Genomic DNA, 72,089 nt, shown 5'->3' on the forward strand with positions numbered 1-72,089 from the left:
GATCGACCCGTGGCGTTCAGTAGGCTTTTACTTGCATTTCTCCACCGGAAGCGATGGCACCGGCCCACCGCGGTTCCAAATACGGCCATAACGATATCATCGTATTCGTATTCAAAAAATAATTTCAAATGATTATAGTTTTGTATTATACAAATAAAAAATAATAAACTAATAGTTTGTCAGAGTCTTGTGTAACGAGATGAAAATCGAAATACGTCTCGAAAATAACCGAGGAAGTATGAAAACGCATAACTGTCAAAGCGAGTAAGGATCGGCTGAGTGTGGAAAACGTCATCTCGAGTATTTTGCGGGGGGGGAAAAAAAATGGGGCATAAAGTTGGGAGAGTTGTCTTGGGAAGGGAATTCTGTTCCGCAGAATCCGAGTCCACTCGCCGTCCTCTCCTCCCCTCGCAGTCGCAGGGGGCTTTCAACTCGGCTCCCCAAACCCCATCGCCTCGCCGCCGACCAGAGCACCACGTCGGCGGCCTCTCCCTCTCTCTCCGCCGGATCCTCCGCTCGCGGCTCCTCGGTCCACTTCCGCCGCCGCAGCGCCGATCCTCTCCCTCGGCCGAACGGAGCGGGGGGGATCGGATTGGCTTGCTGCCTTCTCATGTTGGTGGTAAGCTGCCCCAGCTCGCTTGGATGGATTCCTTTTTTCCATTTCTAAGCGGTCGTCTTGTTCCCCTGTCAAATCCAAGCTCCTCTTCGTCTCCGTCCGTCCAGATAATCGGTTGTGTGCTTGTGCTGCGCCGGTAATCGTATCCAATCCATGGTTCGATGGTTCTCGCTGTTCTTGTTGCTGCTGATGCTGCTGTTGAGTGTGCAAGATCGACTAGTTGCGACCCAGGGCTTCTTGCTACCTAATTGAGGTGTTGGTGGAGCTAAGTTGCAGAGATTTTTGTGTGTGTGTGTGTGTGGGGGGGGGGGGGGGGGGGGGGGGGGTCAGCTGAAAACCCCCCATGCTCCCATGTCAATTTCGCCCGTGCTTGTTGCTTCCAGCGCTGTTAGTCGCTCCGTTTCAGCCCCTTCCTGTTATTGTGTTCGTTTCTTGTACCTTCTGATTTGCTTGGGGTACCTGTGTTTCCGGATTCCGATTTGAGCAATTCTATGTTACATGTTCGGTTATAGTTGATTTCCCTGCGGACAACCTGATATTTTTTCCTTGTCCCTGGCATCCTAGCGTGCTGATGATAAATGAAAGGGACTTTATCTTCCGTCACATTTTTGTTGTCTTGTACTAGCATAGGAAGACCAGTCAAGCTGATTGATCCTAGTTTCGAATTGTACTGGCTGCTTGTGCCATTCTGTATTCTATCTGTATATCCCTGCGTAACCTTTGCTGACAGTTTGGTGTAAATATAAGAATTAATCCTAAAGTTGGAGCGGTCCTCCTGAAATACGAATCTGTATATCTGTACCGGGTAAAGCTTGAGCGTATACTAATCATGCCAAACTATCAAGTGCTGCAGCACTAATTTTTCTTTTTTTATTATCTTACTGTGTAAAATAAGAATGTATTTTGTTTGCCCCAGTCATTGGTTGAGAAATGAAAACTGAAACGGCATATTTACCTCACCACATTTTTTTGGTGAGATGATTATAGTTATTCATGCTTAGGTTTGGTTAAGGGCCTCTCTTCATTTAATGTGAAACCTTGATGTGATCATGCTTCATTAATAGATACTATCTTCTGTTGTGTCCAGCAGGGGCGGATCTAATCCCATGACATCAGTGTTTTTTCTGCTAATCTGAGTGATGTCAATAGCGAACAACGCTTATACATAGACGTGCTGTGCTAGGTAACAGTAGGAGTGACGCCAATGAGAAATGTTTTTGGAACCACCCCTGGTGTCCAGGAGCAAGAGGTGAAACTCTGATGCTCTATACTATTGTGAACTCCTTGATGGATTTTGAGGGCCCATGTCTTTAAAATTCCATCCAAATCTTAGCAAATCCAAGGTGGCATCCATACCTGCTGGCTTGCTGAATTAAATCTTGCTTGAGTATTGTAAAAGTTCAATTGATCACTTCTTAATATGAGACTGTAGATGAGTGTGGCCAGGCTGAAGTTTGAGGGAGAAAAAGTAAAACAATCCAAAATGTGATGGTCTCTGTAGACTATGATTTTGCTCACCTATGTGCTGGCTTGTTGGGAGAGCTCAGCACATTATGTTGTGGTTCCTGCTGGTGCTGGGCAATGGTTTTGTTATCTGTGAAGGTACTCTAATAATTGTATATGTATGCAACCCCATGTAAGGTGGACTTTCTGTTTCCCAGTCTAGTTGCTGCTTCTTGATGTTACAGGAAAAAATGTCTAGGTTACTGATGGAAACAGTTTATTTTGACTGACAAATTGATTTATTTTGAACAATAGAAATTGAATGCCATTGGAATGAATTATCAAGAATAGTCTGACAGCATTAAGTGCCCTTAGTTGCAGTTTTCTAAGCTACTTGCTCAATCTTATGCTGGTGTAATGCTTCCTTTTTTTACCCCATACTGTATTATATGTTCTATTTGCTATTTTCTCACATGATTTCCCTCCTTCTGTCAATATTGTTTCTTTCTTTATAGGGCTATGAGACATGGACTTTTCATTTTAAACAACATCTAGAGGACCACCTGGACTAAGCTTTTAAGTCAGTATAGAATGGGTGGCTGCTGTTGCTGTTCGTCGAGAAGATCTGAAGTAGTTAGAGCACCAGTTGTCTATGTATGTAAACTTTTCCTTGTTTTCTACATTAAATGCTACTATCTTCCTCTTGTGACATAATGCACACATAGCCTAAAGATGATGCCAGTGGATTTGTTTAGAACTGTCATACTACACTGTCAAAAAGTTTGGTTGAAATAGACAATTTGTTATTCTCTTCTTCATAACTGAAGTCAGCAAGATGTTTTTCGTATGTTCTATTCAGGACCGGCCAATTATTTTTATGTGACCATGAACTTGTTTTAATCTTACACAGGCCCGTGCTTGTAATTTTCTGCCATGTGAAAAATGTCTGTATTTCCCGGAGTGTTATTTGCACATAATGAAAATAGCTGAATTCTGTGTTCTGTATTCTCTTCTCCTTGAAATTTCAATGCAACAGGATATATAATTTCAAATCGTACTGTGCATTTTTCATTCTTAACAATCCTTCATGATTTACCATTGCAAGTAATCTTTGTGCATTTGTGCTGTTTACTTTAATATATATAATTATATATTTGATAATCGCAAACTAAACTTTTCCAGTGAGTCATAATTGATACTTAAGTTGACCTGACTGTAGTTTATGTAGTTGATAGCCTTCCACACTTTTAATTACTTTGCTTGTTATTTAAGTTTTGTCATTGATCTTCTTGTTCTGTCATTCAGCGTCAACACAATCTTGAGGAGCATGAGCCATTGTCCTCAGCTTTTGATGGATCATCGCCGGCCTCTGCAATTGTTGCAGTAGACACAAATCTGGATACATCCACACCTGACACTTATCGAGCACCACCTGCACCTTTGCCTTATGATGTCGTGTTGGCAGTTCCGGATAACCCTGGTAAATGATCGACCGGCAGTTATACAAATGACTGTGAACTGTCACCATCTCAACAGTTGAGCTTAGATATTGGCAATTATGTGCAGGTTTGGAGAAGTCAGACATTAAGAGCAAAACTGATGACCAACAGGAGTCCATGAATAACCAGGAGTCCTTAAAGGTGGATGAGTCATGTAAGAAGGGTGTCCTTGAAGATAAGCCTGACGAAGAGGATGTTTGTCCTATCTGCCTTGAAGGTTGTGTGTCTCTTGATCATTGACAAACTTATTGTTTAGGCTGATAGGATATTAATAACTGGATATTTGTTGAATCATCTTTATTTGATTATGCGTGAAACTGAATATGCATGCTTTCGCTACTCTATCTTCAGATCTGACATTTTCTTGTTATCAGATCATGTTAGATTTCTTGTTATCAGACATTTTATTGGCAATGTAGCTAGCTATTTGCAAATTTCATGTCACATCTGTGTAGATGCATGCAGCTTCATATGATGGAAAACATTGCTACACTTAAATAATAATTTTTAAGGAAGACTTGAGAGTCTGCAAATCATGTAATGCTAGTGGTGCGCTTAGTCTTTTTTGAACTAGATGCAATATACATGTGGTATTCGTGTTATGGCTTATTCTGCACCCAGATGGCCTTAAGCAGTTCACTAGTCTGCAGACACACTGTTCCAACCAATCTGAAATAGTGTACTTTTCAAGGGATATAGAAATTTATAGAAACCTCCCATCATGTAAATGACTTGTTGCTATTTTATTTGTTTTAACATTATCATGCTTTTTTGTATCTTGCTGACTTTAGTTGCTGATGTACATTTGGTCTGATATCCTCAACTGCTGCACTGAACGATACTCGAAATCTAATTTATATGTTGTGTTGGACCGGAACACTCATGTAGTATTTTCTTTATTCTTCACCAGAATATGATGAAGAAAATCCCCGTTCCGTAACTAAATGTGACCACCATTTCCATCTTTGCTGCATCCTTGAATGGATGGAACGAAGTGATACTTGCCCAGTTTGTGATCAGGTTAGTACTGAAACCAGTATCAGCTCTAGTATTCTTTTTAATTTAGAGTTTAGACACATGGAGTTTTATGTTGTCATTTACTGTATATACTATGGAGTTTCATTCTTTCTTTCTGTATGGTAATCCATTCTTAAAGCTTAGTAACAAACTTAGTAAAGTTGACATAAAATGAGAACACACGGACCTCAGCACTCTGCTCTGGAAGGTGTTTAATTACATATATCGTTTTCTTCAGATTAAACCTCTAGGTTAGACACATCTGCTTTTGCACCTATTATTGTTGGCAGATATTGTTTCCCTTTTTTATGTAAGCTGCCTGTATTATTGCAGATAACCTTGGTGGATGAGATGTTCGAATAAGCCTGGTAACCCTGGTGGATCATCTCTTGAAGCTCTTGGTTACTGAGGAAGGTGTTGTCAGCAAATACTCTGCTCTTGGTATTGATCCGTTCCGCGTTGCTCTACTGGTAATGAATTGAGGAAAACGAAATTGAAAGGTTGAATGGCATGAAATGTATTTGCGCCACCATGGTTCTATTGCCTTCTTTGCCATGCTTTCACTGTTCATAACAGCAGGTGGATTAGGGAACTGCTTGGTTGAAATATATATATGTCGGTTAGCAGGTTGATTCAGTTCAAAGTATAAAACCCTTCCCTTTTCTTTTTTCTGAATTCAGACGTCTGTCGGTTCATCCATGATTCGGTCAGCTGTGTATATCATACATTAGGTAGGTGACAGGTAAAAATGGTCTAGATGGGGTTTTCTTTGTACAATCCAGCTATTCAGGCTTCCTGTATATAGTCCTTCCTATTTTATTCCTTTTGTCTTGTCAGAAAAGTCGTAGGGAAATTTTTTCTGTTCTGGCCAAATTTTCGCAGCTCGTTTTCTGCTACGATAGAACTTACTGATCACTCCAAATTTGTGCCAGATATATATACATTTATTTGCCATCTCAAAAGTATCTTCTAGGTTGAATCAGCTTTGGGGTTTACTCAAAATGCTCACATTAGGTTCCTTGTTGAGTTTGGCCTTGCTCTAGTGGGGCAGAGTTACAAATAATTTCCTTTTTCTGGAAGTATGTTGGTGACGAACGTACCAATTGAGCTCTGATCTGAAATGTGCTGATAGCCATTCCTCTGTTCTTCATTGCTGTGAGGATGCTGCCTTTCTAGATTTGCCACCGTTTTTAAAGTACCAACTAGGAGATAGCGCTGAATTCTATTTGCCAGTCAAACTTGTGCTAAGGTCCCGTTTGGATCCAGAATCAGATTCTCAAAATCTGGATTCTGATGGATTTCCAAAATCTGAATTCTGGATAAAATCTGAATGAACCTGTTTGGATTCTAGATTCCAAAATCTAACTTTTTTTGTTGTTTGTTGCATACATGTCTTTTTTTCCCTTCTATTTCATGCCTCATCAGTCAAGACAGAAAAAATTCCAGAGTGCAAGAATGCAACGGCATACAGGTTCTACATAATATTTGTCAATACAAACACCCTCTCACATAGCTTTACTCTTCATTATGAAACAAAGCATTTGCTATAGCATCTCGAAACGCATTCATGTTGATATCCTCGTCACCTAAAAGGTTCGTAGCACCACTTGCTTGAGAAGCAGATGTCGCCGGCATTGGCATATACTCCTCATCTTGATCACACATATCAAAGTCTTGATCCCTCATATTACTTTCTCGAATGAAATTATGTAGAGCCATCGAAGCAAGGATTATTTTGCTTTGCTTATTCAATGGATAACTCGGCAAGTCTAACCACATCCGCCATTTCATCTTCAATACTCCAAATGACTGCTCAATGACATTGCGTAGGGATGAGTGCAAATAATTGAATACCTCTTTTTTACCTCTTGGTCTTGGACCTTGTTGAAATTCCGGCAAATGATACTTCGTTCCCTTATAAGGTGCAAGATAACCCGGTCGATTAGGGTACCCCGAATCCACAAGATAAAATTTCCCTAATACATAAAATTGCATAATTGTAACATAGAGCCAATAATTTTTGCCACATTTAAATAACATGCTTATTTACCTTGTGGCGGATGAGGGAACTTATCACCATATTTGTTTATTGCGTCGTTGAAAACCCTCATGTCATGTACAGACCCCGGCCATCCCGCAACCGTAAACGTGAATCTCATGTTGAAGTCACAAATAGCCAATACGTTTTGACTCGAGTAACCATGGCCAATACGTTTTGACTCGAGTAACCATGTCGACCAACATGTTGAAGCACTTTTGACGATGGAACAACAACCGGGATGTGCGTTCCGTCTATTGCCCCAATGCAATTGTCAAAGTGAGGTGAGAACCAAGGATTCCGCAATCTAGGATGGACTGTTCTAAAATGAGGATCTCTAGGTTTTATAACATCAGCTGAGAGTCTAAATACACTATCCAAGACTTGTTCAAATTTCCTACTAACCGTCTCAATCGACCTCTCAAAACGATTTTCAGCTTGTCTCAATGATTGTGGTGCTCCAATGATCCACAGGAACATAGCCAATGACTCAATGGAGCTCATCCTTTTTGATGAGTTCAGTCCATATGATGACACCAACACATCATGCAGCCGCCAAAAAAGTTCCCTACTCAATCTAAACATGTCGTAGCAAGCTGTTGGATTGCTAAGTGTTGTCATGACCCACTCATATCCAGAAAGACCAGTTTTCACCTTCTTAGTTTTGTTCATGAAAGCAGATTCGTAGTACATACCGAAAATGCAGGCCACAGCTCCAAATTGATGCACAAGCTCCAATTGTCCCAGTGCATTCCTGTTTACTTCATCTTCATCAGTTGAAGAAGATTTACCCGCTGACTCATCATCATCATCACTTGAGGAATAGGTCATCTACATAACACAAATATACGTCAAACAAAAATCCCAAATAAAAGGTGATGACTAATATATAACCATAACACAGACTTTAACAAAATAGACATCCCACATAACAAAAGAGTTCGTCATATATGCATGCCATAAGTCACAAGCTACTTGCTGTTCTTCTTCTGGACAGCACATCACAAAAGAGATCATATATACATGCCATAAGTTAACTGTGTACTTCTTTCCTTCTCATGCCCATCACACATCACAAAAGAGACCTTCAAGTTCATTGTCTACTTGCTTTTCTTCTCCTGGCACCACCTCTTCAACCAGGCTAGCCTTGCTTCTTTGGTGGTCAAACTGAGAAACACGGCACGATGCTCTGTTTTGACAAATAATTTGCTAGCTATAAAATGCTCATCAGTACAGATTCGAAAATGTAGTCCCCCTGCAATGCCTTCTGAGCAACAGCACAATTTTCTTGCATAGTCTCCCATATCCCCTTCATTACCTTCACCATAGGACTCTTTGTTCTCTTCCTCGGGCTAGTTGCAGTAGTGCTAGTACTCCTGCACCGCTTTCTAGGAAGGGTACGTTTAGGACTCCTATCACCAACATCACCTTCATCACTTTCAATTACCTGTTCGCCAGGTATGCAAGAAGATGACCCATCCACCGCAATATTCTGAAACATCACTTGAAGCTCATCTAGATTATCTGGAGGCCCATATCGCAGCTTCCTCCATTCGCCATGATTCTGAAATGAATATAGAAAAGATATTAATGCACAAAGCTCATGTCTCACAAGTATGTTCAATATGGAAGTAGCAGGGGATAGGCGTCAAATACCTTTGTGTGCTTTTTCCACCAAGCATCATCTGCCACGACCGTGCCCCTACCCCATCCAAGTCCACTCGGTTTGTTTGCATACAACCAGAAGGCATACATGCGTCGAAGGGCGTCCCATCGGTTCTTGAACTGCTGCTTGGAGTGACGCAGTCCTGTCCTCTCTTCAAATTTCGCAGCTATGTTGTTGTAGGCCCTATTAGTTAAGTGTCCTTTATTGCTGTTACCGGCTGTAATTTCCTCAACACAAAGCTCACAGAATGCAGCATTATTGGCGCTATTGGCCCAGTCAGCCTTGTCAAATAGGTCGTCGGTCTATTATACAAATAGAATTATAATGACATAGGTGAAAAAATAGAACTGAGTCAAGTGGATAAAAAATACAGTATATCAACTAGCATTCATCCCACAATTTCCACTGTCATATGCTTTGAGTGAAGCACGTCAAAGACTGTCAGCTGACTTAAAGTATAACAGTTGCAACTTGAATAAACTTATGTTAGTTCAACAATGTTGCACGAAGTTGCAGACAATTTGTAAATAATGTCATAAGGTCTTTCCTTGGTGCCCAGACTAACTACACAAATATACAACTCCCCTCTAGTTACAAGAGAGCTATTTTGGGAACACTTAGGGTAGGCACATGAAAATGATAACAGAAATATCTAGAAAGGTGCTACCATAATATTGTAGATTCCTTGGGTCATACAAATATATAATACAGAAACTTGATAGATGGTAAGGATCATAGTATATCATCAATTAGGGAACTTGGTTTGATATCATAATAATCCGATTATTACAACACAGTTTCATAATATTCTTCGTATATTCAGGAGAAAAGGAATGTAATCGATATGCTTTTGCTTCTTATATTTTCGCAACTGTAAATCGTACGGTCCATAGTATCATAAATTGCAGAACTTGATTTGATATCACAGTAATCAGATTGTTGCAACACAGTTTCCTACATTGCTCCGTATATTCAATTCGAAAGGGATGCGAATCAATATACTGACATGCTCAATAGCTTGCCACCAATAGATCTGGTTCCAATGCTACATCACTATGCTCTACCCTGAAATCTACAGTTTATATTCCTAACATAGTATGTGGTCCAGCTTGTCCATATAGAAGTGCCTGATCCCAGGTGATTCCTATCAATCAATTTATGTATTGCCTAATCCTGTTTCCTTCCATACTGATGGCTACACTTCAATATGTGAAATCCCTGTGTAAAAACTCAATGGTTGCACTTTTTCTGTTCACTAGTGAAATTACTGAAATTTGTGAGTTCTAGGAAATAGTTATACCGATGCATCAATCTCCTGAAGATCGTCGGCCTCTTCGTTGGAGGGGTTCAGGCTCCATGTAGATGTGCTAGGCTTCTGGAGACCACCATCGAATGCATCATCAGCAACACTAGGAGTTGCGCCACTGCTTTGTCCTCCAGCAGGACGTGGTGGAAGGAATTGACGTGATGTAGTGGTGGTAGGACGACGATTCGGTGTGGCATGAGCATGTCCTCGTGCACCTCTGGCTGGCCGAGAAGGGATGCCGACATCCTGGTCACCTGCACGACATCCACAGCTGCCGCTACGCCCAGTGGCACGGCTAGAAGCACGTCCACGGCCGGGGGCACGGCCAGCGCCACCAAGGAGGTCGCCATCCCCAACCAATCTGGCAGGCGATGAGCGTAGAAGGTCCAAGTACGACATGTTGTCAGCGAAGTCCATGGCCTCCGAGTTGAGGTCCAGACCCTCCAATCCGCCAGGTACATGACGACGTCCTGTGCCACGACCGCCAGAGGGGAAAGCCGCAAGGGGAAAGCTTGGGGGCTGGCTGAAGAACTCGTCGTCATCGAGGTCCCCTTGCGACTTCATCTGCGGACGGGTTCAGACAACCAACCCAACTTGCGGTGCTTGTCGGATGGGGAATCGTTGGAGGGGATGGAGAAGGGGGCGGCGACCTGGAGCGTCGGCAACCAGGAGGCGAGCGCGGCCCGACACTTGGGTGGGGAGGAGGCACGGTGGGGGTGGGGGGGGGGTGGGGGGGGGGGGGGCCTGGCGGCGCGTGGAACTTGGGAGGGGAGGAGGCGCGGTGGGGGCGGAGGTCCGGGCGGGGCGCGGCCCGTCGGAACTTGGGCGGGGAGGAGGCGCGGTGGGGGCGGAGGTCCCGGCGGCGCGCGGCCCGCCGGAACTTGGACGGGGAGGAGGCGCGGTGGGGGCGGAGCTCCTGTCGGCGCGCGGCCCGCCGCACGCTGGGCGGGGAGGAGGCGGCGGGGCTGCGGGAGATGGAGATCCGGTGGGCTGCGGGAGATGGAGATGGAGAGATCTAGAGGAGGAGGCGGTAGAGAAGAATGGCAGATTGGGTGAAATTTTACCGGATGAACAAGGGCAAAATGGTAATTGCTCCATCTAGAAGCTGCTAAAAGCTATCCCGCTTCAGCTTCCGGGATTTTGAGAATCCAAAAATCCAGATTGTGGAATATGCAGCAGAATTCAAGCTGATTGGAAGCCGTATAGCTTCTGGATTCCGGATTCTCAAAATCTTTCTGGATTCAAACGGGGCCTCAGTTCTCAGGCTTCTTACAGAAGCATGTGCTTGCTGGTAACCATCTACCCGCATCTGGTATCCTCCAGATATGCTTTTTTATTCATGTTGTACCCTTTCTTGCCATTAGATTGACTCGCTTCGACCACATATCCATGGAATTTTCATTTTTTTATTGCAGTTTCTAATAAAAGCAACATGAACAAATGTAGTTGCAGACAGTCATTTCGGTTAGATTAATTGACCGTTGACTTTACAATTGGCAGAAGTTTTGTTCTACTGCCCCCATTCCAAGCACCTATTCTTTTTTCTTATTTGATCATGTTTTCGATACTCTTGAATCTTGACTTGCTCATATACTATTCGCAGTTGTTATCTCTCTAATTAATTTTTCCTCTGAAAAATCTAGCTACTCATTTCTGATGGTTTTGAACAAGAAAACACAACTACTGTCTCTTCTATGAAAAAGGAAAGACCCGGCTGATTTTCAGTCACAGTTACTGTGGCATTTTGTTCAACCTACCTGTCGAAGCTCTGCCAGCGACTGAGTGGTGGAAGCAGGGTGATAGTTGGGCAGGAGGAAGATTGCATGAAACCGGCGGCGAAAAAATTTGTTACCAAGTGTTCAAATTGCTAGGCAGGCATTCTATTTTTTTGACAATGATTGGGACTCAGTGTATGCTTCTATTACACATGTCGTTAAAATTAATGCTTCTGGAAAGGATTTGTTTTACCCGTAGTATTTGCTAGTTAGAAGAAGTTGGAATCTGTAAAGGAAAGCTGGTGCTGCTATGTTGCAGCCCATAGGTGTAGCCCAAGCCTCTTTCAGTCTGCCAAATGCCCCCGAAGTACGGAGAGGGGGAGAGAAAGATCGAGAAAACCACGTACGGAGGAGGCGGAGAGCCGCGACGCGAATCCGCGATGACATCCCCGGCGACCCTCGCGCCGCCGCTGGACAACGAGGATCTCCTCTCCTTAATCCTCATCCGCCTCCCACCGCTACCATCGTCCTTCTCCAGCGCCTCCCTCGTCTGTAAGCGCTGGCACCGCCTCGTCCGCGGCCCGGATTTCCTCCACCGCTTGCGCGCATTTCATCGAACACCTCCGGTGCTCGGCTTCTTCCACAACTCCCCGGACTCCCCCCGCTTCGTCGCAATTCAGGGGATGTCCGGCATCCGCATCGCCGCTGCGGTGCGGGATCTACGCAGGGACGGCGCCGGCGGCATGTGGTGGTTCGTCGACTGCCGCCATGGTCGCGCCCTTCTCCGCAGCCGCGATTGGGTCGATCTGCTTGTTTGGGATCCCATTACCGACCACCGCAGCTTAATCATCGTCCCCGACCAGGTGCGGGCAGGCGCGTCCGACTGCAATGCAGCGGTCCTCTGCCCGGGCGCCACTGGCTGCGGCTGCAGCCCCTTCAGTGTGGTTGTTGTATCCACCAGAGGACACTGCGCCTTCGCCTGCGTGTACTCGTCGCTAACCCGAGCGTGGGGCGAGCTGTTCTCCATTCCAACGCCATCACTGGAATGTGAGCTCACGGAGGAACCTGGCACCCTTGTTGGGGATGCAATGCATTGGCTACTTGGTGAGAGCAGCATACTTGAGTTTCGATTGGACGACCAAAGATTAGCTCTTGTTGAGCGCCCATTGGAGACGTTTTCTGTCTACAAGCGGAACATCCGTGTGCTGAGGTCCGAGGATGGCGTTCTTGGCCTCGCTGCTGTGAAGAATTTTAGTCTGCATCTATGGGCACGGGAGGCTGACCATTGTGGCACTGCAAAGTGGGTGCTGCGCAGAGCAATTGAACTCTGCACACTCCTTGAACTGCCATTGATGCAGCCTCGTGTGGGCTCCATTCCTGTCTGGATAAGTGGGCTTGGTGAGGATGGCAATGTAGTGTTTCTACGAACCACGGTCGGCATGTACGTGCTTTGGACCAAGACTATGCAGTTCAAGATGGTCACTAACAATGTACTCATGAAGACAGTTTATCCCTATGCTAAATTTTACTTCCTAGAAGGTAACAACAACTCTCCCTCATTATTTCCGTTGAAGTATACACTTTCTCTTAGTGATAATTAATGTCCACGTAATGGCTATTATTGAGCCAGGCCCATGTACCTTTCTGTTTTAGTCTGCTATGGAAGCCTGAACTATAGATTTAATTGCTTTTGATCTTCTATTTTGTGAAGCTGAGGTCTGTGATTATGAATTGTCATACTGGGTGACAATTGACAAGTAAACACTTCAATTTTTCTTATGGTCAATCAATTAAAACCATTATCTGACATCTCAATGCTTACTTGAGAAATCTTTTTCGAAATAATAACTGCCCTGTGATCTGTAGGAAAAAGCATGAATCTTGTGAGCATGCCAATGTGGCAAGCATAAATTTCACATCATTTCTGTATTTATTTTAAATTTTGTTGGTCTATTGATAATAAAAATAATACAACTGTGACTACAGAAGAATCTTCCATAACTTCTTATGGACAATTAGAAATGGGGTCAAAGTCTTATTCATACTTTCCATTTCAAGTGTGCACTGAAATTTGTGGTATTGCTGACATGTAAAATAACAAAAAGGAGAATAATATCGATATCTATATGGACTTTGATCAATTAAATGGTTGTTTAGTGCATTAAATTATTGTCATTTTGACTAGGTTGTTGGTCCAAACACCAATTATTTCTGTGTTAACGGTAATACAACCATTGAAAAATGCAACATAATACTGTCTCTGCTGAAAGCCATTGACTATAAAGACATGAAAAGAGAGTGATATACTTGTATAATATTTCCTTTTTGTAAAAAGCTGCAATGGAACAAACCTCTTGAGTTGCAGTGTGCTAATTTCATGAAGTTTCTTCTTTTACTCAAATTAGCATGCAAATATGCATTACCAAATCCACAAAAAAACAGTTATTTAGTATATCTCATCAATAATGTTCCATGCTTTAGGAACTCTATTAATTGCGAAGATCTTGTCAGGCCATTGAGCATCAAATCTTTCCTTTGTTTTTGTGTTGAGCATTGCATGATAGACTAACTTGAACAATGAATCTTAGTTGATAATTATTCAGGTCTAATGAATTAGTGTGCCCGGACAGGTAGCTTTAACGGGTTGCTCAAGCCATCTATTTTCTATCAACATGAACCTGTGGGATGAGAATAGGCCATGTATCTAACTGCATGTACAATCATTCGAAGCCAAAAATTAATTTGCATCAAAGTTCATGGTGAGTGGTGATTTGTTTGAGAGTATTGCATAATAAAAGGAACTTGGTAACTATGCCAAGGTTAGACTCTAATTTCTATTTGGTTCAAACCTGATGTTTGTGCTACAATACCTGTTCTGCTTTTCTTGATGAAACATGTTTGTTGTAATTAGTGAGTTTTCTAGGATATAACAGTGATAGTTAGGCATAATATTCAAAAGTAGCAGGCTACCCTTTCTTGGATAAATTATCTTTCCATGAGGAAGTAGCTGGTTACCTTTAGTTTTTTTTTATCGTGAAGTGTTAATCTGTTTGGAACCAACACAATCATTGTGTTTTCGACAGCCTGCCGCCTGATGTGAATGCAGTTCTGTCTTCCATAAGAGATGAAATGCACTTGTGGGGTATGGCTGGGGCTCGAGGAATTTTGCATCTCGTCGCCCTCATTCCACAGCTCGATTTTTTGTAGGTGTTTTTTCTGGTTCAGTTTTGGGTCAGGACCGGCTAGAAAAAGGAAGTGTAATAGTTTTTGGTTAGTGTGGTGGTGTTCAGGTTGTTTCTAAAAAACCTGTGTAAGTTTTCTCGGGTTCTATACCCTTTCTCCTTCTTAATGTATTGATACGCAGCTCTCCTGCGTGTTCGGAAAAAAAGAAAAAGTTAATCTGTTTTTTCTGCCTACATAAATTTTGAAAGACAGTTCAGGACGATGATCTTTGCTCATTTTTTCCATTTTGCTAATTCATTCATTGTTCAGTGCTGATTATTATGAGTTGAGTGATTGAGTCTAATTGTATTGAACAGCCCCTTGGATAATAGTACATGACTGCAAAAATTGGATTCTCCTTCTGACTTTCTGTTATTCTGGGCTAGCTTTCTGTTGCTGGTCAGTTGTGAGTGAGGTAGGAATAGCCGTGTTAGTAGTTCCTTTTTGATTTTCTGGATGTAATGAACTGTGAAATGTAAAGCTTATAGCCAGCTAAAGGGACTTGTGCTATCAATAAAAAGCTGGCCCCCTATGCCCCTGTTCTAACATTCTTCTTTTAATCTTTCTATTGTATGGTTCGGACTTCGGACAGGCCTTTGATCTGGACGGTGTTTCCTGGGATTAAGTATTGAAGAAATTTGATAACTGCAGTAACGGTATTAAACTTCTGCCTTATGATGCTACCATTACATTATTACTGCCTCCTTTTCTACATCACCAATTCTAACTTGACACATTTGTATTTTGTTTGAATGCAAGTCATTTCTGCAAGTACATGGCATCTTGAACCTTAACAATCAGCAGGACTTTTGACATAGAACATTCTCTGGATATTACCCTATGAAGTAAAGGGTTCAGAAACATGTGTATTGTGTAGCTGATAGTTATCTGTATGGCTTGTCTTTACCTATTATTGTTATTGGACATCTCCAATTCCACCATGGGCCAAGGTTGGTAGACACAGGAAATGATGTTGGTTGCATGTCTTAATTGTGTTAAAGCCGTTCAACGATTTTTTTTTCTGCAGGTTATTTTTCTTTTGTTCTAGAATGTGAGCTTTCACCGATCATTTGGTTGGTGTAGGTGATGGCATCAGGTTCATCAGAGTATAGCAATGCAGACCAGGAAACAAGATAAAAAATGTTACCTGGTGTTTGATGCAGAAAGCACTACTTTCTGTGCTCAGCAAGCATTAGCTCCTATGCTTTTGTCAGATGTTTAAATGCTTGATTCACTTTATCGAATGTATGAACATATTAAGTTTATACTGACTAGTTTGTATCATCATCCTTTCTAATTTCTGTCATCATTTGCACTGCTAAGCATGCTGGTTTCTGCTTTAGGTAGGCATGGAAGGATTGTGGGGCAAATGCTGACCGCAGAAAGTGTTTCATAGGCTGGAACTACAGTCATAATTAGTGCAGTCTGATCAGCTGCAGGGATGCGAAGCACGATGACATGTAGATATTGCCTTTGGTCATCAAGTAGATAGATCAACACTGGAACCAGATACGTTATGCTGTGAAATATCTAACTTCGTACTCTCACATTGTTTTGGTTTTCTTGTTTTCATGTTATAAGTTGTGGCCCATGACTGTTTTGGGTCAGTTTTGGTAGATAATAATATTTTGAAGTGCTGATCTTTGTAAACTGATCAGATCAGTTAGATAATAAAAGCTGTGCTATTTATGTCTTAAGGGCACATTGAATCGAAACTACAAGCAATCAGATTTGAGTTCCGGAGCCCCAAAATCAATTTCACACGGCCCAGATTGAGTTACCCCACTGCTGCTTCGCCATTGCCGCACGTTGAAGCTCCCGCACCACCAAATACCTCAAATCAAGCTCCTACTTCACCGAATCATGATCATTTCTGCTGGATTGAGCTCTTTAGACACCCTCACGACTTGGAAGAAGGGGACAGAAGATGGCTTTGCTTTGTCTTGGTTGGAGACGGGTATAGTTTTAGCTGCAATTTTCAGTCAAAGTAGCAGGTATCGAATACCATTACAGAATGGAAGTATGGAACCAAGTGAAGACAGTAACCAGTGATCCTGCTCTGATTGCTTAATTTGATTCCACTTTCATTTGCCTTACCCCTCGTTGAACCAAACACTGTCTAGATTACTACAACTTTCGAGGTTCATTGGCCATGCATCTAAATAATTTCAGGTGCAAAATTAATCAACTATAAAGTTGTAGATTTTTTCTTTTAGATAAATATAAAGCAATCAACTATCCTCCGAAGTCTACTACACAGAGCTTGGTTGTAGCGGCATCTTATGCTTGGCGCAAATGGCTAAGGATTTTTTTACCTAGGCACATGGGTGGCGGTCCAGTCTTCGGATTGAAAGTCAGTAATGTGCCTGCCTTTGTGTTTCTTTTTTAAGGCTGCGTACCATCTTGGTAGAGGCAGAGAGCTCTTCAAATTTTATTATATCACCTTGACGTAACGTTACTTGAAATTAATAAATATTACCATTTCAAAAAAAATATAATAGCAGTACAGCTCCAGCCGGCACCACCACGCCACCACCAGGTAAAGATTTGGTGCGAGTGAAAATTAATTACATACTTCCTACGGGCAGCAATAGATTAAATGGAGAAAGTTGGCACTTGGTAACTCTATATACAGTACATGTATCTCTTTGCTGGAGCTACTAAAACTGTATATATTTGCGTGTGAAACAAAATCATCTGGAAATATAACCTCACAAGAAAATCGGAAATATATACCCTGAAAAAAAGATTTCAAATATAATACTACCGCGCGCTGGCTTGCAATTCAAATGAACCAGTGAAAGCATCCAGCGCCGGCCGCCTCAGCCACCGCCTGTGTTTCAATTGTCGTCTCTGCCCTAGCCGGTCTTGCCTTGCCAACCACAGATCGACGCTGCAGGCATGGGTTCCTCCATGAGCCACCACAGCAGCAACACGCCGTCGACGGAGTCCATCCCGGCCGATGCCCTCGCCGAGATTCTCCTCCGCGTCCCACCTCACCCCACCTGCCTCGCCCGTGCCTCGCTCGCCGGCAAGGGCTTGCGGGGCGTCATCACCAGCCCCGACTTCCTCCGGACGTTCCGTAAGCGCCACAACAGCACGCGCCTCCGCTGCTGGGCTTCTTCCATGACGGCGGCATCCATAATGCCAGCAATTTCCTTCCCATCGGCGGCTCGTCGAACCGCGTCTCCGCTGCGGCCTTTGACCCCATGGAGCCCGGTTGGCGCGTCGTTGACAGCCGCCACGGTCGGGTCCTGCTGCGAAGCCCTGACCGGCTTCGCTTCCTGGTCTGGGAGCCCATGGCTGGGCGCCGGAGGTACATCGACGCTCCGCCGCCGCATCACGTGGAGCACTATAAGTTTAGCAACGCTGCGCTGGTCTGCACCACCGCGCACGAAGAAGGCCACGGCAATTGCCATGACTGCCCGTTGAGCATCATCTTTGTTGTAACCCCACGCCGGGCAGGTACGACGGTAGTCTACCTCTACTCCTCGGAGATTGTGGAACGAGGTGGCCACCGGAGATTTCTCGCCATTGATGATCACCGAGAGGCCCGTTGTTCTTCTGCAGAACGTCCTGTACTGGACGATGGCTGGAGTCATGGGGTCTCAGGAAGGTATCCTGAGCTTCGAGCTGGAGGCGCAAAGGCTGTACCTTATCGGGCAGCCGGCTTACATTTTCGATCCCGAGCGCGAACACGTGCAGGTGATGAAGGTGGAGGACGGCAAGCTTGGACTGGTCGCCGCGTGTGGCTTATCCCTCCAGCTGTGGGGGCTCGTTGAGTACAATGGCGAGGGCAGGGAGCGGTGGGTGCTGGACCGGGAGACATACTTGGATGCTGACATGGCTCCCCCGGAGCCGATTTTCGAAGACTACTACGTGATCTGGATTTTGGGTGTGGAAGGTAGCATTGTTTTCTTGCGCACCGAGGCTGGGATCTTTGAGGTGGACCTGCAGACCGAGGAGTTCAAGAGGCTGTGGGATGGGAACGTGATCAAAACATTGTATCCCTACAGAAGCTTTTATCGTCAAGGTTCTACCATCTAGCTTATAAAGCTATTTCTTTATGCTTTTATTTCATAATCTAGTTCATTCCTGATGAGATGTCTGATCAGATTTGAATTTCTTCATTTGTTAACAGCACTGCCTGGGAGAATCAATACTATAGATGTCCATGCCGACACGAAGCCCCATTTTTTGCCCGTCCCAAGCACGACCCGGCCCGTAACTCTTCGGGCTCAGGCTGGCCCGGCCCGATGGCTCGTGCTGAGCGTGGGTCGGCATCTCGGCCCGACGGACGGCCCGGCCTGGCACGATTTTACTATGCCAGCCCAAAATGGCCCATTAACTGCCTCCCAACTGGCCCAACAACAACATACCAATCTGACCTGCTAACTCTCACCCGTCACCCCTTCCTCTCCCTATCTACTGCCCATTGCTGTCTCCCTATCTCACATCTTCCCACCTCCCCTCCATGGCTCCATCCTCCCCTTCCTCTCCAACCTCCACCTCCCTTCCGACCGGCATCGGTGGTGGCGGCGCGTGGGGTTGGGAGTGGCGGTGCTGGCGCGGGAGGTCGGGAGTGGCTGTGGCAGCGCGGGAGACCGAGAGCGGTGGCGCAAGGGGCTAGGAGCGGCTGCGGCGATGCGGGGTGCCGGGAGCGCGGCGTGAGGAGCCGGCAGCGGCGGCGGCGACGTGGAGGCCGGGAGCGGTGGCGTGAGGAGCCGGCAGCAGCGGCAACGACGTGGAGGCCGGGAGCGGCGGCGTGAGGGCCCGGCAGTGGCGGTGGCGGCGCGGGGGACCGGCAGCGGTGGTGGCGGCGTGGGAGGCTGGGAGCGGCGGGGAGGCCGGCAGTAGCCAGCGGCGGCGGTGCGAGGTCTGCCGTGCCTCACGGTGGCCCGAAGCCGGCCGTGCTTGACGGGCCGACCCGGCACGGAAAAGGCACTACGGGCCCATGCTTGGGCCACCGGTGTAGCCCGTGGGTCGGCCCAACATGGCACGACGTTGGCATCGTGATGGGCCAGGCCCGGCACAAAAGTTAACGGGCCTTGCCGGGCCCGTGCCGGACCGGGCCGAGCGGCCCAAATGGACAACTATAACCAGTACTCCTGCAGGTAGCATTAGCATATTAGTGACAATTTCTGCAGACAAGCATGCATTTTTTCTGAAGTTGAGATAGAATTTCTTTGGTTCTGTTCATCATTCCCCATCTTGAGTCTCACTTGTTGTCATTATATGAATGTTCGATGCATTGACATGAAAAAGGGACCGATATGCGTTTCTACTATTTGATGATTTAATTCGAATATGCAGAAAATGGTGACACACTTATTTTTTTGTGTCCAATTAGTGTTTGCTTTCATTTGTACTTGTAAAGAAGTAGGTTGGAACGCCTGGGGGTGTTAAACTTTCTGACCAATCATCATCCTAATTTCACAGTTATAATATAATAGTTCTATCTCACCAAACATTTTGTTCAATTAGTAAATATACCCGTGTGTTGCAACGGGTTCACAAGGATTAGACGAAAGCAGGAACCACAACACATCATTGTGAGTTCTTTTTTTAAAATGAACCTAAATAAATAGCACAATCGGTCTTGAATTGCAAACACAACAAACCACCGGTGGAAAACTCACCTTTAGTCTCGGTTGGATAGGATCATAGATCCTGAAAATCCAACCAGGACTATCTATTCAGGACAAAAGGGGGTTGTCTTTAGTCACGGGTCATGCACGTACCCCCTTTAAGTACTAAAGACCTTTTTTGTTAATTTTTTTCCTTATTAATGCTAATTGTTTCTTCACATATATATATACGTATACATCTTCAGCGCACACTACTTACACGTATACACTTGTATTTTATGCAAGTCGTATATATATTTCATGATAGTATATATATATATATATAATTCTTAGTATATTATACACATCAAACTAGTATACACATCAAACTAGTATTTATACAATTACTATATATATAATAATTTGTCCTCTTCGTTCTTAGGATCCTCCCATTGTGGTGTTGCTCAGTTCGGCTATTGAATGTCCATCATAATAAAATTCTCCAACGGGATTTATGACCTCGTCCACTATAAATCCTATGAGCGCTTCTTAGATCGCCAAAAGCCTCTCCTTCTCCAAGAGTTCTTCTCTAATATGCATCATCTGTAATTTGGAAATATGTGAATGTTACACCAACAATTAAATATAAGGAGCTAGAAAATAATTAATTATTAATAGTTTTATTTTACATACAGCTATATTTTCTGATGATATCACCTTGTCCCGCACAAAATTGTTCATGTGCTAACAGACGTAGTATCCATATAAATTATTGCCTTGTTCCCATCTTAAGCACTTTAGTGGGAAAAAACAAGTTGTGAAATATTCGTCTTATAGAATGTACAAAATATACAAACTTCATACGTACCGGGAACATTGTATTGAATGTAAGTTTTTCTTTGAATTCACCAAGGTGAGTCTTACGAAATCATTTCCATGCGTTGCGAATTAAAATAATGAATGATACAGTGTTAGGTGAAAATTTAGGAAACAAATTTTTGCATAGAGATAAAGGTCCAGAATTATTACAAGTTTAGCATGCCTTGAATATCTTTGTACTCTGCCTATGGTTTTCTCAATGAATCGAATACAATAACGTTGCTTTTATCAATCATAATTACAAGGAGAATCCAGTGGAAATTGCATACATAAATGTTCATATTAGAACTAGCTAACATTAATTAGGTAAGGAAAAGGAAAACGAAAATAGACGGTACCCACACTTACTTAAAGTTGTATGGCAGTGGTATGTATTGCTTGTAATTTTGTTGCTCCAAGAAATTGTATATTGTGTCCAATATAGACTTTGGTTGATCCTGTATCTGATCTTGGTGAACGATCAATGGATCCATGAAGCCAACATTGAAATACGATTCTCTGCGACACCTTTGAATTAACATGCTACATAAAATGAAAGACAAAGTTAGTAGGATGACGCACACACACAATAATGATCTGAGCCAAAATTTACATCTTGATAACCAGACACTTACAGAACCCAGGCGCTGATTAGAGAGACGTCAAGGGCATCCTGATGGTACACTTCATTTATATCCTTGAATTGCAACCACAGGAGTTTCTCACCTTCGTCGAAAAAAATGAATCGGTTTAACATGAAGAACAAACATGAGCCTTTCCCTGGCCGACTGCTCCATGTACCATTGATGGAATTCTTACATCTTCGTAGAGAGCTTCTGTACCAATTCAAGCCTTACTAGAGGCTTACCTACCTCAATGGGCCATTTAGGTATAATCTTTTCTGGAGCTAGCGGTTTAGCTTGCCCTAGAACTTTAGCAAGCAACAGACCTGTATCTTCCATAAATGTAATGACTTGGATTTGTTGTTCTAAGGGCATTGCTGCTATAGCTTGAGCATCTTTATCTGTTTGCTCCCAAAGCTGATAAGGACATCGCAATGCTAGACACACACGAGTCATGGTCTTCCCCAAGTTACAATTCGTCACCAACTCGGTCGTCGCGTTCGTTTCGGATTCAGCCGACACCCCTGCACGGTTTCGGCCATATCTCCCTCATACGACATCGAAACAAGGTGTTCTTTGATGCGTTGGAACGGGAACGATGACGCCGCTCTTTTGGTTCTAGTCCTAGCTCCAGAAGGTTCGTGGATCATTCTGTGTGACCATGACAAGTTGCTGCATCACCAGTTTTGGGCCAACTTGGCCTTATATCATGTCGGGCCTTAAGCCCAAGTTGTGGGTGCCCCCTTTCTGGTCGCCCCCAACCCTAGTTCGCCCCTTTTAATATAAACTCAGTAGCCACCACCTTAGAAACTCAGGTTTTGTTTAGTTCTAGTTTCCTTTGAGAAACTGAGATTGATTCGTTGTAACTGTGGCGACAAGTCCTTTATAGTGATCCAGGGCCCCTGTTCTAGTTCTCCTCGACTGTGTCAATTAGTCCTTTCGAATTGAGAGCTTGAACCCTTCTTTACTTCATTCATATTTGTAATATCAGATTGCGTGTTTATTCTTTCTTGCTTGTGTCCTTTGATTCACTTGTAGGGAAAGCCTTCTCGGCGAGGTCAATCAAGTGGTGCTTGGTTAATAACCAATGGAGTAGTGGTGTAGTGGTTGCAGGGATTCGAATCGTGTCTGATTAGAAGCCCAGATCATCAACGTCGAGTCTCCACCAATCGATTTATCATTACCTTTCGGAAGATCGGGCCAGTGCTACATCAAAAGCTGGGGGACAATACGACTGGAAGATGACTCTCCTCATTTTTCTTCTGATAAGACTTAACTAATGAACACTCGTAGTTCGATAGTAAAGTCTTCTTTACTTCTTTTTTCATGCCAATAAATTTTTTTTTCATGCCATCTCCTTTGCTTTTCTTTCTGCAGCTTTTTTCCCAAACCACTCCCTTACATATACTTGCGATGCCTCCTGCAATTCCTCAGGAGTCATATCGCCTGCTAGCTTCTGAATGGGTTCACACTTCTTTGTTTTCTTAATAGGTTCTTTCGCCTTTGGCTTCCTTGGTTTGGAAGGTGGTGGTCGCAACTTCTTGAAAGGTGCTGCAGGTTCCTTGCTCGCACCAGAGTTTAGTCCCAGTGACGGTGATCGGGGAGGGGTGTTTTGGTCTTCGTCGCTCGCACCACCCGGATTAGATGGAGAAGGAGACGATGATCGAGCAGGATGCAATGATCCCAGTGGTGATGACGGTCTTGGAGGTGGATGTGCTGGAGATGACGGTCTTGAGTTCCTAGGAGATGGTGTTTGCGGGGGATCTATGGGGAGCAATGATGTCTTCTTGCAGGGGATGATGATGTAGCGTTTGCGCCATAGAATGATACCATAAAGTGCATCTCCTAGTGTCCTTTCCCCGTCACCTTCCGGGAGGTCGAGCTCTAGGTCTTCATATTGACTATCACAAATCTGCTCTAGGCCAACGCTGGAGTAGCCAGGTGGAATCTCCATGCCATGGCTTGTCTAGCTTGGCAGGATTGGTAAAGCACTTTCGTATGCCACCTGTACATATAGGAGACATAAATAAGTTATTAAACTCCCGAGGCGTGGATCAATTGAGATAATTGCATAAATTATATATATGTATACCTTAATAGTGATGTTGCCAAATGATCTATACAGCTCACATTAGGTGCGCTGAGTGATGTCATCCATAGGGTACCGTTGGTTGTCCTGTGCAACCACGGGTAATCTTAGCATGTTCTCATCGGGGACCCCTGTGGCAGCACAGCTGCTTCGGAGTTGAGAAGGGCTGACGACGATGTTGGGATCCGGCAGTGCTCTAGATTGGACCATCTCAGTAACTGCCAGGGCCACTTGCTAATTAATTTATTCCTGCATTCTTACTTCTTGTGAATGCACTTTAGCTTCTAACATGCGTCGCCAGCTCTCCTCTTGGTATTCCTGTCTTCTCTTCCAACTTCTGTATGTGTTGATGTCCATACAGAAAGCAAACTTCCACGAAACGACCCCGAAGCCTCGGCAACGTCCTGGGTGTTCAGGATTCCTGAGCACCAAAGTGAGCTCATCGTTCTCTCCATCAACCTTCAACTTTCCCGCTTTAGCATCTTCAATGTTTTGGATAAGTCTGAGGGCCTTCTGACGTATTGTTTTATTGAACATAAGTGTCCCATCCTCTTGGCTCATGTTGCCTCTATGAGTGTAATACCAATTCTTTGATTGATCAGGCTAGTCAATAGTCGCTAGTACGATACCTCGATCGAATAAGTTTGTTCCATCCTTTTCCATTTGGGAATTGCACTCATGTAACCACCTCACCCTAGATGATGATGGTACTCTTTCTTCTAGGCCTTGGTTGAGTTGACACGAACCTTGTTTGCACTACCTTCATCATGTTGTATTCCAGAAATGAGTTCCTGTGGTCCCTTAACTTTGGCCAGTCATTAAAATCTGGAGTTCAGCCCTTCTTGATAAAGTTGGCATCCAGATTCTTCTTAAAGGTTTGGAATTGGGTTGCCATCTTCTTCAGCGTCCAGTCTTTCAGAACTTTTTCTTCGACACTATCAAGAAGTGTGAAGTGTTTCTTGACATTTGCCCACAACATATCCTTCTGTGTCTGTGGGAGCACGTATGGATCATTTTGTTTACCCTTCCATTCTCTAATGCTGATGGGCACGTTGTCCCTTACAATAGCCCCGTATTGACTCACGAACTTTCTAACCACATTTTGAGGAGCAATTGGCTGGCCCTCTTCTGTCACTTCGATAATGTGGAGCCTTCCCTCATTACCTATGTACGACCTCGTGGCTTATTTCGCTTCATCGATCCAGAGGGCTAATAGTTCAAGATTTGTTAATTAGTACATAGTAATAATGAATATGAATTTATAGATGGGATAAAACAATGAAAATGATATATACCTCGCCGGAACCTTCCATCACGGCAAGGTTTTGTTCCGCATTGTAATCAACACCGTGCTCAGGCTCATCATTGCCATCATCGGACATGTTGAGGATCATGTCCACCTGGCTACCCTCATCCTCGGTGTAGGTTCTTGGAACGTTGGAGCCACTACCGCAAGCAATAATCTGCTCCATTATATACCTTGCATCCTCTTCATCTCCCATCTCATTTAATAATGATATTAGTTAAACACACATGTAATCATAGATACATTAAATTAAAAATTGTATCAAGTAGTACAATTAATGTATAAACATGAAATCATAGAATGTACAAAAGAAACTTGTGAAATATACACATGAAATATAATTGAGACCCATTAATGAGGAAGGATAAATCTTCACAGTAAGCCTCTAATAAGATACTTGTGAAATATACCGTTGATTACATCCGAACATTAAAATTGTCTTACTTGCTCTTGAAATTTGAAATACAAGATACTGGGAATTGAAATGCCTCTAATAAGATTCCTCATAGTAAACCCTCATATAACTACAAGTGAAAGCATGTTACATACTAGAACAATCGACCATAAATTCATAAAATACCTAATATTTGGACATCGATGCCAAAAAAGCCACGTGCGTGACTGTTTATTTTCTAAATGAAGTTTTGTTCACATTAACTACCAATGAGTTCAGAAAATTAATATCACACTAATGACATGTATATACAATTAAAAGAAACTTGTGAAATATACAATTTTTTCTAAGTACTTAAAATAATTTGTACAATTTTTCTATAAGTATTTAAACTAATTTCTCTAAGTATTTATGCTAATTTGTACAATTTTCCTAAGTATTTAAACTACTAATTTGTATTAATTTTTCTAAGTATTTAAACTAGTTCATACTAATTTTCTAAGGATTAAATGTAATCTATACAAATTACACATTAAAAATAGTAAAAAATGGTGCTTGCATCAGTAAGCCCCATTTGTGTGTGTGTGTTGGGGGGAGGGGGCGGGGGAGGGGGGGGGGGTGCCCGTACAGGTGGGGTGGGTGGACGGCGTGGCGGGCAAACGGCGGTCGGAGAGATGGCAGACGGCGGGACGGTGGGACGGCGAACGACGGGCCGGGAGGGCATTGCCGGGGATTCGGGCGCGGAGGTGAAGGGGTGACCGGGGATCCAGGATGCGGAGGTGAAATACGGCGGTGGATCAGCGTATGGCGGTGTGGTGGTGACACGTGAGGGGAGGCTGGGGGAGGGCACTGGGGAGACAAGGCAGGGGAGAAGAGGGCAGATGTTATAAGCCCCCCTCCCTTAGTTCCAGGCTGACTTTGCAACCGGGACTAAAGGGCCTTTAGTCCCATTTGCCAATTCAACACGGGACTCCCCCTTTAGTCCCAGTTGCAAATTCCTATCGGGACTAAAGGGTGCTTTTCACGCAGGAGATGAAAAAGCACCCTTTAGTCCCAGTTGGAATTTGCAACCGCGACTAAAAGCCCCCTTTTTATTTCCCACTGCTTTTGTAATTTTAATTTATATATGTTTTAAGTTGGTTTGCACTAGTTTTGTTAAAGGAAAATAGAAAGTTTACATATTTTGAACATGCAAAAATATATTAAATTAACAAGTATATTTATAGTTAGTTTGAATCAGTCATTAATTCTATACTAGTTGATTAAGTTTCTAAAATAATTATTTTAATGCATTAGTATCAACAACAAACTCTTCAATTAAATAATTTAACACACAAAAAATGCAATTGATGTATGTGGTGAAGTTAACATTGTTTATATTGATCGAATAAAGGTTCATCATAGAGCATTATAATGTAATTGAAAGGTTCTTATGGCCATAGAGCATTACATAAAGGTGCACCATATTTAGTGCATTGCAATGTAACGTTAAAAAACTTCTTCTTGACAAAAGTTCCTTGGTCATGATTGTGGTGTAAGTACGGAGCCTCTTCTTTCGCTAGCATGATGCTTGAGTCAACTTCGACAGGGAATGGAGGCATGCCATCAAACTGATCATAATCATCTGACTTGTCTATTTTGTCCTTGACTCCCATGATTTTTCTTTTATCTAGAAGAACTATGTGACTCTTTGGCTCCCATGGTTTTTCTTTATCTTCTAAATTTTTCTTGGGTTTGCTAGACATGTTCTTCACTTAGAAAACCTGATGCACATCATTGGCAATGACGAATGGTTCATCATTGTATCTAGTCTTGGTCAGGTCCACTATTGTCATTCCATAATGATCTTTCGTTACGCCACCTCCAGTTAGCTTCACTCATTGACAATGAAATAGAGGGATGTTCAGCGGTCCGTATTCGAGTTCCTAGATCTCCTTTGTGAAACCATAATATGAGTCCTTGCTCCTGCTGCTGTCTATGGCATCTATACAGACACCACTATTTTGGTTAGTGCTTTTTTGGTCTTGGGCTCTTGTGTAAAATGTATAACTATTTATCTCGTAACCTTGGTATTTCACGATTGTGCTAGAAAGTCCCCTGGCTAACTAAGCAAGATGTTTGTGAATCGTGGAGTTACCCATAAGGTGTTGATTCAACCAAGAGGGAAAAGTATCCATGTGATGACATATAATCCAGACATCGGATTTTGTCAGGTATTGGAAAAATAGAATCTGCTTGTGTTCCTCGATATACAGAGCCACAAAGGATGATTGTTGCATAACCGTGAAGTGTGATTTATGGAACTAATCACTATCATTGCTCAAACTTGATTTCCTTCCAAGGGTGCCCATTCCCCGTAGCCTCCCCTTGTGGCGTCATGTTGGAACCCCAATCAAATTAATTGAGTCAATAAAATCAACACAAAATTCAATGACCTCCTCTGTTCCATATCCCTTGGCAATGCTTCCTTCTGGACGGTCACGATTAAGAATATAGTTTTTTAGACTGACATGAGCCTCTCGAAAAGTCACATATTGTGCAGGAATACTGGACCGAGAATAGTAATCTCTTTGACTAGATGAACTAGGAGGTGCGTCATAATATTGAAGAAGGATGGTGGAAATACCAACTCAAAGCTGACAAGACATTGTACCACATCGTTCTGTATCTTTAGTAGCTTGGTTGGATTGATTGCCTTCTGCGAAATCGCATTGAGAAACACGCATAGCTTTACAAGCGCCAATCGTACATTCTCTAGTAGAATAACCCTCAGTGCAACTGGAAGCAACTGGGTCATGAACATGTGGTAATCATGGGCCTTTAGATTTGTGAACTTCTTTTCTTTCATATTTATTATTCCCTTTATATTTGAGGAGTACCCGAACGAAAGCCCGATACTATTCATGCATTCAAACATGCTATCCTTCTCTTCCTTGCTGAGAGTGTAACTGGCAGAACGTAAGTAGTGCTGTTCTTTATCTCTCATTTTCGGATGTAGGTCATCTCATTGCTTCATACATTTTAGGTCCTGTCATGCTTCCAATGTATATTTTGAGTTCCCATAACAACCCATGTAGCCTAGCACATTCACGCAAAGATTCTTCGTTAAGTGCATCACGCCTATTGCGTTGCGGACCTCTAGGATTTCCCAATAAGGTAGCTCCCAAAATATAAACTTCTTCTTCCACATGGGTGCACGTCCGTTATCATTGTTCAGAATAGGTTCACTACCAAGATCCTTTCCAAATACTACCCTTACATCCTTGATCATCTCAAATACATGCTTTCCATTATGGTGTGCAGGTTTTTTTACGATGGTCTGGCGCCCCTTTAAATGCATTCATTTCTTTCTTAACGGGTGGTTAGCAGGAAGAAATCGACGATGGCTCATATCCACGACCTTCCTACAGTGTTTAAAATACATCCTGTCTGTGTCATCTAAACTATGGGTGTAGGCCCGATATCCCTTGTTTGTATGTCCTGAAAGGTTACTCAGTGCAGACCAATCATTGATGGTTATGAACAACAATGCTCGTAGGTTAAATCTCTCTTGTTTATCCTCATCCCATACACGTACACCTTCTTCCTTCCAGAGCAGTAAAAGTTCATTAACCAAGGGTCTTAGGTACACGTCAATGTTGTTGCCAGGTTGTTTTGGGCCTTGGATAAACACTGGTATCATAATGAACTTCCACTTCATACACAACCAAGGAGGAAGGTTGAACATACATAGGGTCATAGGCCAAGTACCATGACCACTACTCAACTCACCAAATAGATTGAATCCATCAGTACTTAAACCAAACCATATGTTCCTTTCATCACTTTCAAAGTCCGGGAATGCTCTATCAATTGATCTCCACTGGGCCCCATCCGTGGGGTGTCTCAGCATCTCATCTTGCTTACGTTCTTCTTTGTGCCATTGCATCAACTTAGCATTCACCTTGTTTCTAAACAAACGCTTCAAACGTGGTATTATAGGGAAATACCACATCACCTTGGTGGGAACTCTCTTCTTGGGAGGCTGCCCCTCAACATCACTAGGATCATCTCGCCCAATCTTATACTGCAGTGCTCCGCACATAGGACAACCATCCAATTTCTCATATTCATCACCACGATAGAGGATACAGTCATTAGGGCATGCATGTATCTTCTGAACCTCCAATCCCAGAGAGCAAATAACCTGTTTAGCTTCATATATTGTGGACGGCAATCATTATTCTTGGGAAGAATGTTCTTTACAATTTTCAATATCCCATGAAATGCCTTATCGAACACACCATTTTTTGCCTTCCACTGCAGCATTTCCAATGTGGTACCCAGTTTTTTATGCTCCTACTTGCAATCTTGGTACAATAATTTTTTGTGATCATCTATCATACACTGCAACTTTTCTGATTCCTTCTCAGTTTTGCAATCTTTCTGTGCATCCCGTAGCACCTGACCAAGATCATCAATAGGGCCGTCTTATGCAAACTCTTCTTCATCAGCCTCGCCCATTGTAGTATGTAAAAGCCTAGCCTGTAGCCCAGTCCGAAATATTTTTATCATCCTCCTCTTCTTTGCCGTCTTCCATTATAACCCCTCTTTCACCGTGCTTGGTCCAAATCAAATACTCAGGTATGAAACCGTATCTAAACAAGTGGTTGTGAACAATCCTCTAGGAAGAGTAATCCTTCTGCTACTGCATTCGAAGCATGGACAACATATGAATCCCTCCTCGGGCTTGTTGGCTTTGGCCACTTCGAGAAAATCATGCATGCCATCAACGAACTCCTTGGTCCGTCTATCCATATTATACATCCATTGCTGGTCCATCTGCATCGTACTACGTGAGAAATGGACTTAGGTCTTCGTATTAGATAAAGAACCTGATCAATATTAGGTAGGGGAAAAATAGAGTAAATATGTTTATAATATTTAGTCCTTGCAATAAATATGAGATAAATAAATTATTACGTGAGAAATGGACATAGGTCTTCGTATTAGATAAAGAACTTGATCAATATTGATAATTTACACCAATCAACCTTCATAAAGATAAAAACAATTCACATGAAAATTACACCAATCAACATTCATAACATTCACTATGTCAACAAAAAGAAAAATGCTAGAATTCTGGAACAAGATAATAAAGATACATATACACTAAAGATTACAGATGCTCCGTAGTGGACTTCACGTAGTCAATTATCTGTACAACATAGCAGAATGTTCGCCCACCAAGCCAGATCTGCACATGACTCAATGTTCGACGAAGTGTAGGAGAGCCACCTCCGCTCCTCCAGTACTAGAGAATAGTGTAAGCATATTCATGCCATGTGCAGACACTATTGTTCGGTATTGGAGGAGCGGAGGAACAAACTCTTTAGAATGTTCCTCCAATACCAGAGAATGGAGAGCCACCTCCGCTCCTCTAATGCCAGAGAATAGTGTAAGCGTAATCATGCCATGTGCAGACACTGTTCTCTGGTATTGGAGAAGCGGAGGTGGTACATCCATTGTCGGTCTATCTGCATCGTATTACATGAAAAATGAACATAGGGCTTCGTATTAGATCAAGAACTTGATCAATATTAGGTAGGCAAAACATAGAGTAAATGTGTTTATAATATTTAGTCTTTGAAATAAACATGAGATAAATAACTTATTGGTCAAAGAAATATAATTATTGTTAAATTACAGTGGCATGAAAAATTGTAGCGATGACTAAATTCTATGTCTTACACTTGTAATTTATTTACCTTAATTTTATTGCAATGACTAAATATTAAAAATACATTTACTCTAGTTTTTCCCCATACCTAATACTGATCAAGTTCTTTATCTAATATGAATGATATATAACAAGCAAGCTATGCATCAAATTCTAACTCAAAAACATGTATAAATAGAAATCCTCTCCATTCTCCCTCATTCTAAAAAACTCATTTTGCTCTATCTCTAAAGCATAAAACAAAGCATAATAATAATAAATGAAGGGGGGATGAAGTAGCTAACCTTTACAACACTTTGGATGAGTGAAATCCCCACAGAAATGTGGAAAAAAAATCGGGCATCACCTCCTTATGGTTGTTTGCTCACCATGGAGAAGGAGAAAGAAGTTCTGGTGAGTGGCTCGGGTTCGGGGAGGAAGAAGGTGAATTTATAGGCAAGGAGCTTTTAGCCTAGTTGGAAATACCAATCGGGACAAAAGCCTCCCCTCAGCTGCACATCAGTGAACGTTGCATGATATATTTCATCTCGAAGGTTACTTACGCGCACAAAGTCATACACCTTGAGTGTTAAGATTTGATTGTTCAAAAAAAATTCTCTCAACAGAATAATTTACTACGTCAACTTTGCCACGGCAAGCATTATTTGCATCAGGAGAGAAAAAATGGGATAAGAATAAAATTAAAAAACATTAAAGTATCCAATAGTAATTTTAATAATATGAGTTATGTTTATATGAAAATTGAAAATAAAAATATTATTCAACTAGAAGTTTTTTCTGAAAGGTAATTTAGCTGAAAGTGTACATATGATTGATTCTTTGGAACAGTATGAGATAATTTTTATCGGATGGATCAGAGAGTTAAAAGAATGAACTGGTTGACATAATCCAAATGGCTCCGATCTGAAAGCATCCGGGGAACTTTTTTTTTGGAAAAAGGTATTTAGAAGGAAACTCTAAACCTTTTGCATACATGTTGTTCCACGACTCAACGCCACGACATCCCACTCCACACAGAGCTTTTTTACAATCTCACTTCGTAGTGATGTAGACTAGACTATTGGGATTTTGTTTCCATTTTGACGAAGCATGTTACACTACTAAAAAACGTTTCCAGGGGCGGTTGGAATGACATTTGTAGGGGCTGACGCGCCACCCACTCCTAGCTTTTGCAGCTACAAATAGCGGTTTGCAAAGCTATCACCCGTCCCTGGTAATAGTGTCTTCAGGGGGTGGGTGATGCTATCACCTGCCCCTGGAAATGTCATTCCCACCAAAAAAAATTCAGCGATTGAAATTTGAATTTGTCGAAACTATTTCTTGCCAGTTTTTAAAACTTTTGGTTCCCGCTAATTTCACTCTAACAGTCTAGTGTGTGACTGAATTGAAGAAGCTATAGTGATCGACATAGAATATATGTTACATAAATTCAATTTAAGCATATGAAATAATAATAAGGAAATATAACCATATATATGCATCATTAGAGTGCATATTGACAACATATTTTTCTGCCACTCACGACGGTTAGCATTGGCGGTACTCTTGATTCTCCCATTCACAGAGGCTAACGTATTCATCTTCTTGTGCTAATTCATGCAAAATGAAATGACATAAATCAACGCCTATATTTAGTAGTTGTTGCTCATGGAGACGTGAACCGTGTCGTCGAGGCCTAATCTGCAATTAAAATCCATGAAAAAATTAAGCAAGTGTTAGATAGGCGGAAAAGAATGCAATGTGCATATATATACATCCCTATATATGAACGGTAGCCCCTTACACGTTCGAGATCAGTTATATATCTCCCGAGCACCTTGATGTGCTCGCATATGTAATACCCACAGTGTACAAAATTAGATGGTTGCTCGTAGCATGGAAAGTTTGTGCGTACAACCATTTCTACCGGTCTCTCGGGGTTATGAATCCCTCCACTGGTAATGTAGTGCTGGTAAGCCCTGTTTTGAAAAAAAAGAAGTTAGTTTATATGTAATCTTGGGAGGGGGACAATTTGCACAATGTAAGTGCATACAATTCACTAACTTTTGAAGGACGAATATGAATTCTTTGTAGGTGCTCTAGTTATAATCCAATGAGTCAAATACAGTCACAACTCCATTATTTGGCTGTATCATAAAAGCAATCCAGTGACCTCTGCAAAAATATTATATAAGGTTTTTTCAGGCATAAAGGACCAAGTGTATATATTATAACAAATGGTAGAAATTTAGACTCACTAGAAGTTGTAGGGCGCCCATATGTAATGCGAATCTTGCCACTTAATCATCATATACGCTATGTAGGCTGAAACCTTCCTCATAGCTTTTTTATGTTGTTGTACTCATTTTGCCCTTTTGTCCTTCTTTGTTTTGTACTTAGCTGGTTTGTCATGGTTGTCTCCCCACTGGCTCGGGAAGTTGTGCCTAACTTCACAAATAGCATAGGGATAAAGATATCCGACCTTCTCCTTTACAACATGCACACCATTTTTTTGCATCATGTACAATGTATCACAATTAATTAGTTATCCATAGTACATGTGTAGGCCATAGCATATATACAAGATATTAGCATCGATGAAGCACTTACATGCACCGCAATCTGACGAGCTGTAACTCTAGCTCTGAGTGGCGAAACACATCATGGATGTCTCAAAAATCGAAGAAGATTTTGCTGGAATCCTCATCGGAGGTCCGAACACATCGGTGAGTACCATTCCCATATGGTTCTGAGCCGAACTCTACATGCCCTCATGTACCAACTGTGCATCCTTTGAATTTCACCTGGAATCCCAACGATTGCCTAGTCGGGTAGTAACAGTTTACCATACTCAAATTTTTAAGGACAATCTGATAACTTTGGTATGTCATCGACTCCAACGACCAAGTTGTACTCTATGTTAGTGCGGGGCTTGGAATATCCTGGTCGTCAGATGTCTTGCATCTTGTCCGCCATCTTGTCTGTCGTCTTGTCCATCATCTTGGCTACTTTGTTGCTCATGTGCCATCTTTCTCTGATCCTTCCTTCTCGTAAGCCCGTATGACTCAAGGCACTAATTGGAGGTCCACCTGTTGTTGTTGTGACTCCTCTGGTAGGTCCACTTGTTGTTGTTGTGGTGATGCTTGGTCAGGTGTTGGATGGTCTTCCGGCCAGTCCACCGGCTTTGATGCTACAGCTGGGGATGCTGACACCCATTGTTCTTTTGATGCTGCAGCTGGTGGTGCTAGACCCGGCGGTGTCGAGTCCACTATTGCATGCTTAGAAGGAACCGAAGACAGTAAGATATCTTGGTTATGCCACCGTATGGTATTGCCGATGCTTTGTCCAAGGCAATGGATACCTTCCGCAGCGGGAATTTCTATCTCGTGATCACCATAGTTTGAATTAATTTCAAGCACTGTTACACATGCATAATGGTGCGGGATAGGTTTTCCCTCAAACAAACTACCAACTGGAATCGCAAGGCCCTTGGAAACCTCCTTTGTCTTGCCAGCTCTACCAACCAGAATGTGCAACAAGCAAGGAGTACTGATGCATATAGAATCTATCATATATGATTGTGCTATCGTAATCGTAGAGCCGACACTGCTCGGAGCATAAACTGGTGTATTCGCTTGGCCCAATAGTGGATGTGACATCATGACCATCGGCATCTGTATATTGGCATCACCACTTTGTTGCTACTCCACAAGTGTTGCCAGCAAAAAGTCCTTAAAACCTAGATTCTAGTGCTTTCTCTACTGCCTTTGTTAAATCGTCCTTGTAATAGGAGTGGCTCTTTTAGCTAGCCCTATCCCTCTTGAACCCATCCTTGATGGTCAACTTTGAGGAAACCCCTCTTAACCCAGCCTCCATGCTCTTTCCTCCCAAGGGCCGAACTGAGCACATCTTTATCCCTATTTGGTACGAACTCTCCTTTCCTCTGATGCTAGGAAAGATCATATATCTTTTCTACCACCTGATTGGTTTCGGATGTTGAAACGTAGGTTTACCATCTACTATTGTAGGCTTCCCTATTCTGCCGCCACTTGTCGATCTTCCATCGGTACCCACCCCAGCCCAAGGAGAACTTTATGTATGTTGCTCGGCGCAAGTTGTCTATTCCTCTAGCTTAGGGCTAAAGCTTCTAGAGAGGTCTTTTCCTTACGAACTCATCCCATTGGGCTTGTGTGATGCTCTTGTATTCACTAAAGGGCATTAGGCCCTTTTTGACATACTTGTCATTCATCTCACCCCTGCACCGGCAGAAACTTGCACTGAGCTACTTCCTGACATAATGCTTTATGTGTTTCCTGAGTTCTTCCGATCTAGAAAAAATAAATGTTTGTTTCAAAAACTTCCACATCACTTCTTTCCTCTCCTCAGGAACCAATAACCAATCAGAGATCGAGGGATCCAAAATCTCCTTTGTTCCTATTGCTCTATGTTCTGCTAGGCTGACAACATCAACTCTCCATTTTTCCTTCAGGTTATTGGCTTCTTCCTCACTCACCCCATATTTTTTTACTTGGATTCCCAGAGGTTGTAGTTTCAGCTTTGGGAGCCAAGCTACATTTGTCTTCAAGTTCTTCTGGGGGGTAGGGCGGCAACGGCGTTTACTCCTTTCGGTGGGAGAGATCTACACAAATCATAAGGTTAAGCAAATCCAAGTCATTGCACTTAATACATGAAAATATGCACTAAATATTGGGCGGCAATTATATTCAGCATTACCTCACTTAAATTTGGATTGTAATTCGGATCAAAATCCAGCATTGAACAGCCTTCTCTAGGAGGCAAAGGGTGTGGATCTAGAGGATCTTGCCACATGCCCTCTACCCACACGAAGGCCTTGCAAGTGTCTAGATGAAGATGACCCTGAATACGATCCAACCATGGATCATCAGGTATCGCATGCACATACATGTACTAGTGATATGTATGTTGGTCACATGAAGATCTAAACTCCAACTATTGTTTTGTCTATAGAACAATTACCAATCCCTAGTGCATTCCCTGCCGCAACATCAAAAAACATCTACTCTGCATGAAGAGGATGCAGTTGCTTCGCACCACAACCTTTGGCTACTACTGCTTCTAATAGTCATCCAAAAAAGAAACATGGGGAATGAAGCAAAAATCAGATCCCTAAAGGTACTCTTGTAATACAAGAGCTTGGCGACAAAGGTGAGCCCATGTTATCTGAGGGGATATCGGCTAGGTTTCGAAACATATGTGGAGCTATTGTCACGGACAAATTGCAGACCTGAATCACTACTAGTAATTGGAAGAAGGTGCCTAATACTACGAAGGATGTATTGTGGACCACATTAAAAGAAAGCTTCAAGTTTCCTGAAAATCATGAGAAATTCACAAGACACTTTGCAATGGGCCTCCTAGGGAGATGTTTGAGGAATTGGAGGTCCACTCTTAATAATGAATATGTCCAGAAAGGCAAGAATGCTAGGGACAACTTGGGTAAGATTCCGGCATACATGTGGGATGAGTTTAAACACCAGAAGAGCATGTTGGAAGCAAAAGCCTAGAGCGAAGAAAATACCACGAAGGCTATGAAAGCCGCCGACAATCCCCATCACTTGGGTGCGGGTGGGTACACAGGAAAGATCGCTCAATGGAAGAGAGAGGAAGAAGAATGGAGGAAAGCTAGTTTACAGGATATATTTGTAGGCTTGGATGAGCACAGCTGGAATTGGGTACTAGCTTGAACTCTGACTTTAACACCCAACGGCAAGGTTACATTTAAAAAACCCTCAATAGAGCTAATTTACGAGAGGTTGGCACTACTCGCTGAGGTGCAATAGCAAGGCCTTTTCAGGCCCGACAGGGAGAAAGATCATCTAACCGCCGTGATCGGCACCGCGGAGCACACTTCGAGGGATGTCATCAACATTGCCCTAGGGTAAAGCATTCCCCAATGACCAAGCAAGCTACAGGAAGCACGGCCATTATAAGAAAAACCTTCAAGACAAGATGAGAGAAATCGCCAAGCAGGACTTCTTAGAGTTCATGGCCAACCAACACATAGCAATGATGGCTGACCTGACTATATCCAAGGGTCAACGACAGGCAGAACCAACTATGATACTTGCCCTTATAGGATTCGTTGCTCCGAGTAGTGCTGGCTCCATTACAAACATGAGGTATCCTGTTGATGACATACAATTGGATACACCATGCAAGTTGGTTATACCTTATGGAAGGAAACAAAATAAGTTTCGAGAGGTCACACCAACATGACAATAATGGGTCATGTGTTTCCCAAGGCACCCCCACTAGAATATGCTTGGGTGCAAGTTGTTACGGTGTTGGATGAGTCATGCGAGGTAGACATCCCTACTGATGAGGGTATTGAGGTTCTCGGTGATGCGATGAACTAGTACATACTGTGGTATCACCAAGACAACATTCTGAATGCACCGCAAGAAACCTCATAGCAGCCAAGAAATACCCCTTCCAGATTCAAATGTTGACATAGAGCAGCCAAAGCTGTTCCATGTGCAGGGAGCTAACAATGAGGACGAGCGGCCAATGTTATCACCTGTCCTAGAAGCTCCCAATGAGGACGATGGGCCAACAACACTGGAAGGCGATGAATGGGTAGATGATTTAGAAGTTAATGATCCAACACCCATTTCACCGGGATCTCCACCTCCCAAGAGGCCTACGATGCCTCGCATAGGAAAAGGCTCCATCAGCAGTCGTTGACAAGTTTCTAAGCTTAATGAAGAAGAAGGCTTCATCTTTTGAGGGAAAATCTGTAACTCACAGTGTCTCTCGGCAAAAGGAAAAAGGATCAAAACCTTAATTTCTTTCTGTCAGATGAGGTCCCAATGGAATTTGTGCATCGCAAGCCATTCTTGTATTGGTGGAATCTGCTGGAAGGCTTATGGGTACTGAATAAACTGCATGGATGGATCATGAATGCAATGAAGCAAGGCATTCGAGCAATTACTGCGCATCTCCCAACTAGTGTTTTCCTTGGCGTTCTCCCATACCATATTGTGATCGATTTTGAGAATTTGCACACACTTTACCATCAAAAACAACTCGACGTGAATTTTATTTTCGTATGGTGCTTGTTAGTCCACATGTCCCGTATACACAAATTTTAAATATATATATAATTTATGTCAAGTACCTGAGAGACCTATTCTGCAGGATGCAACGGAGGGAGGAACAATTGACGTGCGGTAGGTTCAAGGTAGCGTACCTTGACCTAGCACGGATTAGCAATCCAGAGCACATGTTCAAAATGACAGAAACAATCAAATCACAAATAGATGCAGCAGAGACAAAAGCAGAGAAAGATGCTAAAAAAACAAAGACAAATCAGTACAAAGTGTCCGCATACATTGGTCATGTGATGCGAAAAAGAGCTATCAAGGATTAAATCATGGCTCCTTATGGTTTTGAGTAAGCTAGTTTTACTTACTATATATATATATGTATATATACACACACACACTAAGTTCTATTTAGCGTCATCTATAATATAAATTATTGTAATATAATGCAGTAACCATTGGATCTGCATCATGATTTTACCCAAGCGAGGAGAAGCAGTGGTCCTCGACTCAGCCAGTTATGATAGAGATAGCTACAAGGATTTCATAGGCATTATACAAAAGTAAGACATTCCTTGGCAGTACATATATACATGCTGATATCCTATGTACCTAAATTGTATTACTAACTCTTGTCTTTATATTCTCAAAGCACGTACAAGCTTAACATACAAAGAGGCAGGCCCTGCAATCCAAAAAGGACACAAGCTATGAAAATAATATATCATAAATACGTAAGAACATAAAAAAACTTCCTTTTTTCATATATAGTAGACTTGTCATGAATAACAACTCATCATTGTATCGTTTTTCTATTTATTTGTAGTGCCACAAGCAACCTCTCGGTTCTGTGCTATGTCGATATTACGTGTGCGAGTTGGTTAGAAACAATGTGAGGTACTGAACAAACCCTGAAGACGTAAGTCTCATATACACTGCCATGTGCTAACTTCATAATAGTAATACATCATAATATTCATTTACTATTTAACTGCAGGTTCCTACCATCGAAGGTAACTATACCAAGCTCGAAGACAAACAAATTGAGAACATTTCTACGGACATGATGAGTTCATCCTACGTGAGATTTGTCATGAGGATGGAGTATACGTTGATAAAGATGGCGTGTTGATGACGGATGAGTGCACACTCCTTCGAAAATGGGTGTAGTAGTTTAATTAGCATGGTCGAGAACAGCTCAATTCCAAATGTTGGATTATTAATGATGTGAATTATTTATTATGTATGATGCAATTTTTAAGAATGTGAATTATTTATTATTCAAGTTTGTTGTGTCATGTTATGTGGTTGGAGATACATATTTCAATTTGGATTGCGGGGCCTGCCTCTTTAAAAACTAGCGGGAACTATAAATATTAAATAATTCATGGGACATAATATATTGAGTGGGTGCCAAAATATTTTATTCATGGGAAATAATATATTGAGTGGGTGTCAAAATATATTTTCCTAGCGAGCAGCATAAGCACCCACTAGCACAGAAACCATATGTGCTTGAAGCAGCTAACTACCTTGAAAGATGAATTGCATTAATGACAATCATCCCATGGTTGAAGCAATGAACAGGAATTCAGTTAAATATTAGCCATCAGCTTTCTCAATATCCTCTATATGTAACTATACACTTTACATAGTAAAAAAAATTGAAAGTTATTTATTCGAACACCATATGGGAAATACTAAACTTTAGAAGATGCACCTGATCTACAAACACATAACTACTCAAAACTTATTGCAGATATACATACACACAAAAGCACAATATATATACTTCATTATACAATTAAGTGGTTTATAGGAGATATAAACTAGATGGTGATAATAAGACCATAAAAGCTTCGGTAGAATACAAAGCTTCAATCTTATGACAATCTCACAACCTCTTGAACTCCTTAGATTGGACATCAACCTCAAAGATCCCACCCTCAGTGTACAAGAAAACAATCACTATTGGAAACTGAGCATTCGTCCCGAGGCTCAGTACCGGTTGCATTTTGGCTCGGTACTAATGTAAGCATTAGTACCGGGCCTAATGGCTAGTTCCCCGGGCTAGCCCTGTGAGCCTCTTTAGTACCGGTTAGCGGCACCAACCGGTACTAAAGGGTCCACATTAGTACCTGTTGGTTCCCCCACCCGGTACTATAAGTGCACCCTTTAGTACCGGTTGGTGCCCCCAACCAGTACTAAATTTCTTCCCATATATTCGCCTCCTTCTTCCTCCTATCCTAGCCATTCACCACAGCTCAAGCTTCACCCTATCCATGGCTCCATAGGGGAGGTGCTGCTGGATTGAAGACCATTTCTTGGGGATTTCACTCATTCAAGTGTTCTAAAGGTTAGAAACTTTATCCTCCCTTGATACATGGTTAGTATACTAAGTTTTATGCTTTAAAGCTAGAGTAACTTGTGATTTTTAGAATAAGGTAAAATGGAGAAAATTTTCATTGATATGCATGTGTTATTTAGAGCTCATATTTGTGATTTTTAGAATATCTACAATTTTTTGGATGCTATATTTCGTATTAGTCAAAGATATTGATATGAGGTTAGAGGAATAATTTCATAGTTTAGTATTTTTTAAATATGAGCTGAATAAATTATGGAAAATGTAAGCGAGATAAATTGTGATACATAGAGATAATAAGATGAAATAGAGGTACGTAATTAGTAATTTTTAGAATAAGCTACAAAACTCGTGAAGTCGACCTTAGAGAGGCAACCAAGCTCGTTTGCATTTACGTGAGAAAGTAATTAAGAACACAAATTCCATAAATTTTTGTACTTGTGAAATATTGTTTGCACGCATTCTTGTTTAGTACAAATGGTTCATGGTACCTTGAGAGGAGCTTCTTTGTGAACAAGAAATGGCACGGAAATGCTGAGCTGAGAACAATGTTTCCTCTCCGAGCTGGTAGTCAGCACTAGAGTGTGAAAGAAACAGTAGTAGCTTCGATCAAAATTTCTAGCATACTCGCAAGTCACGTGAGAACCGATGGCGCCATCAGGGAGTGTTTACCTGAAATCCTGGAACTGAAAGTAGCTCTCGTCCTTGTGGAGCTTGAGCCCCTGGTAGTGGTAGTTGTCCCCTTCCTTGTAGAATCGGAGCTCTTCCATGGTGAAGTCGTTGAGGACCAATGTCATTTGAGTTTGTCATGGTGTATCATGTTATTTGGGTCTGAAATTTAAATTTTTGTATTTTATCTAAACTTTCAGCAACATTTCATTTTAATGGTATTTGTTTCATGTTTGTTATGTTTCATTTATAATTGTATGGATGATCAGAATATCTTTGGTTTGGTAATATTTTGAAGATGGATCGGCAATGGATGTACAATGTAGACAAATGTTCCATGGAGTACATTAATAGCTTGCGTGGTTTTCTCAATTAGGTAGAATCCAACAAACCGCCGTTCGGTTTCATTTGTTGTCCATGCAGAAATTGCAAAAATGAGAAGGATTACTCATCCAGAAAGACTATTCGCGCCCACATATACAGTTCTGGATTCATGCCTAACTATTTTATTTGTACCAAGCATGGGGAAAGAGGAGTTATGATGAATGATGATGATGAAGAAAATGACAACATTCCTGACTGGATTCAAGGAGGTGCCTTTGCAGATGCTCCAATGGGTGAGGCAGAAGGTTCTATCGAAGATCTAGGTCAGGTGTTGCGAGATGCAAAGAAAGACTGCGAGAATGTGAAGGAGTCAAAAAAAAAATTCGAGGGTATGTTAGATGATCATAAGAGATTGTTGTACCCATATTGCAAACAAGGGCACAAAAAGTTAGGTACCACACTTGAAATGCTGGAATGGAAGGTAAATAAATGAAGTTTCTGCAAAAAATGGAGTTGGGTACCACACTTGAAATCATAAAGAATATGCTTCCTGAGGGGAACGAATTGCCGTCCTCAACGTACGAAGCAAAAAAGGTTATTTGCCCTTAGGATTTGGAGGTACAAAAGATACATGCATGTTCTAATGACTGTATCCTCTATTGGGTGAGGAGTATGAGAAATTAGAGGCTTGTCCTGTGTGCAAAGCGCTGCGTTATAAGATCAGGCGAGATGACCCCGATGATGTTGAGGGGCAGGCTAGCAAGAATAAAGTTCTTGTGAAGGTAATGTGGTATTTCCTTGTAGCACCACAGTTGAAGTGTTTGTTCAGAAACAAGGCACATGCAAAGTTGATGCGTTGGCACAAAGAAGGACGTAAGCAAGATAAAATGATCAAACAACCCGCTGATGGGTCCCAGTGGAGAATAGTTGATAGAGAATTTCCCGACTTTGAGAAGGATGCAAGGAACATACGGTTTGGTTTAAGTACAGATGGATTCAATCCATTCGGTGAGTTCAATAGTGGTCATCTGTGGCGGAACCGCCCAAATTAATCTGATTAAAATGCACTTAAGTCACCTGACATACGATCATGCACTTTAACCAAGTCAACTTGGTCGTCCGTTGGATTTCATTTGATAAACCACTTACTCAGGATCGAGAAGCAATGCTCACTCGAAGATGAGTGGCACAGAGATTACAACATTCCCATCACATTAACATAGTTCAACAATTTATTACATCAGAGTTTTCGAATTTCAACAGAGTTTGCAAGGTTGTAAACAACGATGAAGTAAAACATACGGAAGCTAAACGTCAATACACAATACCATGGTGAAACCGACCATGATATTAATGACCCTTGCCCTCGCCGTTCGAGGAGGGATCCCACTCGACTGTCCAACCCGGAGGGAGTGGGAAGGCCATGTGGTGCCAGCAGCCAAACTATCGACATTGCCTGAAAAGTTATGCCACAAGCAAGGCTGAGCAACTAATACTCAGCAAGACTGACCCAATAGGTGATAACTATTCACCGACTCCTATACATGCAAGGCTTTTTGGCTGTGGGTTTGTTTTTGCCAAAACGCCTAAAGTTGGTCCTTACTTTCAACATTTTAGCTCAAGTTCTAAGTTCATTAATCGGTTTAGATTAGCAACTTATACTAAACAAGCATAGTTTCCAAACAATTAAAGAACAAGCATCAAGTTCCATCTTTACTCAGTGCAGAATAGCGATCAAGCAGTCCCAAACTATGAGAGGCAGATGAATCGATTCGAATTTATTAACCATGCATGGCGAACCTAATCCCACGACATCCGCGCACCACGAAGGGTCGCTTCACTTGTCAGCCATCCCCATCGATCCCCAGGCACGTGTCAGGGCCAAACTTCCCTTGGCATGCAATGCTCCACAGTCCCGGCCTCTACCGTACTGTGACCGCACTTGCACCCACATGATGCACCATGGGAACCTCGTTCCAGGGACAGCAGGAGTATAAGCCATGCCCCAGTTCAATCAGGTACTAGGCTTCCCTATCCCATACTAGGTATGAGATTAGTACTTTCAAACACTTGATCATGAACACCGACACGTTTCGACCTTAGCAAGTTCATTACTAGACAGACGGGGCAAACCACCACATTGGAACCATTCCTAGTCCCGTCCGTCATCCTTGTAGTTGTAGTATGAGTACACAAACAACTCCTATAACTCCCGAGTGACAGACAATCACTCGACTTTTACCGAGTCCTATTTAGCACAGCAACTACTCGACCTTAGCAACTAGTGTTCAGATCAAAGGTACTAAGTTCATGCATCTACGGTTTCAATCAACTCCTACAAACGTAAATGCACAATCATAAGCATCAACATATTGCATAAATTTAAAATAGGGAAGCATGCACCAGGGCTTGCCTTCAGGTTCAGGAAAAGTTAGCGGGTCTTCGGGATCTTGATTTAGCTTGGGCTCAACTTTTGCATGATGTAGCTCTGGGGCGGGTTCCTCTTCTAGCGTAGGGTGGAGCTCGTAGGTTCTGTTGGCGATATTAGCTTCTACACGACATGCACATGCAGAGAGTTCAAATTTTCCATGCTTTTGTATGAAGGATGCAAGATATGACTTACTGCTAAAATGAAAGTTGCATTTTGACCACATTCACCTAAACAAGGTTCTAACTTTCATTATCTTCATGGAGTAAGGTGGGTTGTGGTTTAAAACTCGTGGGTTGACTTTGATGGTGATTGTGTACATATTTAAGATTCTTACAACTTAGAGTTTCACAAGGAAGGTAGGGTCGCTTTTAGGATTGTTTGGGGTTCATTTGGAAAGTCATTTATTTCTGAATATTTTTTTGTGCCTCTTCCGAAAATTACCAATTAAGTTTACTAGGATTTACATTTCTTTATTCATTTAAACCGATTCCTCATCCAAAATTTGTTTCCACAAGCAAACAGTAATGCATGACACTGAGAAATCAGCAGTACCTCACTCATGTCATCAATGAGTTACTGTAAAAATTTGAGATCCATTGGATTAGCACAAAAATAATTAAAATTATTTTATTACCAAGGGTAGCATGTACTTAACCATTTTTATCTCAAAACCTATAGTGATTCTGAGGGTGAAACTTTAACAGTGGGTTGAAGGCATGTTACAGAGACTTTTTTCATGATTTTTAGTGAAGGATAACTATTTCTCATATTTTACTCCTATTTATCTTGCTCTAAAAAGGGAGGTGGGTTTCATCAAGCTTCAGTCAAGGTTTCATATTTTCTCTATGAACTACACTTCAAAACTAAGCTACCCCAAGTGGTTTCATATTTTGCTCACCTATGGATTAAAACTTATGCAAAAAGAAAGATTTAACCCTGGATTTCAAATATAAAGCTAAAACAGTGATTTAAAGTTCTACTCTAGGGTCTTCACTATTTTTCCAAGCTTCCAAACTCATAAGCATACACTACAGAGTTGGATTTACCTTTTTAGCATTTTTCTTCGATTTACTATGATTTAAAAGGCCTAAGTAAGAAATAAAACTATAGGGTATTATTTTCAAAAGTAACATGGGCAAGATTATTTTCTATGAAACTAGACAGTTCACTAAGTCCAACAAAATTTTATTTGGCATTTTTCTACGATTTATGGTGCATTTACAAAGTTTATTCTATTTTCTGCCAATTTAAAACAATAAACCGAGGCAAACTTGCGATCTAACCCTCGCGTCTACGGTTTAATCACGTGAAGGTCCCTAGTTTTAGTGCTTAGGTCCTTGGAAAAAGATAAAAGACACAGGGAGGCCCCTAGCGGCAGCCGGCGGCAATCTTCACCCGATTCCGGTGATGCGAGGCTCGAGCCTGGGCAACAAGCTACCAGGGAGAGGCACGTGCTCACCTAGGGTCGATTGGCAGCGGTTAGGGCGTCGGAGAGGGCTTGGTGAAGGCGGAATGCCATGGGGACGAGGAGCGGGTCGCGACGGTGGTCCTCGAGGTGTTCCGGTGCTGGTAGTGCTTCGGGAGGGCAACGGGCAGCTCGGGGACGTGCACGGTGGGGCAGCGAGCAAGCGAAGGTGTCGGCGAGGTGCGGGACGGTGCGGAGATGGGGGCTCCATGGGAGACCCGAGCGGCGGCGCAAGGAAACAGGGGAGCGGCAGCGCTAGAGGTGGCGGAGGGCGGTGTAGGCGGCGCCATTAGTCCTTTTATAGGGCCAGGGGGAGTGGCGGGTCAAGGCGGGGATGGGGACCGGGTGGATAAGATCGGAGGGAGCGGTGGGGCTGTGGGCCGGAGCCCCATAGGCGGTGGGGCACCATAGGTCGGAGAGGCAGAGATCACGGGACGTGATCTCGCGGCGGTTGGGCACAGCGGATTCGGAGCGCGGGGAAGCGGTTTTGCCGCGGGCGACGGTTGGCGGTGGAGGGGCGTTGTGCTGTCGCTGTCCGGGTGGTGGTAAGCTGGCAGAGCTTGGCCTGTCTGAGGCGGTGGCATGGTGCAAGTGGAGGGGCAGACCTAGCTCGGGACAGGGCAAAAGGGATGCGCGGCATCAAGGAGCGGGATAAGCGCGCTCGCCTACTGGAGCCGGGCGCGCGAGTTGTCGTGTCACGGCCACCGGTTGGGCGACGGCGAGCTCGCCGATGGACGACGGCCACATGGCGGGCAGTGTGCGGGAACGCGCATCGTGGTGCACTCTGGCCGAGGGCATCGCGAGGCAAGTGAACAGCCAGTTATTTGGGCACGTTTAACTTCGCATTTTTGAACTGCACTTCAAAATTCACCTTTACAAAACTTGTAGTCCTATTGCCCAAGTTCAAAACTTACAAAAGGTCTTTACTCAAAATTGGAGCGAATTTGAAAATATGAAGCTCAAAAAACTGGCAGAACGTTGGCCTCATGGGACTTAGACAGATCTTGGTTTTACTTCATTTCAGAATTTTGGCCAACTTTGGCTAAGTTTTTGAGTGGCTTCCAATTTGAATCATGCCAAGATGTAATTGAAGGAATTGTTCTTTGATCATAGGACTCCAACTCCTAGTAAGGACTTTTCTCAGGTTCAGTTAAATTTGTAGGAGGAACGGGTTTGCCAAGATGGGCACTCTGGGTGTTCTTCTAGACTTGGCGCAGAAAAGCATGTGCTGGTTTGACTGTTTTGAGCGACTTTGACCAAGATTTTGAACAGGTTTGGTTGTGAATTAGACTTGGGTCAGTATAACAACGTTGTAACACACTCGCAGCACTACAACTTCTATTAGGAGTCTGACTCGAGTTTAGATAGAGAATTGTGAGATAACAGGTTGCAAAGTTGAGGAAAAACATGAATTCCAGGACTTGGGTCATTTGAAGGTTTTGGATGTACTCCTGATTTGATTCTTGTTTTTGACCTTCTCCCACTCCAAATTAGTCAAAGTGTTATTAATAAAAGTTGTTTAAAATTAAAAGTTTTACAACTCCTATTTGGGCAAACATTCAAGTTTGTATACAAAAACTCAAGTTTCCTATTTAACTCCAAAGGAGCTTTTTAGGGGCAAATTGGACCTTTCACTACGTCTACTTAGTGACTAATGACCCGTTAAGAAAGAAAGGGAAGCATTTTGAAGGGGAGGAAGAAAAACATACTAAGCCCGTTCACTGTAATGGTAAACGTGTATTTTTCATGATAAAGGATGTAAGGGTAGTCTTTGGCAAGGGCTTTGGTAGCCAATCTATTTCAAACGACAAGGATGGACATGCACCCATGTGGAAGAAGAACTCTATATTTTGGGAGCTACCTAATTGGGAAGTCCTTCCGGTCCGTAATACAATTGATGTGATGCACCTGATGAAAACTATTTGCGTGAACATGCTTGGCTACCTGGGTTCATATGGAAAGGCAAAGGATACAATTGAAGCATGTCAGGACCTGAAACGTATGAAACAACGAGATAGCCTAACATCCGGAAAAGAGAGATGATGGACATTACTTGCATCCTCCCAGTTACACTATTAGCAAGGAAGATAAAGAAAGCATATTTGAGTTCTTGAATAGTATCAAGATCTCATCGGGCTACTCCTCGAATATACAGGCAATAATAAATTTTAAATAGAAAAAATTCAAAAATCTAAAGACCCATGACTGTCCCATCCTGATGACACAATTATTGCCTATTGCACTGAGGGGTATTCTACCACAGAAGTTGAGAATGGCAATCGTGAAGCTATGTGCATTTCTCAACATGATTTCTCAGAAGGCAATCCATCCAAACAATCTACTAAAGCTGCAGAATGATGTGGTGCAATGCCTTGTCAGCTTTGAGATGGTCTTTCCACCTTCCTTCTTTAATATCATGACCCACCTTCTAATCCACCTTGTTGAAGAGATTTTTATTCTCGGTCCTGTATTTCTACACAATGTGTTCCCTTTCGAGAGGTTTATGGCAGTTCTGAATCAGTATGTTCATAATCATGTCCGTTCGGAAGAAAGCATCACAAAGGGATATGAAACAGAGGAGGTCATTGAGTTTTGTGTTGACTTTATTGATGACCTGAGTTCGATTGGAGTCCCTGTATCACGCCATGAGGAGAGGCTGAAGGGAAAGGGCACACTAGGGAGGAAAGCTTTGATGGACATCGATGAGGATACATTTCATAAAGCACACTTTACGGTCCTGCAACAATCATCCCTGGTCGCTCCATATATGGAGGAGCACATGGCTATTGTACGGTCCTCAAACCAAGCGAAGACTTAGGCCTGGATTACACGTCATCACATTAACACTTTTGCCTCTTTGTTGCGGCGATGACTGATGGGTGATGCAACAATTGAAGAACAAGTAGCATGGTTGGCTAGGGGTCCATCTATCTCAGTATCAACATTCCAAGGATAGGAGATAAATGGGTACACATTTTACACGAGAGCCCAAGACCAAAAGAGCACAAACCAAAATAGTGGTGTCCGTATAGATGAAATAGACAATAATGGAAAAAAAGACAAATACTATGTGTCATTGAGGAGATATGGGAACTCGACTATGGACTTTTGAAAATCCCTCTATTTTGGTGCCAATGGGTGAAACTTACTGGAGGAGGCGTAACAGCAGACAACTATAGGATGACAATAGTGGACCACAACAAGATTGGATACAGAGACGAACCATTCGTCCTAGCCAATGATGTGACTCAAGTTTTCTATGTGAAGGACATGTCAAACAAACCAATAAGGAAGGGTGCTAATAAGTCAGATGACTAGACAAAGAGCCACATAGTTCTTCTAGGGAAAAGAAAAATCGTAGGAGTTGAGGACAAGACTGACATTTCAGAAGATTATGATCAGTTCGTTGATCTTCCTCCATTTTCAGTCGAGGTTGACCCAAGCATCCTATTAGCCAAAGATGACGTGTCAAAGGGCCAGGCCCACTCGTGGGGCCCACTAACAGACAAAGGGGCCTAATGACCAATGGGGCCGACCGGCTGACCGGTGGAGCCCAGTTGACCGCTGACTGGTTAACGTTTAGCAAGTCAATGTTGATCGTTGACCGGTCAACGCTGATGACAAATGACTCGTGGCACCCTCCCGTGCTGCCACGTGGCACAACCAGAAGCTGACACGTGTCACCTTAACTATTGTTTTTCCAAGATTAATTAAATAAATCCTTTAATCTTTAAAAATTCATAACTAATTCATTTAAACTCCGAAAAATATGAAACCAGTTGCATTAAATTCGTAAAATTGAGCCCATGTTGTTTGTAGCTAGTTGGATGTTATTTGGATCTTCTAAATTTTGCTTTCTTAGAGTTTTGCCTAGATGTAATGCCGGTTAATTTATATTGCGTCGTATCTCGTTCTGTTCAGATCCGAGCTATGACTAGGAAGACTCTCAAGACCCCGACTACACCGAGGAGGATCCCAATGACTATGGACAAGGTGCCATGTCACTCCCAATCATACAGATCCTATGCATGCTTAGTTGCTAGCGCTTTATTTATGATGCTTGGATGATGATTGACTACACAGCCCATGATTCTAGCCATGCCTTGATAACTGTTTATCCTATTTTCCTTGTTACCTACCTGTGGGTTAGTTACAGACCCCTAGCTAGTCCACCTTACTTATATCCATATACATACTTTTGAGCTATAGATGGGTATATGCCATGGATTTGGGGGATTCCTTGTTGTTGACGCCAGATTTTGACACGTGTGGAATCGGTGTCAAGGAGGAAAGGATTGGCCGATGCGGCAAGTTAAAAGGTCACGATTGGGAATCGGTCGATTGGTGCTACAGTTGGAGATCGGCCGATTGGCGCTATGTTTTGGCAGACGGAGTTGGTAGAGATCAGCCGATTGAAAGGCTGGAGCAATTGGGTCAATATGGGCTTAAAGTGGATCAGAAAGAGAAGATGAAGGGGGATTGACCTGTAGGAGTGCAATAACCAACTCCGATACGAGTTGTACTTGTAAATATTCGTTTTTTTTTAAAATTAGAGATAGATCCTAGTCAGTTAGGAAATTCGTTGTAACAAGCTATAAATAGCCATCTTTAGAGATCTGTAATCAACACATCAATCAATACAACAATCTACTATTTCCTCGTACTTTACTTTCAAGTCGGCCACTTCACCAATACTTTTTTCTTTCACGAGTTCATACGGGTTGGCAGGGCTGCATCGACACGATCTCCGGCCAATTCTGTAAGTTCCGTTTATCGAGTAATATCTAAGCTTTAACTTCGGGCGCATCGTTGTCATTTCGTTTAGATTTATTCACCAGTTATCGATATTTCTAGAATTATAGGTTTTACCTGTTATTCTAGTTTTATCACCAGTTATCCATCTTGATATTCGAATTGTCGGCTTTATTATCGTTATTTTCATTCACTATTTTCATATAGCTGATTAGATCTATTTCAAGTGTTGCTCCTATAGCGTTATCTAGTTTACATTAGTAGTTTTCTTTATAATAACTGCGTGGTTGTCGGCTGTATCATAGCCGATTATCTTTTTATAGCAAATCGGCCGATTCGCTCATACGCTCCGTCGAGATCGGAACCTTAGCCGATCGCAACCCCTGAAATTTGACACGTTTCTTCCTTGCTAATCAACAGGTTAGATTGGCTGGCACGCCGCGCGAACTGCACCAGGGCGATCACCCGAACAGGAGTTAAGCAGATTCTCCCGGTTCGTGTGTCCGACGCTGAGAGTCAATCGGCTGACTTTTAGCACCAACACATCGGCGTTCACTTCAATCGGCCGGTGGTAATATCATCAATGGATGGAGCGTCATGGCCAATGAGTGGGAATTCCGTGTACGGATGGCGATTCTCTATCGGCCTGCCACTCCGGCTGCATTTCGGAGGAAGTTGACTCCCGGACTGTAAAAGAAAGCAAGAGTTAGTGGCAGGTTCGTAACACAAGAATGAAAATGACATCAAAATCGGCTGGAGGAAAAGCAGTACCTCTGCACTCGGGTCGATATTCTCAGGATCCAGATCATTGCAATATGTCGTAGGAGATGCACAAAATAGGTGCTGCTTCCATTCTGCCCACCATAATTTGAAAGGTTGGACAGCAAAAGGAGCTACTATCCAGTTGTCCAAGTCGATGGTGCTGGAATCAGGCACAGCCGACTGTAGTCGGACCCTTGGTGAGCCCGTCTCAAAATTTCACGCGACCGGCAAAATAGACTCGAATCGGCAGCTGACCTAGGCCAAATTGTCGTGCTGCAACTGATGGGTTATAAAACTCATAAGTAGGGGCATCCTTCCCCGAGAAGAAGTTTGCTGGTAAGATCCCTGGTTTAATCAAGACCTCCATGAGATCACTGTCAAAGGTATTGGACGTAGAGTCATAACAGAAGGGAGCTCAAAAAGCAGCTTTGTCCTGTGATATGGGTACCAGCTGGTGGTTTCCTCGCTGAAACCGTTGTAGAAGCATCTGAAGTACTCGGCTACTTTGGTGGCAGTGAGCTGGCAACCGGGGAAGACTGATGCTGCCTCGCCGAAAGAAGTGCATCGGCACCGTACGGTGGGGTTTTCTTCCGATTCAATGTTGGGGAAAGTCATGTGCTCCACCCGATGCTGAGAGATCTTGGTCATATACAAGTTGAGCCAGAGATTGATAAACCACCAGGGGCCACCTGGGTTTCCAATCGGCTCTCCCTTGGATAGTTTGCCGCCGATTTGATGCAGCATATGATAGGCTGATCCTAGCAGGTGTTTCCCAAGGGGGACAGAGGCTCCTATTGATAATTCTTTGGCCAAAGCCTGTGTGTTGGAAGATGGACCGACTGCCCTGCCACAGAAGAGATGTTTATCCAACCACATCATCAGAAAGGCCGCGTGCTCTCTCTCTGAGATGGTCCCGGTCTTCATATTGCTCTTAATGTACCCCTTCCACCCGTCGATTGCTTTTGTCTCCAGCTGATGGGATGGCTTGACCAGGAAATGTCGAGGCCGGTCAACATTACCACATCGGCCAGAGTGGGGGTCATAGGCCCATGGCCAAAAAGGAAAGCATTGAGGGCGTCGGACCAGAAGAAGCTGCCATCACCAGGGGCTCATTTCTCTCCATTTGAGACAGAGAGAGATTGATGCATTGGCCAATTTTTTGTTCGTCCCATTGAACTCTTTTGGAGTTGGCTATCCTTTGGTACCATTCTTTCCAACCGGGGGTTTCATTCGGCCAAGATCTAAAGGTGCCTGATCACTGATCCAATTCCATTGGAGATTGTCTAAATGGGATTATGTGGGTTTCTAAGTTTATCAGATCGGTTGGGTCTGGATTTCCCATAGGACCGAAGAAGATGAGGCCGGGAGCTTCGGAAAGGCGAATGGTGATTTGGTGTCTAACCGCCTAAAAAAGGTAAAAAGGGAAGAACTAATAATGGATCTAAAACAAATGCCTAGGCGGTAAAGGTGAAAAGAAAGGTTTCGGGTAAATACCTCCAGGATGAAAGTCATAGTCGCTGACAGAGCTGCTGGTGGAGCTACCACCGCCGAGGCTGCTGGTGGGACCTCTGTCGCCGATGGAGCTACTGCCGCCGATGGAGCTGCCGCCGCCGCCGCTGGAGCCGCCACCGGGGTCTCTGTTGCTGGTGCAGTTCCTGACGGTGCTACCATTGGGAAGATGGTGTGGAATATGGATGAAAAAGAAGGTCGCTGGAGGAAGATGGAAACTAGTGCGCCAAGAGAGGAAGTTACTGGCTTGTGAAGAAGAAGTGCGGAACGTGCCAGTATTTAAGGACGGTCCAAGAAGGGGTAAAGGCGGGATTTTTACCGCACCGTCTACACGAATTTCGAAGGAGTGGTTGTTTCAGGCGCCCGTTTCGAAAAGATTGCAATCATCAGGTAGAAGACCACGAAACGGAAGGATATTTTTAATGCGTTTGTCTCGGAGGAGAAGTTGAAAAGGAATTTCGAAGTAAAGATTATGTTTTACTCCGAAACTGGGGGGCATGTGTTGATGCTAGATTTTGACACGTATGGAATCGGCATCAAGGAGGAAAGGATTGGCCGATGCGGCAAGTTAAAAGGTCACAATTGGGAATCGGCCGATTGGTGCTACAGTTGGAGATCGGCCGATTGGCGCTACAGTGTTTTGGTAGACGGAGTTGGTAGAGATCGGCGGATTGAAAGGCTGGAGCAATTGGGTCAATATGGGCTTAAAGTGGATCAGAAAGAGAAGATGAAGGGGGGTTGGCCTGTAGGAGTGCAATAACCAACTCCGATACGAGTTGTACTTGTAAATATTCGTTTTTTTTAAAATTAGAGATAGATCCTAGTCGGTTAGGAAATTCGTTGTAACAAGCTATAAATAGCCATCTTTAGAGATCTGTAATCAACACATCAATCAATACAACAATCTACTATTTCCTCGTACTTTACTTTCAAGTCGGCGACTTCGCCAATACTTTTTTTCTTTCACGAGTTCATACGGGTTGGTAGGGCTGCATCGACACGATCTCCGGCCGATTCTGTAAGTTCCGTTTATCGAGTTATATCTAAGCTTTAACTTCGGGCGCATCGTTGTCGTTTCGTTTAGATTTATTCACTAGTTATCGATATTTCTAGAATTATAGGTTTCACCTGTTGTTCTAGTTTTATCACCAGTTATCCAGCTTGAGATTCGAATTGTCGGCTTTATTATCGTTATTTTCATTCACTATTTTCATATGGCCGATTAGATCTATTTCAAGTGTTGCTCCTATAGCGTTATCTAGTTTACATTAGTAGTTTTCTTTATAATCGTTGCGTGGTTGTCGGCTGTATCATAGCCGATTATCTTTTTATAGCAAATCGGCCGATTCACTGATACGCTCCCTGGAGATCGGAACCTTAGCCGATCGCAACCCCTGAAATTTTACATGTTTCTTCCTTGGCAATCAACAGGTTAGATTGGCTGGCACGCCGAGCGAACTGCACCAGGGCGATCACCTGAGCAGGAGTTAAGCAGGTTCTCCCGGGTCGTGTGTCCGACGCTGAGAGTCAATCGGCTGACTTTTAGCGCCAACATTTGTACACTCTCGCGTGTGTTTTGGGTGAGTGTGATCCCTTGACATGTTTTGGCAGGAGCGAGCCATGGTTGGTACTGAGGGGTGCCTTGCTAAGAGAGACCATTTTGGTCTCTCTCCACCCCCCAATGCCTGTGGCGGGTACCTTGTTTGAAACTAAGGAGCAGGTGGCATCCTTTTACGTTGTAGGTGCTTCGGCACATATTTTTTTTGGAGTTGAGTGCTCACTCTCGGCCCCTAAGGACCGAGTCAGTATAACCATGTTTCTTTGGACTATATACGTACATACCATTTGCCTTGTTATGGGCAGGGTTCGGTCCGAGACTAGTGGTGGATAGTGCTCAGCCTATAGGCGGATTGGAGGATTAGTGTAAGGAGTTCGAGGTATTGACCTTCTCCGACCAGAATGCACCTCGACGTGGTTAGGTTTCACAGCTTCAAGGTCTCCGACTGGTGACGGCGTGCCCTGCAGTCGAAGACACTACCAGACTCGAGGAAATAGGAGAGTGCTAGCCACCTGTTAGGGCTATGACCGTTAGGTGGGGTCTGGATGACTAGCTACCATTTAGGCTCCATCCGGACGGGTACAGATATACAACCTCTGCAAAGTGTATAACCTATAGCTATAGTCCATGTCCACTAGTATGGACAGTCCTCTGATCTGTTACTCTGACTAGACTTTATTGTACTTCTACCTTCCCTTTTTGAGATAGGCTGGCATTTGCCATTGAGATGTGAAGGGAGGGAGCTGTCACATCGCCTAGTGTGTTTGGGTGCTGGATTCTTGGGTGAAGGATCTAGTGGTTTGTGATGACTTCGTTGATGTGAGGTGTTGACCTCAGGGATGGTATTGCTTGATGCATCCTTGATTGCTGCTGCAGCTGCTGCATATACCTCTACAGCCATATATAGGTCGAACCATGCATATAGTATTATTTTTTTCCCGTTTCCTTGCCTTGTTGCTTTTGGGAGTTGACATGGCCTACCCGCTTCTCAGGTAGATGGTGGCTTTTCAGGGTCGGAGCCCGACTACGACTTAAACAACAACGAATGGGAATACTAGGGATGGTCCCTTGCTCAAGTCGCCTCTGGAGTTGTTGTTCGCCACGCTACGTGTTACCGCTGCGTAGATATTTTACCTTTCATGATTCAATCCTTATGGACTTGTACCGGCATGTGCCGAAGTGTTGTACTTGATATTTATGATATTGTTACTCTATTGCTATTCTATATTTCTGTGTTGGTATGGATTTGTACTATCTGAGATAGGGATTCGCACGTGATAGTCTTCCTGGGACTATCACGGAGGTGTGTAGGCTTGAATTCTCAGAATTGGAAATTTGGGTCATTTCAGAGTTAACAGTCAATGGGGACGCTGCTGTCAACGTGGAGATTGGCAAAGATGGCTTAATAATTGACCATTTATTCAGATTGGCAAAGATTAAAGAAAGACGTGTAGATTGACTAAAGAGTTATAGTGTTGGCAAAGCAAAAAATGACTATATATAGCATCTTAAAGACACAAAATGTAGTATTGAACGTTACAAAGTAGCATCTCGTGTAATAAGCAAGCAAGACATTTTAACATGTTGTGTTCGGAAGAAGGTAGGGGCAGGTGATCACGTGGTGCAAACCCTTGCTGGCGAGTCAGGCAATCAGGGTGAAGTGTGACACGGAGGCGAATGTTTTTGAGGGCTGTCCACGATGTAGTTTGTAGACGGCGAAGAGACCATGGTGATTCTCGGTGGTTGGTAAGGTTTGTATTGGTTAAGACCTGGATGTATGTGAAATAATTTTTGTGCTCCAATTTTTGTGAGAAGTAATTCCAGATGATTATGTTTCACACACGTATATGGACAGTTCTATTTCCACTATAGAGATTTGTATACAGCACAACTGCCAGGTTCTCTATCGATTGATGCACTACTTTTATATTTAATACTTTTTTCTGGGAAATTACAAAAATGATCGGTTGAACGGCATGCTAACGTGTGCCTGTAGGGAAGGTGTGAATGGTTTGTGTTGTTCGTATTAATTAGAGTAGTCATAACGCATTAAGATTGTAATATGAGTGTAGGTTCTGAGTTGGGTGTTGTCCCTAGCGCATCCAATCCAGTGGATCTATGTTGTGATAATAGTGGAGCCATTGCGCAAGCAATGGAGCATAGGTACACCAAAGGTCTAAACACATAGTATAGCACTATCATCTCATCCATGAGATAATTGATGAGAAATTTGCAAGGTGCACATGAATTTGAATGTTGGTAATCCGTTGATGAAGCCTCTCCCACAACCAAAGCATGAGCCGCACACAAGATCTATGGGCACAACAACCATTCTAGTGAGAGTGGGAGTTTTTTGTGTCATGGCTATGTTTATATAATATTAAATTAAGAGTCATTGTTCCTTGAGTAACAATCATTTACATGGATTATCAAGTATGTGACTTGTTTGTGAAACTCTTTGTTCATTACGATATTGTTCTAATTAATCACTAGTCTATATATTATCATGTGGGACAATAATGACATATAAACTAGCACATGTATTAATCAATGGTTACATTTCACAAATCATATATAGATATGGAGATATCAGATTAATAATGTGGGCACATGTTAGTGAACATAGTGATTGACCCACCCTAAGACACTCCTGGGTTCTTATTTTATATGTGCAATCGATCTGTGGCTCTTGAGTGGTATACCTACTAGATCCTTAGACCTAAGAGTGCAATTATTTCTCACTATGCGTAGTAGTGACTGCCAAACACTACTCTGTAATTGGGTAGTCATAAAAGTTGTCTTCGGATGTAGCATCAAACGTGGAATGGAATGTGAGAAGATGAAGATGGAATTTACCCATCTTATATAATGGAGAGATATCTCTAGGCCCCTTGATAGTTGGATTGAAAAGTGCATGGCCATGCCAATGTGTTTGAGAATTTAATCATGATGAATAAAAGTTATCATGTTGAATCCACTATTTGATCAAATGAATGGTCAAGCTATCCCAAGGATAGCACGTATCTCGCCTTGAGCTTGACTGGTATATATAATGTGGCAAAAGGTTTAGTACATGAGTGTATCAAGGTTCAAGATATGATCCAGGTGCATTCCGTACAACAAATGCACAGACCTTCCACGTGTCCCGCCCACCAACTTGTCCTTGCAGTAACAAAGTTCATGCTCGTGCATGCAAAAACTAAATGGAGCCAACCACCATGTGACGCCACCTCAGGCTCGTGCATGCAAAAACTAATGGAGCCAACCACCATGTGATGCCACCTCACAGCTCAAACCACCCACCAGGAAGCATGCATGCAGGAAGTCTTTTCTTGATTTGAAATGAAAAATGCAATATCTCATAAACCGCAGATCCGATTTTAAATCCATTTGAACTAGGTTGTTCGAAAAAATGTGCTTAACAAAATAAGATCCATGAAGGCTATATTTGATGAAGTTTTTTTAAATGAATGTAATTACAACTGTGTTGTAGTGTGAGTTGCAAGCACAACTACAACATAATTGCAACTTTGTTGTAGCCTAGTTAGCGTTGGTTGCAACTAGTTATAACCTAGTGTAACCTTGTTACTTCTAGTTGCAATTAGTTACTATTTAGTTGCAACAGTAGTTGGAACTAGTTACAACCTAGTTGTTTTCTTGTTGGTACTAGTTGCAACTAGGTACTGCGCGGTTGCAACCCAAGTTAGTAACTGATTGCAACTCGTTACTATACAATTACTACCCAATTGCAACCCAATTACTATTGATTGCAACTAGTACTCAATTGCAACACGATTACTACTCTGGTTCCAACCAGAAATAATTGCAACTCAGAATTGCAACTTGACTTGAAATGATTATAGTGACTAGATGATAATATGCTTAACAAAACTATACCTAATATGTATATATTTTTTTACCTTTTAAACGAGTTGCATGTCTGTGTACCATCGATTGCGACTTTGTTCACTACCGAGTTGCAACTAGTTATAACTCGATGTATTATTTTCATCTGGTCACTATAATCATGTCAAGTCAAGTTGCAATTCTGAGTTGCAATTATATCTGGTTGGAACCAGAGTAGTAATCGTGTTGCAATTGAGTACTAACTAGTTGCAATCAATAATAACTTGGTTGCAATTGGGTAGTAACTGGTTGCAACCAATAGTAATTATATAGTAACAAGTTGCAACCAGTACTAACTTGGGTTGCAACTGGGCAGTACCTAGTTGCAACTAGTACCAACATGAAAACAACTAGGTTGTAACTGTTTCCAACCAGTGTTGCAACTGAATAGTAACTAATTGCAACCAGAAGTAACAAGGTTACACAAGGTTATAACTAGTTGCAACCAGCGCTAACTAGGCTACAACAAAGTTGCAATATGTTGTAGTTGTGCTTGCAACTCACACTATAACACACTTGCAATTACATACTTTAAAAAAAGTTTATCAAATATAGCCTTCATGGATCTCGTTTTGTTAAGCACATTTTTTCGAACAACCTAGTTCAAACGGATTTAAAATTGGACCTGCGGTTTATGAGATATCGCATTTTTTTCCATTTAAATCAAGAAAAGATTTCCTGCATGCATGCTTCCTTGTGGGTGGTTTGAGCTATGAGGTGGCGTCACATGGTTGGTTGGCTCCATTTAGTTTTTGCATGCACGAGCGTGAACTTTGTTAATGCAGGACCAGTTGGTGCGCGGGACGTGTGGAAGGTCTTTGCATTTGCTGTATGGAATGCACACGCGCGTGTATGGAATGCACACCGTGTAGAAAGGATTTTCCACATGTATATAAGAGAGAGACATGATTGTAAAGCAAATTTAGTGCCAACATCTCGTAGGCACATATGCTAGCTAGATCATTTCTAACTACCCATGGACGTCCATATATAGTCCTCGAACTGTCCAAGGCATCATCAGCAATATACAAAATAAAATCTGCATTGGCCAATGCTACACCAAAACTAGCACAAATTGCTGGTAATAACTTATTCACTCAATTTTTCTGCCTGACAAGGACAACGTCAAACATGAAGTACATCAGAACACCTAGGAGGATGAACAGTACACCATCAACTAAATCCTTTTCCTATCCTCAACTTCAGTTCCAAGCCTTTCATAAATCGTGTAGTAAACTATCCTAGCTAAAGCTTTCACCCGACACAGCTCCTCTTCCTTCTATCTCAGTTAACGGTCCTCCTCTTGAATAGCCTCCTCTTCACACTTCAAGCAGAGCTCCACATTGTGACAACGAGGCCTTAAACTCTATCGGCTCACTCCTCATCCATCCCGTGCAGAAAGTTGCAATGCTCGTTCGTATCCTACAGAAATAAGATATAGATTATTACATACAATAAAATAGAACTTTATATCGGGATTGGCCTTAGTGAAGTCGCTACTTCACAAGACATAGATCAGTGACGGCTAAATACATATTAGCAACAGACATTTCTCTCGTCACTCAAATGTCATCATTAATGTGATTCACATTAGTGACGAAAATCAAACCGTCACTAATAAATCTTACCAGTGACGGTTTATTCACAACCCACGTCGCTAATACGTATCAATAGTGACGTGTTTTATGAATGTTCGCATCATTGATGTTTATAGCAGTGATGCATTTTCTCCAGTGAATGTATTTTTACAACCCGCGTCACTAATATATATCAAAAGTGACCCGTTTTTATGAATGTTCACGTCACTAATGTCTATAACAGTGATGAGATTCTTGAAAAAATGTGTCACTATTGTGACCTACTAGTGATGGCTTTTACATAACCCGCGCCACTCATACATATCAATAGTGGCACGTTTCTGAAGAAACCGTATCACAAATGTGACCCATTACTAGTGACGGCAGTTAGACAGTGACGGGTTTCTAAAAAAATGGTGTCACTAATAAGTACGGAAAAACTTTTATTGCAAAGATTAGCCACTGCATAAATACATGTATACATTCTGTGCAGCAGCCACTGGCCCCTGCGTGCATACATGCTCTGGAGCAACCACTGCATTGAACCAGCCAATAATCACAGGAATATACATCACACATGCATATACACATGCATTGAGGTCTCATTCTTATTAAACGAGATATAATATAAGAAAATATAATGCTATGATACTATAAGTAAAAAGAAAGAGGCGAGATATTTCATGTAGATGAAACTGGGTGTACACTCTTTTTAATACTTAAAATTGTTCCACACCGATATTGGAGTAAAAGTTTCAATTCATCTAATGATCTCACTACCGGAAACAGGAGAGTTACCCAGTGTAAAATCTTTGCCGAGTGCTTTTTGTCGGGCACTCGGCATACATCTCGTTTGCGGAGTGTATAGGCGTAGACAATCGGCATCCATAATACACTCGGCAAACAACATATTTGCCGAGTGTCGCGGAGAACACACTCGGCAAAAATCCAGACGACACTCGGCAACGATTTGACACTCGGTAACTCTCCAGCACATGGCTCGCACATGCGCCGTCCGTCAGGGCAGTGTGCTGGTCGTTAGTACTTTGCCGAGTGTCCGTTACCGACACTCAGAAAACTAAGAGGTTGCCGAGTGCTTCCTCTCGACACTCGGCAAAAGGTCAATTTTGCCGACTGTTTCTGTAGGCACTCAGCAAAGACAAAACTTTTTTTCACCTCTGCCCTCCACACTTTTTCTACTCCCCACATACGACATTTGGTACTGCATGTTAAAAGTTGGTCTATTTATTGGTCTGTTTGCTATTTTTAATGAATTAATTTCATTAATAGGAATTTGTTGATTTAAGTCAAATTTTAACTACAAGTGATTGAAATAATGGAATAAAATCAGTGAAAAAATCATATTCATGTTATTGAATCCGGATTGAGGTCTCATCCAGGAAATGGAAAAAAAAATTTGAACAAAATTTTGAACAGTTTTTTCAGAAAACACGACCACGAACATGTGGACGAATGGTTTTTAAATTCTAAAAAAAGCAAACAAAGTCTGCAAAATCACAAGATTTGTCAAGATGTCATGATATTATATGTGGAGGCTGTGGTAAAAAATTGAGAAGGTTTTGCACAATTTCTGACATATGATGCTTACAAACCGACACATCTCCCGAGAAGATTCGTAGAAGTTAGAAAGGATCCGGTAAGATTTGGAGTCCAACTGACACTTGAATTGGGGTTTGACTTCAAAGCTTTTTGTATAGGCAACATACAACATAGATTGGTTCATGTCAAATTTTGGGAATTTTTCGGATCTGTTAGATAATTTTTATTTATTAACTGCAATTATAGATTTTAATAGATATAAATTAAATTTGAGCTATAACTGCATGAAATAATGGAATAATATTAGTAGAAAAATCAAATATGCATTTTTGAGTGAACTTGACAAGGTTTTTCCAAAGTATATCGGAAAAAGTTAGTAAAACACGTTATTGAAGGAGTATACATGAAATATAAGTGTACTTTGTCAAGTGTTTGCAGAAGACACTCGGCAAAGATAATAGTTTGCTTAGTGTTTTCACTAGACACTCGACAAAGTATGGCCATGGGCCCGCTGACAGGCGTGTGTACCATTTGAAAATAAAAAAAAATTAAACATTTACTTTGTCGAGTGCTAGATCGCGGGCACTCGGCAAACCCTGACTTTGCTGAGTGCCAGATCGCGGGCACTCGGCAAACCTCCTGACTTAAGCCCCCCGGCCTTCTCACTTGAACGCTCACGCACCCAAACACTTAGCCGCTAGTTCTGCCCTTTCCGGCCCCGCCACCACCCGGTTTCACTTCCGCTGCTGCCGCCGCCCTCCGCGGCTGGTGTGTTCACGGGAAGTTCCCATGCCCAGTATGCAAGGCTTCTTTGAAGTTCCTTTGGTTGACAAACGGTGGCAAGTATTTTTCATTCGACAAACATCGAATTTTCCTCCCTCCTGGCCATCCATTAAGACGAGACATTAAAAACTTTATGAAAGATTTCGTAGTTAACGACCCCACACCGCAGATGATGAGCTTAGTCGTAGTTCGTGCTCAGTTAGATGCTCTTGAGGTCAATAATCAAGAAGGTGGTTTTGTGGGATATGGCGAGCAACATGCTTGGACTCAGAAGTCGTGCTTGTGGAACCTCCCCTATTTCGATAACCTTCTTCTTCCACATAACATTGATGTAATGCACACTAAAAAAAATATTGCTGAGCCAATTTTTGGTACAATCATGGACATTCCTTACAAGATAAAGGATAACGTTAAGGCTAGAGTGGATCAAGCAAGGTTATGCAACAGACCAAAGCTAGACATGGCGCCTCCTAGAGCCGGCAAGTCGTGGAGAAAGCCTAAGGCCGATTTCGTCCTGATGAGGGCCCAAAGGAGGGAGGTACTAGAATGGTTCCAAACGTTAATGTTCCCTGATGGGTATGCAACGAATCTGAAGAGGGGAGTGAACTTAGCTACTATGCGAATCAACGGGCTCAAAAGTCATGATTACTACATATGGCTTGAGCGTCTACTTCCGGTGATCGTTTGAGGCTATGTCCCTGAGCATGTCTGGAAGGTGCTAGCGGAGTTGAGCAATTTCTTCTGCCAGCTTTGTGCCAAGGAGTTATCTCATACCATGGTTGCAGAAATGGAAAGAATGGCGCTTGTGTTGCTCTGTAAGTTGGAGAAGATCTTTCCACCCGGCTTCTTCAATCCGATGTAGCATATGATTCTGCGCCTCCCGTATGAAGCACGAATGGGGGGGCTGTGCAGGACCGTTGGTGCTATTCAATTGAGAGATGTCAAAAGGTTCTTCGAACTAAATGTAAAAATAAATGCAAAATTGAAGCATCCATTGTAGAGGCATACATTCTGGAGGAGGTGTCAAACTTCACAACAAAATACTATGCTGACAACCTTCCTAGCATGCATAATCCACCCCCTCATTACAATGACAGCGAAGCTAAATCGAGCCTTAGCATTTTCCGAGGACAACTCAGAAGTGCAAGTGGTGCAACATAGAAGACCTTGAAACATGAAGAGTGGCACACTATCATGCTGTATGTGTTGACCAACCTATTCGAGGTGGAGCCGTACATGCTGTAAGTTCTCAACAAACTTGTTCTCAAGTAGTCACTATTCTGCGTCCAACTCGCATGTTTCTTGTTGGTACAGGGAATTCCATCGTCACTTCTGGCGTAAGTTAAGGGAACCTACCCCGCACAAAGCGGAGACTCTTCTCAGAGAGGGTGCGGGAAATGGAATGCCCAATTTCATTTCTTGGTTCAAACATAAGGTACAATCCAATTTAGCTCATACTTAGTTTGATATTACAAGTTGCTCGTACATGCGAATAATATAACGAACCACCCTGCTTGAACTTGCAGAGCCAAACCGATGCGTCTATGAATGTCGAGTTGAGACAGGTTGCCGATGGCTGTGCCTATAGGGTCAGATTGTTTACCGGTTATGACGTCAATGGATATCGCTTTCACACAACAAGCCACGTGCAGAGTCGGCCCAATCGAAGAACCACAAATGCCGGAGTTTTTACGCCAGGCTTTGATGGGGTCAAGTACTACGGAAGAATTGAAGAAATATACGAACTAACTTTTCATGGTTGCAAAGTTCTTAATCCAGTCATATTCAAATACCATTGGTTTGATCTATCAGTCGTGAGACGGGCCCCTAATCTTGGGCTAGTTGAAATTCGGCAATCATTCGTCTTACCAGGAGATGATGTCTATATTGTGGCTCAACAAGCCACGCAAGTTTATTATTTGTCATACCCGTGCCAAAACGACAACCGTATTAAGGGTTGGGATGTTGTGTACAAGGTATCACCACACGGTAAACTACCTGTACCAAACAATGAAGATTACAACATTGACCCCAACACATATGACGGAGAGTTCTTTCAAGAAGATGGGCTCCAAGGGATTTTTTAGATTGACTTAACCGAAGCTATCGAAATGGAAGTAGAAAATGAAAGGGTTGTTGACGAGGACGCTGGAGATGAGGTTCATAATATGAAGGAGTTAGAATTACTTCAGTGATTACAGTTAGGACAGGACATTGATGACGACATTCCTCCTTCAGAGCACGGGCATGATTTTATCGACACGTGTGATAGTGATGATGAGACTTATGATCCAGCTAATCTCGATCATGACGATTATTTCTAATACATGTATGGGCCGTACTAATTTATTTATTATTTGTCATACCATGTTATTTTTTAAGTATGTTTAGTTTATTTTGCATATCTTCCTAAGTATGTTTTGTTTATCTGTGCTGATTGGTTTACTCTTTTTAATTGCAGGTGATTGAACAATGGTGGGCAGTACGAGGAAGATCGTAGCGCTTTACGAAAAATTCAAAACTGCAGCTTCAGGGTCAGCTTCAGGGTCAGGTACAGGGTTAGACACATCAAGGGGTCGAGGGAGGCGTCGAGGCAGGGGTGAGGCACTGGTCGAGGAAACGGAGGAGGCACAGGTCCAGGGTTGAGGCAGGGGTTGAGGAAAGGGTAAAGGGGTGAGGCCCCCGTCGCCTGTACCTTCGCCCCAGTCATCTGAGGTGGAGGAGATACCTTCCACGCACACCTCTAGTGACGAGGCAGAGGTACAGGAGGAGCAGGAGCAAGAGTAGGAGCAGAAGAGGGAGAAGGGGGAGGAGGCAGGGGATTTGCAGTCCAAGATCTGGTTGTGAGGTCCCTCGTCCCTCCCGAGGCGACTGATACCTCTTCATAGACGCCCACTGATTCAACCCACTGGGGCAAAGTAAGTTACTTTACATATTCTCAATAATTTTGATATGTTGAAAATTACAATAAAAACTAATAATTTATATTAATCACTAGTGCAGGAGTTAGATTAAGCTCAGTGGGGGTAGCCACAACCGCAAGGTCAACGGCATCCTTGGTCTTTTGTGCAGGCTACACTTCCCTAGCCTGGTGGTCTTTTGTGCAGGCTACACTACATCGTCGCTGCCGACATCGTTGATCGTGACCACAGGACATTCACCAACAAGGCGGAGCAGGTGAAGGCCGAGCTGTGGGTAAGTATTCCCAGCACTACATTGCTTAATACATCACCTTCGCTGGACATTCTTGAAATAATAATTGTATGCATCGCGTCTATATGCAGGACTTCTATAGATGCTAAGAGGGACCTGGCCTCCGTCACTGAACAAGCCACCAAGAAGCTCGTCAAGGACATGCACTACGAGGTGTGGGTTCAGGCCATCATCGACTTCTATACTGAATTCAAAAGGATGAAGGTCAAAACAGAAGAGGCAAAGATAATGAACCTGACCAAGGAAGAATTCATGGCGGGAAATACAGAATATTAATACTTACTTTTTTTTAGATTAATTGCACTTAATTTCTTTTGTTATATGTCACACATTGATGATGTAGGTACCTCCGTGGTGGTGCCGAGCGCATACCCGGTGCTGGGAACAAATGGTGGACGTGTGGTTGCAGCCCGGGTGGTTAGAGCACCACATTGCTTGCTGGGAGCGGCGTCTGCAGATGCCATATGCATCACACCATCAAGACAGCCTGAGTCTTGATGAATACAAGGAAAAATGGGTACGCGAATTCATTTCTTTATTCTAACGCTCAATTCTGCATAATTTCTAATCATTTTGCATTTTTCACTGCAGACGTCGTCACATATGGCCAGGAGTGCTCCCGGTTGAAGGCATGGGTTATGTTCAAAAAGGGCAAGGCGACGGCCGACATCGACTTCAACCCGGAGGACCAGCCCGAGGCGTACAGCCATCCAAGCATTCACAACCGCGTCACTGAGTACACAGCAATGGCAAGGGAGGTTCACGGGCTAGAGTTCGATCCGAGCTCCCAGGATATTGATGCAGAAATTGTGATGAGGGTGGGAGGAGGCAAGAAGCATGGTCGGTATTGGATTGGCGATAGCATGATCGACACTGCTAGTACTCCCACACTCTCCCAGATCCGAGCAAGGAGCATGGACTCGAGCCCCACGATACGGGCATGGCCGACCACTGCACAGTTACAGATGGAGGCTCTGCAGGTTATTTCTGTTTGTTTCATCTTTCGTTGATTTTTACGTACCTTTTGCTTTGCAATAAGACATTGGGATGAAATATTGTAGGCCTAGGTGGAAGTAGAATGGAAACGATGGGAGGACCTAGAGGCACGAATTGAGGCGGATCGGCAGATAGAAAGGCAGAGGACGGAGTTGATGTTCCAGTACATGCAGAGTGTTTTTCAAAGTTTAGGTCAAACTCCACCACCTATGCCACTGAACCTATTCCCTCCACCTCCACCTCCTGCAGCTACTCCTGTGAGTCACTTGTCAACCTTACAATCAATCTGGAATTAAACTTGAAACTAGCGGCACTAAAAACTTACAATAGAAAAGTGACTAATGCAATCTCTTTAACTTTGTGCAGAATCAATCGGCGGGATCCAATGCTTTCTCGGAGCCATCATCTTGGTCGTAGTGGCCACCTACACATCCTCCTCAGTGACTTGTTTGAATGGCTAGTGTGTTAAGCATACTTGAGAATTACTTGTTTAGACTAGAACCTATATATACTTGTGAATCTTATTTGTGTGCCTGCGATGCTTGTGATGCAATTTATATGCCTGTGATGATTCTGTGATTGTTATTTGAGAGGGGTCCTTTATAAGTAACGAATCTGTAAAACAGGGTGGGGAAGGACACTTTGCAAAGAGGCCAATTTCTGTTATTCTGGGACTACTTTGCCGAGTGCTTTCATTACAACACTCGGCAAAGGCGCCATAAAATGCTGGCCTACCGCCAGCTTCTTTGCCGAGTGCCACGCCCACGACCCTCGGCAAAGTATAAAAGTTCGCTGAGTGTCGAGAATATAGCACTCGGCAACATATAAATCTTCACCAAGTGTCGGGAAGACGGCACTCGGCAACATGTAAATCTTTGCCGAGTGTCGGGAAGACTGCAGTCGGCAACATATAAATCTTTGCCGAGTGTTCTTCCATCTAACAGTCGGCAAAAACTCCATTACCGTGACAGTCCGTCACCACCTTTTTTCCGAGTATTTAGTTTTGCCGAGTGTTTTTTGACACTTGGCAAAGGTTTTGCCAAGTGCCCGACTTTTAACACTCGGCAAAGATACTGTTTGCCGACAGAATATTTGCCGAGCCCTCTTTGCCGAGTATTTTTGGGGCTTCGCCGAGTGCCTGGGCACTCTGCAAACTTACTGTTTGGCGTAGTGTCTCTCCATTCGGTGGATCGCTTCAAATGTCAGTCTGTAAACGACAAGATTGGATTACATGTTATGTCGAGACAAATATTGGCCGGCCTTCCAGTCGTACAATCAATATAATATCCCTACTAATCTTGGAATTTAGCTCTCCAAGCTTATTTTCTGAAAATGACGTGCTTGTTACCATTTGATCTCTGATGGATAATAATTTCTCTAGGACATTGGTTCGTTGAGAGAACGCTCAAGGACTTGCAATTATTTAACGGGCGCCGTAAGTAAGAAGGTTATCCTAAAGAACTCTAGAGTTACGGCCCGGATTAGCTATTTCGCTTAAATATAACTAGACACGGATGGACTCACAGCCTACACCAAAAAGAAGAAATGGAGCGGCAGCTCTGGTTGCTATGGGCAGCCCTTGCCGTTCCTCTCCTCTACTGCCTTACCAACCTAAGACGCCGTCTGGGCACCGGACGGCGGCCACTGCCCGGCCCAACGCCGCTCCCGCTCATCGGCAACCTCCTCGACCTGCGTCGTGGCAACCTTCACCACACGCTCGCACGCCTCGCGCGCACCCACGGCCCGGTGATGTACCTCAGGCTCGGATTAACCGACGCCGTGGTGGTTTCCTCACGCGACGCGGCGAGCGAGGCCTTCATGAGGCACGACCGGCGCCTCGCCGGACGTGCCATCCCAGACATCGCCCGCGCGCTCGGCTTCTCCGAGCGCGCCATCAATTGGCTGCCGAGCTCCGACCCGCACTGGAAGACCCTGCGCGGCGTCCTGGCCACGCACATCTTCTCCTCGCGCGCCCTCGCCGCGGCACGGGGCGTCCGCGAGCGCAAGGTTCGTGACCTGGTGAGTTACTTCCGTGCCCGCACTGGGCAGGAAGTGTACGTTGGCCGGGCCGTGTATGGCGCTATGCTCAACCTCATGTCTAGCATCGTCTTCTCCGTCGATGTCGTCGCTGACATGGACATGGACGCCGCCGCCGGGTCCACGCAAGGGATACGGGAGCTCCTGAACGACCTCGTCAGCTCGGCCGCGAAGCCGAACGTGTCTGACCTTTTCCCTTTCCTCCGACCGTTTGACTTGCAAGGATGGCGTCGCTGGACGGCTAAGAAATTGGAGAAATTCTACCGGTTCTTGGATGACATGATTGACCGCCGGCTGACGGAGGACTCGGACTCATCATCCAGGGACAAGCACGGTGACTTCCTCGATGTGCTCATCCAGCTCATGTCCGCAGGAAAGCTGGCTCGAGGCGACATCACATCTCTTCTGTTCGAGGTCTTCGCTTCCGGGACCGATGCCCTCGTGGTCACAGTGGAGTGGACAATGGCAGAGCTCCTCCGCAACCCAAGAGTCATGGCCAAGGTGCGTGCAGAGATCCAGGGCACCCTCGGCAGCAAGGAAGCAATCGAGGAATCCGACGTTGCCTGCCTGCGATACCTCATGGCCGTTATGAAGGAGGCCATGCGGCTGCACCCGGTGGCGCCTTTGATGTTACCCCACATGGCCATGGAAGATGGTGTGGAGATCCAAGGCCACGCGGTGCCCAAGGGCCACACCGTGATCTTCAACACATGGGCCATAATGCGCGACCCGGCAGCTTGGGAGAGGCCGAATGAGTTCATACCTGAGAGGTTCATGGACAGACCTGAGATGGTGTTCAAAGGGAAAGAACCCGAGTTCAGCCCGTTCGGATCCGGCCTGAGGCTGTGCCCCGCGCAGCCAATGGCGGAGCGCGTCGTGCCACTCGGACTGGCGTCACTACTGCACGCGTTCGAATGGCGCCTGCCCAACGGTTTGTTGCCAGATGAGTTTGACCTGAGCGAGAGATTTAACCATACCAATGTTCCAGCTGTCCCTCTCAAGGCTGTGCCCTTCGCGATCACCTAGTTACATTGTCTATTAATGTGTTGAATATATAAACAGGCACCATGTTGTGCTTCTGCCAGTGTATAAATGGCCAAGCCCATTCGTTTTTGTCACTTATTTTTAATAATATAACGAATGTTGCAAATGCAGAAACTATATCATTTCTGTTACTACATAGAGCGTCCACATAGGCCATAGCATCATTTTCACAATGTTGTGGATCCTACAATAGTATTCAATGAATTTGTATGTGACAGGGATCATAATCAAACATAGTGCTTGAGTAGATTCGAGAACATGATAGACACCCAGGTAACGGGGACTCCTCAACATTTAAGTCAACTAGTTCCAATTATTTCGTAAGCCACCTATATAGAAGGTAGTCCAATTTGGCGCTTAGTCCACTAATATAAGTATGTGTTCGGTTCGGAAACTAGGATGGATGGTCCTGTCCTTGTTTTTCTGAATAGGATCGCCCTATCTCATGTTCGATTGAATGGGATGGGTCATTCCAGATTTTTTATTTGATTGGAGAGATTGAGAGTGAGGGATGGATACCGATTTTAACACCGTTAGCAATGGACCCATATGTCATTCGTGACCCCACCTGCATTCTCTTTATTTCCCTTTACTTTTTTCCCTCCTAGTCTTACCTCCTCCATTGGAGAGCAGCAGTTGGCCGCCGCTCGAGTAAAATAGCAACAGTTGGTAGTTTACATTAATGATATCCATATTTGGTTCTTTCATAAAGACTAATTGATGGACCCCATAATATTTGTTTGTATAGTTTTCCCTCCTAGAGTTTAAATAGTAGCATTATTGGTACGAGAGCAATGAGGCAATTTGTAAGAAACTGAGTTCAAGCCTGGGTGGGTGGCCTCCTCGACAGGAGACTGCCAACTGAACTATCGCTCAGTTCTCAATGTTCCATCTTCATCCAAGACAATAAAAAATGATATGATGGTGCTTATACTTTAGTTTGTGGATTAGTTGGTCTAGTGTTTTCATCATATGCAGCTAGTGAAGAACTCAACTACTAAGGACCAGTTGATTATGCATAAACTTTGCTTGCAGAATTAGGGCTTTTTAAGCTCAGTTTTGTTACAAGAGAATCAACTTGACTCATTAAAAATAATCTCTTTTAACAAAAACATGAGCCTAATAACTTAGTTTTTTAAGCTTTCCACCGTGAGTTATATTGGATTGCTCATAAGTCATATCTGAAGAATTTACAGAGTTTGGTGCAGCAATGGCTTAGTTTATCTGTCGTCATTGTTTGTTGGAACTGGTGTTATTTATGTACTCGAGTTATATGAGCACTTTCCCCCTTTTTTTTCTTTTGGTCCATATACCTGAATATTCTCTTCCCCACTGTGACTATAGGTAGAGTTGGTGGTGGGGAACGTGAAAGTGACCGTGGAAGTAGTGGAGCTGAACCGTAAAATATGGCTGAGCCTGTGAATGGATCTGCTGAAATGCTGTCTATGCCCAAGGAGATGCCGCCACCGGGCATCTAGCGGCGAACAAAGAAGCCGACCGCGGCTCGGGGATTCCGGAGGTCAACGGGACCGGGCGTGATTTCTGGTGCCGCACGATTAGGTGGAGACTGTATTAACCGAGCCGGGACGTGTGTAAGCCAAGCCGACTTCACTAGTAGAGAATTGGCCTTTAGTCCTGGTTGGTAAGGTGCAAATCCCCCGAAAATCCATCCGGGATAAACTAATCGAGACAAAAAGGGGTCCTTTTGTCCCGGATCACTCAACCGGGACAAAAGACCCCCTTTTATCCCGGTTGGTAATACCAACCGGGATAAAACGGATCACCACGGCAGGTGCTGCAAAAAAAAAAAAGAAATCCCAGACTCTCGACCCTTTTATTCCAATTGGTGTTACCAACCGGGATAAAAGGTGGATCTTTTATCCCGGTTGGTGTTTCAAACCGGAATAAAAGACCTCTCAGGGTCTTTTTTTTCCACTGGCCTTTGTAATCGGGATAAAAGGTCCCGGTTGGTGAAACCGGGACAAAAGGGAGCGCATCGAAAGCCAATTCTCTACTAGTGCTCGGAGGGGCGGGCCACTCTTGCGTGGCGTGTGGTTCGGTCCCGTTGGACCTGGTCATAGAATTAGTATATTCTATAGCCGACCATTGAGAAATATATATATATATATATATTTCCTATATATATATATATTTCCTATATATCGCTATTAAGCTATTAGCTAAATGAAGGTACTAATTTGTCAGATGCAGTACTAATTTGTCAGATGCAGAACTAATGATAGAATTGCAATCGCTACTCGTTCATCGTTTATCTCTGAGTCCCTCTTGGGGAGGAATGTTCTATGGGTTCTATTATGTCGGAAAACAGTGTTTTGTGCGTGCTTGTTCTCACAAGGGAAATCCTGAGGACCTGGAGCGCTAATAGAAGTAAAACTGATTATGTCCCTAGCTGCAGATCATGTGTGCTGTTCTTGTGGTTTACTTCTACTCCCAAATTGCTTGATAGCCCAAAATTAAATGGAGGGCATAAGTTGAATTTGGTCCGACTCAGATAATGTGTAGTTCTGTTCTCTACTAGATTGATAACATGGAATGGAGACGATTGACACGGTAGCAACTTGGCAGATCAAGATCTATTCCAACTAGTTGGTTGGTATTTAATTTCCCTTTGCAATACTAATTTCTCAGCTTTTAGCTGCTATTTGTGGATTTGGGAATGGTTAGAGATCGGAACATGTTTTTGAACCAATATTCGCTAGTTGTAGAATGGTAACTGTCGGATTTATAAGCTCGGGTCTACCGGGGATTACTCAAGTGGTTGATTTGTAGGTGGAAAGGATTGCGAAAACAAGAACTCGAAGGTGATTGCGAGAACACAAGGGACATGAGGGTTTTAATAGGTTCGGACCTCCGGAGAGTAATACCCTACGTTCTGTATGTTGGTGATTTGTATTGCTCGAGAGTTGATTTGTTGGGATGCCCTCGGGGCACCCTTGGCCGCCTTATATAGGTTGACGACCTAAGGTTACAAA

The 72,089-nt window shown here is 43.1% G+C and overlaps 4 protein-coding genes and 1 pseudogene across 16 annotated transcripts; 4 read left to right on the forward strand and 1 right to left on the reverse strand.

The window, feature by feature from the left end:
* The first annotated feature begins 353 nt into the window (after positions 1-353).
* On the forward strand, positions 354-5,397 carry LOC117839981 (probable E3 ubiquitin-protein ligase RHB1A). Of its 2 annotated transcripts, none has more exons than XM_034720433.2 (6): positions 354-619; positions 2,575-2,713; positions 3,365-3,539; positions 3,626-3,775; positions 4,469-4,578; positions 4,909-5,397. In XM_034720433.2, the coding sequence occupies exons 2-6, from the start codon at positions 2,651-2,653 to the stop codon at positions 4,936-4,938; spliced, it is 528 nt and encodes a 175-aa protein (XP_034576324.1). In that variant the 5' UTR covers positions 354-619; positions 2,575-2,650; the 3' UTR covers positions 4,939-5,397. The 2 variants fall into 2 exon arrangements, with proteins under 2 accessions (XP_034576324.1, XP_034576325.1); XM_034720434.2 differs by lacking the exon at positions 354-619 and adding an exon at positions 1,707-1,865.
* A 1,220-nt stretch (positions 5,398-6,617) lies between these two features.
* LOC140221175 (uncharacterized) lies at positions 6,618-7,827 on the reverse strand (annotated as a pseudogene).
* A 3,617-nt stretch (positions 7,828-11,444) lies between these two features.
* Positions 11,445-16,219, forward strand: LOC117840829 (uncharacterized). 12 transcript variants are annotated; one of them, XR_004637086.2, is made up of 4 exons: positions 11,445-12,839; positions 13,931-14,059; positions 15,115-15,767; positions 15,870-16,219. XR_004637086.2 is itself a non-coding variant. In XM_034721366.2 (2 exons), exons 1-2 carry the CDS (start codon positions 11,657-11,659, stop codon positions 15,120-15,122), a joined length of 1,191 nt encoding a protein of 396 aa, XP_034577257.1. In that variant the 5' UTR covers positions 11,463-11,656; the 3' UTR covers positions 15,123-15,844. The 12 variants fall into 12 exon arrangements, 1 of the variants encoding a protein (XP_034577257.1); XR_004637091.2 differs by having other exon boundaries at positions 15,115-15,178; positions 15,866-16,219; XR_004637092.2 differs by having other exon boundaries at positions 15,115-15,178.
* Positions 16,220-17,165: 946 nt separating this feature from the next.
* LOC117835524 (uncharacterized) lies at positions 17,166-18,569 on the forward strand. The gene is made up of 3 exons (XM_072290492.1): positions 17,166-17,707; positions 17,761-17,899; positions 18,093-18,569. The coding sequence occupies exons 1-3, from the start codon at positions 17,424-17,426 to the stop codon at positions 18,567-18,569; spliced, it is 900 nt and encodes a 299-aa protein (XP_072146593.1). The 5' UTR covers positions 17,166-17,423.
* A 48,947-nt stretch (positions 18,570-67,516) lies between these two features.
* Positions 67,517-69,202, forward strand: LOC117839991 (cytochrome P450 76M5). The gene has a single exon (XM_034720444.2). The coding sequence runs from the start codon at positions 67,561-67,563 to the stop codon at positions 69,076-69,078; it is 1,518 nt and encodes a 505-aa protein (XP_034576335.1). The 5' UTR covers positions 67,517-67,560; the 3' UTR covers positions 69,079-69,202.
* Positions 69,203-72,089: the final 2,887 nt, after the last annotated feature.

This window comes from Setaria viridis, chromosome 9 (genome assembly GCF_005286985.2).
Source record: "Setaria viridis chromosome 9, Setaria_viridis_v4.0, whole genome shotgun sequence".
Classification (NCBI taxonomy): Eukaryota; Viridiplantae; Streptophyta; class Magnoliopsida; order Poales; family Poaceae; genus Setaria; species Setaria viridis.

Excerpts from the sequence above, each read along its gene's own strand:
- LOC117839991 (XM_034720444.2), top strand. The coding sequence starts at position 67,561 with ATGGAGCGGCAGCTCTGGTTGCTATGGGCAGCCCTTGCCGTTCCTCTC.
- LOC117839981 (XM_034720433.2), top strand. The coding sequence starts at position 2,651 with ATGGGTGGCTGCTGTTGCTGTTCGTCGAGAAGATCTGAAGTAGTTAGA. Across the intron at positions 2,714-3,364 it reads TTAGAGCACCAGTTGTCTAT|CGTCAACACAATCTTGAGGA; the intron begins GTATGTAAACTT and ends TCTGTCATTCAG. Across the intron at positions 4,579-4,908 it reads CTTGCCCAGTTTGTGATCAG|ATAACCTTGGTGGATGAGAT; the intron begins GTTAGTACTGAA and ends GTATTATTGCAG.
- LOC117835524 (XM_072290492.1), top strand. The coding sequence starts at position 17,424 with ATGGGTTCCTCCATGAGCCACCACAGCAGCAACACGCCGTCGACGGAG. Across the intron at positions 17,708-17,760 it reads TCGGCGGCTCGTCGAACCGC|CCGCCACGGTCGGGTCCTGC; the intron begins GTCTCCGCTGCG and ends CGTCGTTGACAG. Across the intron at positions 17,900-18,092 it reads AGTTTAGCAACGCTGCGCTG|AACGTCCTGTACTGGACGAT; the intron begins GTCTGCACCACC and ends GTTCTTCTGCAG.
- LOC117840829 (XM_034721366.2), top strand. The coding sequence starts at position 11,657 with ATGCCCCCGAAGTACGGAGAGGGGGAGAGAAAGATCGAGAAAACCACG.